The following is a 72089-nucleotide window of genomic DNA, read 5'->3' on the forward strand; positions in this document are numbered from 1 at the left end:
ATAATATAATGTGTAAAAATCACTTAAAAATGCACAAATCAAGCTGTGTAGACTGCGAGAAAACAACACCTACATGTTTGCTAAACAGAAACAGACAGTAAGAGCAGCTTATTGCTGCCCATTACTTAAGACTGTGATTTAAATCTTGCTCAGTGTCATGCAGCAGTGGCTTGGCTGACAGGAAGGCTACTTCTCATTGCTTCAGTAATATCCTGTAGTCTTTTCCCTTAAAGACAAGTGCAACACTCAAAAGCCCAGATCAATTTCATGGCTGGATTCATCTCAGACATTTACCACACGCATCAGCCTGGCACACTAATCACACCCGCAGACCAGGCATCTGTACGCTGCCAAAAAATAAATAATTAAATGAACAAAATCCCTTTCTTAATCAATATGTTTGTCTTGTTTTGAAGTGAAAGCATCTAAACATCTTTGAAACAAGACATATTTGCTGAGAAAATATGACTTATTGTCAGAAAATGTTTAAAGTTTATTTTTCTTAGCCCCAGAGGCAATTCTTGGATTTCAGTCTTTAGGGGGCTCAATCTCCCCAACTGAATGTGAGATGATGGGGCTCAGAGGAATATTTCTTGCCTGGAGTAAAAGACATCACAAGTTCAAATCTGAAAACTTTACAAATAAACAAATAAAATAGCATATATGAGTCTCTAGGTACACTATCATTTAAAAGTCTGAGATCAGTAAGACTTTAAGGAAATTACTATTTTTATTCAGCAAGAACACATGAAACTGATCCAAAGTGAAAGTAAAGGCATGCAAAATATTATAAATATATATATATATCAATTTCAAATAAATGCTGTTCTTTTAAACTTTCTATTTATCAAAGAATCCTGAAAAAAAAAAAAAATATATATATATATATATATATATATATATATATATATATATATATCATGGTTTTCACCAAAATATTAAGCAGCCTAACTGTTTTCAACATTGATAAAAGTAAGAAATATTTGTTCAGAATTAAAATGATTTCCAAAGGATCATGCGACACTGGAGTAAATGGCTGCTAAAAATCCAGCAATGAAATCACATGAATAAACTACATTTTAAAATATATTAGATGAGGAAACATTTCAAACATTTAAATTGTAATAATATCTCAAAAAACAATTTTCAATAAACACACTTGGTTAGCATTGGAGACTTCTTTCAAAAACCAAAAGGGGTGGGGGGGGGGGTGGGGGGTCTTATTCCAAACTATTGAACAGTAGTGTACATGGTGGCAGATACTGTATGTTTTTTCTTTTCTTTTTTTTATTAATTAATTGTATTTCACTGGAATTAGGAAATAAGGTTCAGCAAAGTTTATGCTATTTTGTTCTTGTTTCAAGTATTAGAGTTATGTAGATTTTTGCTTAATTAAATAAAATGCAAATGAGGTAAGAAAAAAATACATTTAAGACATAGTATTTTATGGAAACAATCCTTAATATCTCATGCAATTGTGACTCTAGGGGGTAAATTGATCTTGTTTTATGACTGTTTATATGTTTCTCCTTGCAAAAAAGACATAAACTGTAATTAAGAAATTTATATTGCATATGTGTGCATGTGCTTGTACAATTACAGCTGCAATAAAGTCCAATCCAGCTCCATATTAAGAGCTTTTTCCAGGAATAGCAGCATCATGATACCATTTGCATCTTTAATATCAGCTAAATCAAACAGCTCTGCAGTTTGTGAGGTTTCTTTGATCATCCTCTGAAATAAAGAGCCTTTGAAGACCCTTGGTTCATTCTTCACATAGTCAGAGAATAAAGAGCAGGCATTTTGCCCATACTAAGAAAATGAGACTCACCGAGACTCTCTCGCTCATCGCTCACTGTGAAGGTCTGACACATGCTCTCCGAGGCCTCATAAAGTCGACGTCTCCCGTGTGACATCTGTTACCTTTGGGCTCATATAGAGCTTCCAGTATATAGATATATGATCAAAAGAGAGAACAGAGCCCACATAAATTAGCTTGTCAGGTTTCACAGTGACTTCAGCACAATATTCGATTCACTGTTTCTCTGTCAAACCAACCGTAAGTGCACTGATCAGTGTGACATGTTATATTGTGAACCGAAATTCATTAAAATAGAGGTGAGAAGCTGGAAAAGCACACAAATACAGCCTATCTGAGAGAATAAGAGGTGTTAGAGCAAAAGGCCATGAATACTTGCAGCTTCACTTTCCAACTCTCTTAAACAGCCTCATTAGTGGCTGATTCATTGATTCAGACTGACCTCTCAGAGCAAAGAATGCATCATGGCGTTGGATGCTGGAAATTCTGTTACATTTTCAACTCATATATTAGACATGTCAGGTATGTAGACCTTCACAGTCTCTTGAGACTCTTTACACTGTGGGGAGTTTATCCTGCAAATATGATCATAATGGAACTGTCACTTGAGCAAATGTCATTTACTGGAAGTCTCTGGGTCAAGTTTGACATTACTGTTTTTGGGTGAGATTGATTTCAGACCTTTTCAGGGAGAGGGCCTACTTGAAGTCGTCATAGCAACACTTAATGAGGGTCTTGTGGTTATTGGTGTTCAAGATCAGTGGTTCTCAAATGTTTTTTTTTTTTGTTTGTTTTACATTGGACGAACAAGTAGCAAGCAAAAACACTGGTAAAATAGTTTGCTACTAAGCTACTGTACACAAAAATAAAACACTAAAGTGTTACATTTTAAAATACAATTACTATTAATATAAAATAAAATACTGTTGATTAAAAAATATATAAATTTTACTAGGAACTGCATAGGCTCAAAAATATGCAAAATTATAAATTGGTAAGCCAATTTTGAAAATGCATAACAACCCCGGTGTCCTGGCCAAATTCCCTCCACTGGCCCTTGTCTATCATGGCTTCCCAATAATCCCCATCCACTTGATTGGCTCTATGACACTCTCTCCGCAACGTAATAAAAAAAAAACAGCAATACGTACCAATATTTACGTAATAAAAACGTGCCAGGTTTCACATATTGAACCTGTGTTTTAGCGCCACTCAGTGAACATTTCTATTTGAAACTGCGGCGAAACGTGCAGCAAGGTACGTAAAACGGTGTCGCACAAAAAGTGTGCAGAGGTACGTATTTTTATGAGACCAGGTTGGCCAAACGAATGAACCATGTCTACCTTATCGACTTCTTTGGCAGCAGCAGCCTGCGAACTGGAAGGTTCAACAAATGGCGCCCAAGAAAATCTGTGTGAAACAGATCTAGGCTGACCTTAAAAACAAATGATTTAGACTCATTGATGCTAAATATGAAGCCCTTCACTATAAAGACTGGAAAACCATTGTACAAAATCTCTGTGAATCAGCAGCACCTACAGCAGTGTATTTGCTCAAGGATAAATCCCATTCAAACATTTGCTTAAGGATGAAGTAGATGATGATTTGTGTTTAACATTGTTTTTTTTTTTTTTTTTTTTAGCAATCCACTAACTGAAAATCACTTTGCTATATTTTCCACAATCGATTGTATCGTAAGCGCATTACCTAGATTAATTTTATTTTTTTTTTTTTTTATATATATAATAAGACAGAAGGTCTTTGCTGTGTTTCTTTGATTGTTTACTCTGTCAATAAATATGTTGTGTGTTATATCACACAGTGTGTCACGCATATATGGCTCCCTTTGATTAAAATAACAGTGCTTGTGACCTTGGTATAGTTTTTCCTTTGCTTGATGTTCTGTCTTCAAGGTTTATGGAGAAAATTAATTGAACTGCAGAGTTCTCTTGTTGCATCCCAAAGCAGTACATCACCAAGGCTAATGACTAAACACAATGGGTCTCATTTGGTGTTCAATTAAGTCAACTGCAATACTAATACTAACTGACTGCAGATTAGACAGTGTGGCAAATGATAAAATTAAGGTCAAAATATAAGATCACTGCAGTTTTAGATGCTAAAATATTATGACAAGATTAACATTTCAGGTTAAACATGACAGAGTAATGCTAAGTTCAACCCAAGGCCGCCAATATTGTGATTGCTCTATTTACTTTTATTTCAGTATAACCTATCACACAAATTTAAGCAGTTCTGTACCTAAATGAGATGTTAAGGCCAGAACATTTTCTCACCTCAAACAACTGCAGATTTGCTTCAGTGGATAAAGTCATCTGCTAAGTTATAGAGGAGCATGTCAGACCCAATTTCTTTTTTTTTCTTTTTTTTTTTTTTTGGTGGAACAAGTGAAAGTCTTAAGAAATGAGAGAGAGAGAGAGAGAGAGAGAGTAACAGCAAGGTGGAGAGACTGGGAAAAGTCCTTCATACAATCCATAAGGAGATGTCACTGCATGCGGAGAGAGGAAGAGGTGAAAATGACACAAATTAGGCTGGAGACAGCATGTATGTCCCCAGTCACGGAAACTATTTCATCCTTCATGTGTGTGTCGTAGCGTGTCAGTAGAAAGAGAAACAAGGAGAAAAAAACATCCATGATTCAACCAAAGTGATGAAGCCAAGGAGATGATTTCTGCTAATCATCACATGACAGCGGGGACAACATTGCCTATCTATCTATCTAAAATCATATAATAGCATTTTTTGAGGAACAGAATGAAATTGAAGTAATTTCCCCTCAGACTCTTCCCATCCCTAAGATAATCAGATCACGCTTATTCAGAATTTGCTGCATCAGCATACACTGAGCCAGGTTTGTTGTCATTGATTAGGACTGCAGAGGTTTTGATGGATTCATCTGAATTGAGGTAGCACAGAATAAAAGCAAACATTTTTATTTTTGAGACTCTCCAGCTCAAAAACACAAACAGTAGTAAATGATAATACTATACTGATCCAGTTTAACTGGATTGTGTGTAACACAAAAACCCAGCTGTGTTTTCTGTGCTTAATTGCAATATTATTTGACACAAATTGTAAAAGTTAAACAGCTTAGAGAGCGATACAAATCAAAGAGGTAATGCTTCTTAACAAGAGAGTAGCCAAAACAAATTTACATTTGATAAATGAGATTTTCAGTGTATGTGTACAACTTTGAGCTGCTTAATTAGTTTCACTTAACTTGCATCCCTGGAAAAGCATTTCAGTACATGTCCGCCACACAATAACAACTGCTTTTCTGAAATAAATATTTGTGGTCTCAACTATTGTTGTTTTCTTTCACTTTGACTCTCAGTCCATTTTCCTGAAGTTTGATCCCAGGAAAGTCATGGCTCCAGCTCAGTGTTAAATAGTGTTAAACTCTTGGCCTCTTCCCTAATTTTGTCAATAACCCAGCTCCACAGGAGCCGCTTTTGGCTGCCAGTGTGGGAGGATGGAGACATAGCTAACCGATGCGGATGATGGGGGTGTGTACAGAGCTAAGAGGCTTGACAACATCTTCTGAGACTTCACCAGCAAAGATCTGGATCAGAGAGCCAAATATGGCTGCGTCTGCTGCTGCTGCTACTCTAGTTTCTGGACAAAAGGCAGCACAGCCATGCTGAACAACACAACCACCTAGCAAAACCTATAGTGTATAAAACCTGTTAGACCAACATTTTTATGATGAAGCTGGCTGACAGAGAAAATCTTCCTGGTTATGCTTGTTAAGAAGATAACGTAGGTGGGGGCCAAGCTGTGAATCTTAAGGTATCTGTGCAGAACCAAATGGGGCATTTCCCAATCAGTGGCAGTTTTCCCCAGCTTTACTCAATTTGCTAAAATCCCAAGGGTCCACCCTCAAACCTAGCTCATAGTGAATTAAAGAAAATTGGGTAAAGCAGTTGAAAAACACCCATTTGTTTGAAAACGGCCACTGATCAGGAACCATTCACAGCATTCTGCAGATACAAAATTTCGACAACAAAATTACTGGTGAAAATGGTTGTTGATGAAGGTTTTTTTTTTTTTTTTTTGTCAACAATAGGAATAAGAGAGGAAAGTTCAAAAGAAGAAAATTTCCAGTTTCCAAAAATTGACTCTTATGACATGTTTTGTGTTCCAGTGTCACATATTGTTTAACTAAATAATGTTTTAATGAAATATTATGATTTAAACTAGTTTAATTAAAACATACGACTGAAAAAATAATTATGAGGATAAAATAATGCTACATATTAAATGCACTAACAATATTTTGAAGAAAAAATTAAGAATTACTGTAAAAAGTGATAAGTTGACTTAACTTAAAAACATTGAGGAAACCCGTTGCCTTAAAATTATTAAGTGCATAATAATAAAAAAAAATTTAAAAAAAAAGTTAAGTGAACTTGACAATTCAATTAACTTATTTTTTTTTTAATTATCATTTACTTAAAAATTTTAAGGCAACGGGTTTCCTCAATTTTTTAAGTTAAGTCAACTTATCACTTTTTATAGTGTGGTTGTTGAAAATGAAGAAAAATGTAGAAAGAATATGATTGGTTGAAATAATTAAATCATATATCAGGTATTGATCCACTTGATCTGCATGAACAGAAACTGAAGTAAATTGAAATGCTTTACTAGTGGTTTACCTAACTCACCCAAATGCATACTATTGTATAGTATTGCACATGACATTATTCAAATGTATACACAACATACACTTAATATTACAAATTACAAGTGTACGTATGCAAAAAAAAAAAAAAAATGCACAAATCCCAAAGTGAACTTGAACTAAGTTACCTGCTAGTATGTGAATTCAGTCTTTCTGTAACAACATTCTAAAGAAGGTCTAAAACATGGACAATGAATAACTAAAGCACAAAGAATTACCAACTTTATATATAGTATACTCACAATGTTATTTCAAGAGTTCAAGTTGTTATTTTATTTTGTACTACAGTGTTATTTTCACTGACTATAATTAGATATCATTTTCTTCCGAGTAAAACTAATTAATATGGTGTGAATATGATATTGCACAAATACAGACTAAATCTACATGATATTTTTTATCCAAACATAAAAATAACAAATTAAAAATGTGTAAACAAAATGATACCGTGTCTGTGCAAGGAAACTGTGGCCACCTTTTCCAGGAGAATTCAAGTGGGGAGAGAATACCAGAGTCAGTGACATTCTTTCCCAGGGAGTTTGAATGGTGCTTGCTGCCAACAATGCAGGAAAGCAGATGTTGGTGTTGGAGATGGGCTCTTGTCTGCTAAAACATTCTAACTTGGAGTACTTTGTCAAGAAAAAGTGGAGTCGTGGAAAATGATGGAATGCCACCATGCCGATCAAAGATTCCACTCTCCTGGACAAGCTCAGGCGCTGTCACAGCAAAATGATATGAGTAAATAGAAACACATTAAAGATAGGAATGACAACCCAGTGTGAATGGGAAGTGGCGAGCGAATGGTGCAGTGCACAGAAAGTGGAGTGATAAAGAGAGAGACTGCTGCTGAGTAAATGTTATAGCACGCTATCCTGCAGTATACTGAGATTACAAAGCGTACAGTATGTATCCAAAAAAGGATCACAATGAAAGTGCAGAACAAAATAATGTATGAAAAATGAGAAGAAAAAAAGAGGATGACAGGTGAGTCAAAGATGACGCACTCCAGGAAACTAGTAGAAAAACAGGGTGAGATGAGATGTGAATGTGGGAGAGATGAAAGGTTGCAGGAATCAGGCACTTCTCCTGCTGCTTCTCGTCTTTTTTGTTGCCTGTCAACGCAATACGAGGCAGGACAACAAAGCAAGACAATGAATCTTGTCAAAGTAAAGCACTTAAATGTTTGCGCTTGTCGCAGAAAAATTTGAGAGTTTCGATTTAGGCTGTTTTTTTTTTTTATTATTCCCACCTTCAACAACAGGATGAATAATGGAAGCCAAAGAGGGGATGAGACAGCTAAATACAAAACAACAGGGAATAGTTAACAATTAGACTGATCTGAATCATAAAATCAACCAATACCTGTGTGGTTTTCTGACTCACCATCTACAGTCAACACTAGATGTTCCAGATGCTCAGACAGATGTTTAGGGAAGCGTTCCATTTTTTATTTCTTAGTTTTTGACAGTGGATTGGGGATGTTTTTGCAGCAGCCATGTTGTCTAAGTGGCATCACATCATTAGATAGATGGACTCTTAAACTTCTTTATTAGCTTTATTATTCAATAAGCACAATAAGCACTAGCGGCAACAATCAGAATTGCAAAAATAATAGCCAAGTTTCCCTCCATGTGTGTTAATGTAAAATCTGAGACATTATGTTAAAAATATCTGGATGAAATATATGTTATTGATATTTTGCATAGCCCCATGCCAAACTCTGATGATATTGTTTGAGCTAAACTTGTTGAGTCAGATTGCTCAAACAAACAGCAGTGTTTTTGAAGTATCACATTGCCACTCTCTTTACATTTGGGATGTATAATCTTACAAAAGTCTTACTTGTAGTCTTTTCAATTTAAACTGGAATAGTAGAAGGTATTTAGAATGGGAAAAACACACACACGCACAAACACAGGCTTTTTATCCTCCAGACTAGGGAAAAAACTGAAAAAAGTAAAATCTTAAAAATAAAATGTCATTTGGTCCCAGGTATCTTATGCTACATGTTAAAACAAAGCAATCTCAGTCCATATTTGGTTTTTCTTCTCACTTCTTCAGATTTGTGCCACATTGAATAACTGTCAAAAATAATAAAGCAACACCCAGCTGTCAGCAGCGTGGACCTTGAATTTGAGGTTATCTGCAAATTTGTGGATGAGACAGATTGAGAGAGAAAGAGAGAGTAGGAATCCAAAAGTGTGTCTGAATATTGATGCAAGGTCTTGACAGTTGACTCTGCCTGGGGAGATAAAGAGAAAGAGACAACGACCAGCAGACAATAAAGAAACAGGTTGTCATTAAAGTATATCGTTTTTTTTCTTTCATTTTTTGTTTTTTTCATTCTAGTTCCCATCTTGTACCCATTAAGTATTTCCTCAACCATCTTGTTCTTTCCTTTATCACTTTGATTGATGCTATACGTTTGATCACATACTCATTGGTAATTATCTTCAAGTGTTAAGATGATGCTCTTGTTATTAAAGAAGGTCAACCACGATCCCAAGTGGCAGCTCTTACGAGTGTGAAAAGCATCCAAGAGCACTTGCAGATCAGCCTACGTAAGCAGATAATTGACATAGTCCTCTCTGATCATCCCTGTGATGAAAAGCCTCCCTTGTTCCATGTCCTGCTACAGCTGTCATTTACAGAGTGTGTCACCTATTCACCCAGGGAGACACAAAGCAATTAAAGGCCTGCCTCTGTTTTAAAAACCTTTATAGTTGACAGCTGCAATCTATCATTGTGTATTACAATGCAGCTCACCTACCACTAATGTTATGCTTTCATTATAATTATAATTCTTAAAATATTTGCACTGCAATATATCAAAATAATACAGATTGACTGAGATCAATAATTAATGATTATGTGGTGCAGGCAGCTTGTTTACATGTAAGACTGATCTCTAATCAACTGATAAATGTGGTTGGGGTTTGACTTCCTTAATATCCACTGAAGATCATTACAATATTATAATTTTTACTGTTTTGATCAAATAAATGTGGCCTTGATGAGCATAAGAAACTTTCACAAAGTTTTTTGCCGGCAAACAGCCAAAATAAAAGCTTGCTGATTTTAGGTTTGAAAATGTTGAAAATTCATATAATTTATAATAGAAAGAAAGAAAGAAAGAAAGAAGAAAAATTTAGAGCTGCAGTCTGTAACTTCTTTTTATTAAAAATGATCCAAAATCAATATTTGAGCAAGTACATAACCAGCCAGTGTTCAAAACTATCGCCTTACTCTAGCCCGATTCACAAGGGTTAGCTTATAATAATGTTTTCTAATTTGAGTGGTATGGGTAGGTTTTCGCGGGAAATTCGATCATGGCACTGCGTCATTACGTCACGTCTGTAAACATAAAGAAGTTGGCCCGGCTACTAGGCTGTCACATGTGAAAATGTGCTTCTGATTACAAATAGCCTGGGACTACACAAGATTTGTATTTTAAAGAAAACCAGTTCGAAGGGAGCATAATTAGCTTTTTGGGTTAAAAGAATTTCTTAATATGAAATTTGAATAGTATGACAAGATTGTACAGAAATTGAAATCTACACGCTAATACACACTATACTCATAGTAACGCAATGCTGATGTTGTTAACATTAATAATTTGAGAATAAAGTATAACAATAATAATGATTTGCATGGTTTGATGTGATATGAGCTAACTGATAGTTAGATTAAATCACCATTGGTAGCGCGATTTATTGTAATGCTTTTTTCCTCAGTTGGTCAGAACAAATGTGGCAGACTTGTTACTTACTTGTTCAGATGACAATATCCGGTAAAACTTCTTATTTGGGTCATATATTCCAAGACATAGGCTAGAATCTGTGATTGCTAAGTATAGTAAATATCCACGACGGTGCGGTGACTGACAGCCACATACTCCTCAAAACATTAGATTCATCTGCGCTGGAGCCATGCCGCTGCACAACCCAAGCAAGCGAGATAATTCCGCAAGCAGCTTGGAATTTTAGGTTTTCAAACAGATATGGCGACAAAGAGGCAAAACTTACAGACTGCAGCTTTAAGTTTACTATATAGTAATTGTATTTTTATTTAATGCCCTTTTTATTTTAAAATATAATAACAGAATCAAACTTATTTTTTGTTTGTTTATTATTTTTCTTAAATTATCATTTTTTATAGTTATATTTAATGGGTCACACTATGTGCAGTGTGAGCACAAAACCAAATCGCAAGGTACTCTCATGAGAACCAGACTGAAAAACTGCATATTACTAGCATTATAGCATACTGGCTGTATATTCATTCGTATAATTAGATCCTGTAATCCTACCCCAAATTGAACAACTACATTATTAAATATTATTAAGCAACAAATTATGAGTTTATTGAAGCCAAAGTTATAGTTAATAGTTAGAACTGGTCCCCAAACTTAAGTGTCTTTTATCACAATATTAAATATTACAGAGGTGAATTTGGTTTGAGCAGATGTTGGCTAACCTGACTCAATGGTTTACTCCTTTAGCTGTTTATTACATACCACACAAACTTACACATTCTATACATGTATATAGTTTTGAAAGAGTTCAGAAAGGTGCATAACGCAATTTACCATTAGAAATACATTTAATCTTCAGTGTTACCCAGTGACTGCTTCACTGGAGCTCTGGCTGTTCATCTGGAAACAAGACGCTGACTAAGCTGTGGGGTTGAAGCATAGAAGTGACAAAAAGAGAGGTGGCAGAGGGAAAGGATGAGAGAAAGAGCAAGAGGGGGAAAAAGTAAGCGAGAAGTGCTTCAGAAGTGCATTAGCCATCTATACTCCTCTCTGAGAGACTGAAGAAAAAGCTTATTTACTTTTCCTCAAAAACTTCAAATGTGTTTACCCTGCTTGCAACCTCACAGGTGGCGGTGACAGGTTCACACCAAATCATCTCCTCTCAATTACAACAAAAGGTTATGCACGTCTTTGAACCCCTAAACACATATTTTCGTCAACATAACTTGCACTCTAAAATGAGTCTATGAGCAGTGAAGCAGTTGGCCTTTAATCTAAAAGATATTAGTGGTGAAACTTATATAAACGTGAGCGCTCTCTCTCTCAGGTTCAGCTGTTTGATCACATCTCCTGCAGCTCTCACACACGGATCAATATCTACCAATGTTACATCTGAGAACATCGATTTGCTGCTTGCTATACTCTGCTACTTTCACTGTTCTGATCATCTCTACCACCATGAACAGAGTCCTTATCATTCCAAGTTTTAAACACACTCGGTCAGCCTCACACATCTGCAAAGGCCTTCTTGGGGCACTGGCATCATTCTAGCCCAAATATGAAGCTTCCTTGTTATGTTCTTAATAAGCATGTCAAACTTAACGTGTAAGCATGGATTACTGTTTAAAAGTTAGGGGTCGTTTTTAATGTTTTGAAAGAAGTCTCTTATTACCAAAGATTTATTTATATAATCAAAAATATGTAATAATTTGAAATATTATTACAATTTAAAATGACTGTTTTCTACTTTAAAAAATTTAGAAATGTAATTTATTCCTGTCACGGGAAAGCTGAATTTTCAGCAGCCATTAATCCCGTCTTCAGTGCACATGATCCTTCAGAAATTGTTCTAATATGCTGATTTTGTGCTTAAGAAACATTAATTAATACTATCAAAACAGTCAGGCCGCTTAACATTTCTGTGAAAAATGCAATACACTTTTTTTCAGTATTCTCTGATGATGAGAACATTCAAGGGAACAGCATCTTCTGTAAAATTATTCATGTCTTTAATGATGCATTTATTGTGCCCATGCTGAATAATAAATGTATTACTTTCTTATATATACACACACAGTCATGGCCAAAAATATCAGCACCCTTGGTAAATATGATCAAAGAAGGCTGTTAAAATTAATCTGCATTGTTAATCCTTTTGATCTGTCATTTAAAACATTCACAAAAATCTAACCTTTCATTAAGCATTTAAAATGGGGGAAAATATCATTATCAACAAATAGAAAAGGCCGTAGCGCCAAACACTCGTCCAAAAGTCCAGTAGATGAGTAATATATGGTGCGTAGATCCAAAAAATATGAAGATTAATAGACCAAAAAGATCCGCACTCATCCAAATAGCCCAAAAAGGCTTATCATTTATTATTCAGAGGTCATGAAAAGTGCAAAAAAGTGCAAAGGTGCAACAATGCAAAACGTTTTCGGGTATTACCCCTTCCTCAGTGGGAAATGGAAAATATCATTATGAAATAAATGTTTTTTTCAAATACACGTTGGACACAATTATTGGCACCCCTAGAAATTCTTATGATTAAAATATCTCTGAAGTATATTCCCATTCATATTCACAATTTTGACCACGCCAGGGTGATTATGAACATGAAATTATCCAGCCATGACTTCCTGTTTCACATAAATATAAATAGGAGGGAAAACAAAGCCCAAATTCCCTTAATTATCCATCACAATGAGAAAAACCAAAGAATATATTTCTGATGTGCAGCAAAAGATAATTGAGCTTCACAAATTAGTGAAGTGGCTTTACGAAAAGAGCTAGAGCTGTGAAAATTCCCATTTCCACCATCAGTGCAATAATTAAGAATTTCCAATCAACATAAAATGTTACGAAACTGCCTGGAAGAGGACGTGTGTCTATATCGTCTTAATGCACAGTGAGAAGGAGAGTTTGAGTGGCTAAAGACTCTACAAGGACCACAGCTGGAGAATTGCAGAAAATAGTTGTGTCTCGGAGTCAGAAAACCTTAAAAAATAAAATTGTCAAACAGCACCTACATCACCACATGTTGTTTGGGAGGGTTTCAAGAAAAATTCTTCTCGCTCATCCAAAAACAATCTCCAGCATATTCAGTTATCAGACACAACTGGAACTTCAAATGGGACTGGGATGTCGCTGGGCAACAAGGACTTTCAACTCCCTCCAAAGATTTTCGATGGGGTTGAGATCTGGAGACTGGCTAGGCCACTCCAGGACCTTGAAATGCTTCTTACGAAGCCACTCCTTCGTTGCCCGGGTGGTGTGTTTGGGATCATTGTCATGCTGAAAGACCCAGCCACATTTCATCTTCAATGCCCTTGCTGATGGAAGGAGGTTTTCACTCAAAATCTCACGATACATGGCCCCATTCATTCTTTCGTTTACACGGATCAGTCGTCCTGGTCCCTTTGCAGAAAATCAGCCCCAAAGCATGATGTTTCCACCCCCATGCTTCACAGTAGGTATGGTGTTCTTTGGATGCAACTCAGCATTCTTTCTCCTCAAAACACGACAAGTTGAGTTTTTACCAAAAAGTTCTATTTTGGTTTCATCTGACCATATGACATTCTCCCAATCCTCTTCTGGATCATCCAAATGCTCTCTAGCAAACTTCAGACGGGCCCGGACAAGTACTGGCTTAAGCAAGGGGACACGTCTGGCACTGCAGGATTTGAGTCCCTGGCGGCGCAGTGTGTTACTGATGGTAGCCTTTGTTACTTTGGTCCCAGCTCTCTGCAGGTCATTCACTAGGTCCCCCCGTGTGGTTCTGGGATTTTTGCTCACAGTTCTTGTGATCATTTTGACCCCACTGGGTGAGATCTCGCTTGGAGCCCCAGATCGAGGGAGATTATCAGTGGTCTTGTATATCTTCCATTTTCTAATAATTGCTCCCACAGTTGATTTCTTCACACCAAGCTGCTTACCTATTGCAGATTCAGTCTTCCCAGCCTGGTGCAGGTCTACAATTTTGTTTCTGGTGTCCTTTGACAGCTCTTTGGTCTTGGCCATGGTTCAGTTTGGAGTTGGACTGTTTGAGGTTGTGGATAGGTGTCTTTTATACTGATAACGAGTTCAAACAGATGCCATTAATACAGGTAACGAGTGGAGGACAGAGGAGCCTCTTAAAGAAGTTACAGGTCTGTGAGAGCCAGAAATCTTGCTTGTTTGTAGGTGACCAAATACTTATTTTACCGAGGAATTTACCAATTAATTCTTTAAAAATCCTAAAATGTGATTTTCTGGATTTTTTTTTTTTTTCTGATTTTGTCTCTCATAGTTGAGGTATACATATGATGAAAATTACAGGCCTCTCTCATCTTTTTAAGTGGGAGAACTTGCACAATTGGTGGCTGACTAAATAGCGCGTTATAGCAGGCGATTATTTTTATTTATTTATTTTTTTCAGTTTAAGCTGTGCGTCGGTTTTCATTTACTTCTGCGTCGTCGTCCGCGTCGACGTGCAGTACACATGCGGACCGCTAGTCCGCAGTGTCCACGGGCATATTGCTTGTGAACCCGCAGTACCACGGTAAAAGCCGAAGAAGAAGCGGCTCGTCAGAGAAGCATAGCCGTGACGGCGGCAAATAAATATCAAATCATTAAATCATTATTTAAATCTACAAAAAGGAGACAACAGCGGAACAGGAGAATATGGCATTCTTTCAGTCTCCACAAGGACATGCACCACGGCAGATCAACATGGTTTGTCGCGGACAACTAGTGATGTATAATGCTATGTAGTATAGTGATAAGACACTTGTTCTTTGCTTTGTTTTATTTTAAATAAGAAGGTGTAACATTAAACTATATTACAGCGCTCATAAACGCACACAAAACTCAAGTGCATATGGAGGGAGGGATTCTAGCAGACCAATCACAGCGATTGCGGTCCGCGTAGAATTGACGCGCTGTTAGATATTTCGAGATGTGCACATCAGGCACGGCATAGGTTACGGCGCAGGCCTGTGCGTCTCTGTGTAGTCTACGGCGTAGGTTCGACGTAGAAGTATAAATTGGGCTTAAGGGGTTAACATTATTTAACGTAACGCAGGGGTGGAGCCTAGGGTTGGCCACCCCACTCATAACTGATACTTCTGTCTCTTTTTTCTTGACAAGAAGTGCATTTATTCAGTTGCAGAACGTCTTTATGACCACATCAAACAGCATGCTCCACTTCACTTCAGCGCCAGGCACGAGTCAAACGAGTGCGGAAACTACTACCGGCCCACGCTGTAGCCTGTATCAATTAATATCAAATCGTGAAAGAAACTATGTGCATGCAATGTCGTGGTCAGTTAAGGCATGAAGTTAACAAAAAGGCGATTAAAGCTGCCTTAAAACTGTGCATGCATGTAATATATTATATATGAGTAAGATTTAAGAACATATGTCTCTGAAATGGTTTTCCCAATGATCTGAGATGGTCCTCACTGCAGAACACAAGATCCAGGGGGCGTGGTTGGATCTAGATCCAACTCCTCCCACCTTACATTTACCTAAACCTACCCGTCTCCACCCTCTTATCCCTAAACCCACCCATCTCCACCCCTAAACCTACCAATCTCCACCCCCTGGACGTGGATCCAACCCCGCCCCCTGGATCTTTGTTCTGCAGTGAGGGACTACTGAGCGATCTTGGAACAGCCCAGCACTGTCTCCCTCATCACACCCGATTCGACTCGTCATTTCATTAGTAGAGACTTCAAGACTTCAGAAAAGAAAAGGTAAAGAAAATACGATGTGTGTCAGATCTGCGTCACGTTCAGCAGCGGCAGCTTATGGAAATGGCAGCCAAAACAACCTAATAACCAGCTGCTGTGATGTCTGTTCATCAAGAATAAAAGAAAAAAAGAGGAAATCAATAACTTTTATAGCTTTAAGGATTCATCTGTATTTAGTTTAGAATTTAGTGTTTGATAACTTTATTCAATTTCTTTATATTTCTGCTGAAAAAAATGTTTTTTTAATCGATTGACAGCACTAAAATATATATATATATATATATATATATATATATATATATATATATATATATATATATATATATATATAAGCTAAACTTTTAATATTATTAATTACACAGAAAGCCATTATTTAGTCATAAATAACATCACTAAATTATATTCTATATTAAGTAAATATTATAATACAGTATATTGACAGCTCTATTTTTAGTGATAGTTATATGTTAGTTTTCCTAATAAAATGTAAAAAAAAAAAAAAAAAAAAGCCCACTGTGGCAAAAAGTTATACAAGGTACAAGGTTCACTTGCTTAAGCAATCAATATATCATTCCTTTGTCTAATCTACGCTATTAAAAAGAAGCAATCAATGCTAAATGAATTTACTTTCTTTAAACAAGCTGTTTAAAAGTTTTTTTTAGAATAATAGTACATCAAGAACTGCAACTGCCGATTTTCCCGAAATAAAAAGGCAAAAGACATAAGAGACCTCAAATGAACAATTTTAAGTACCATCATTGTTCCTTTTTCCTGAAGTGTAAGATACTTTACAATGACAATGGTGCATAGTGAGGGAAGAAATCAATTTTCTTTGATAACTGAATGTTTACATGCCACCTATGAATAGAATCCAAGGTGTGACAGTACCTCAATGGTTAATCATCTGGAAGACATGGATAACAAACACAGACCTTTCAACTCCAGCTACTGCATGAAAGAGCTTTAATGTTCCTGGGGTGCGGAAATTCCTTTAGACATACAATTCATGGCTTCTGTGAAACTGCTGCTGCTTCTGAAGATGCTCTGTTTAGGAAGAAACCAAAGAAGATGTATAGACAGAGCGATTTTATTGAATGCAATTACAATGTGGGAAATCAAGAACTATTACCAACAAAATTGGTACTTCTAAGTAATGATTCTGCAATTAACTAATTAATTAATTAATCACGAGAACCTTGAACTTTGAGAACCTCCAAACACCCTGACATACTGTATTATTCAGTCTGCCACAATATTTATTTTTGGGTGAACTCTTCTTTTAAGTGCACGATAGGAATCAGATAATGGTGTATCATGTGGGTTTCACAGTAATTTCAGGGAAGGTTCTGCCTCACTGCAATGAAGATTATAAGAAGCCATTCTCAAGAGGCCATAATGATATATAGATTCTAAAAGATAAGATTTCACCAGACCTCCAAAGACTTTAGCACTGTCTTAATACTCATTGAACTGCTGTCTGGTAATACAGCCACATATAGAGACAGAAAAGAAAAAAGTCATTGCAGGACATCAAAGATACACAATTTGCATCACATATCTGGAAAGCTCTTTGCAGACTATTGCAAATCAGTGTTATTTTCACTTCTAGCTAGAAATGCTATTCATTGGACAAAGAATAAATCAAGATATTGGATGCTATTTGAGATCAAACAGACCAGCTTATGGGTCCTGTTGGATTTTCAGTGCTGAGACAAAAAGTATGTATTATCTTCAGTGAGTGAGAGGAACATACTTTCTGGATCCTGCTTTTATTGCTGACTTCAGCTGAGACCACCATGATCAGCTGGACGCTTAAACACAAGGCACATCTATATATTTTAATAAATATACACTACCTTTTAAGTTTGAGGTCAGTAAAATATATTTAATTAATACTTTTATAAGAAGAAGAAATTAATTTTTGAACAATAAATCAACATATCAGAATAAGCGATCTGAAGGATCATGTGACACTGAAGACTGGGTAATGGCTGTTGAAAAGCACAAACAAATTATATTTTAAAACAATAAAATAGAAAGGTTACTTCAAATTGTAATAATATTTCAGTATTACTGATTTTTACTGTATTCTGTTCCATTAAATGCAATCTTGGTGATTTTATATACAATTATTACATCAAATTTGCTTGTAATCTGTGGATATGAGGTAGGGTAAACGTACCTATTAAGCTCACCAAAATCTACATTGAGACATTTTTAGTGCACAAGATATTGGTTTCAGTACAAAAAAGTTATGTTAAAATAAAATATTAATCTCTCACACAAAAAATATTTCATTTTGTTTTAAATTACAAAAGCATTTCAATTAAGATGTACATAATTAAATTCAAAAAGTCTGACTGTGCTTAATGGGTACATTTTGTACTCTTTAAGCACACCCCTATACCCATTAAGCTCACATCATGTTTTATTAAAAATTCTTGTTTATTTTAAGGAACATTTTTAAAGAATAATTGTAAAAAAAAATTTTTTTTTTGAAGGTACAAAGTCAATCACAAAAAAAAAAAAAAAAGGCAGAACACTAAAATCAAGTAACAAGGTACTAAATTTGATCAGTTATATATTCATAATGAGGTGTCATTTAAACACATTGCAACATCTATACTAGTCCATGTTCAGCTAAGTAACACATATTCAAAAATCAAATAATACAAACCAATAAAACATTTAATTCATGGAGATGAGCACAGAAATTAGCCTCATTATGAAACCTCTTGTTAAATGGATGTCAACTTATCTATAGTCTGTTAAGACTGGAATACACTACACAATTTTTGCCCCAATTTTCCACAGATTTACAGTCTGGAGAAGTTGATGCTAGTTGCCAAAGATCAGAGCCAGTCTGCAGATTTGAGTCGACTGATTCCATAGAAAATCTAACAACTTAACTTAAAGTGACAACCATCAGTTTATATGTAAAGTCTGTTTATGAAGTATTTACATAGACGTTCAATATGGAAGAGCTGAAAGAGAGCACACTGAGCTTAACTGGAGCAGCAAAAATTTATTTTATAAATGTCATGTAATATTTATTAAAATGACAGGATTTTGCTAAATAAATAGTCTTGGTCATGTATTAAGTTCATACATATTTTAATATGAACAACTATTATTAATATCTATGAAATTATAGTTTTTCTTATTGATGTCACACTGAAGCTGTGTGATTTTCATAGCAGTGTACCCTTTAAGCTCACCATATGAATAATATGAAATCTTTAAAATTACAGCACAGTAAAACTACAGACCAGCAATAAACTGTGAATTTATAATATTGTGGATGTAAAAGTACAAGCCAGTAATGCCTGTGAAGTAATGTGTTAGTGTAGCACACAATCTTATACAGCTAGTCAGCTAACTGTGTTCTGTAGCATCTGCGCTGTGTTGCTAAAACAAAAAAAATCTTTTGGATCTAATGTAATTATTTCCCACATCCAAGTTCCAGGTTATAATATGCAAAAGTCTGAACATTAATCTCTTAATTTTACAATTAGCAGTGAAATTTACCCAAAATAAAGGCTTAAACATCTAAATAACGCACATTTAAGGGGCTCCTCTTTTGGTGAAAGTTTTCACAGCTTTCAAAATGGCCACCAGACGGTGTGAGCACATGGAGACTCATATCTCAGTGTGCAGTGATCTGATTGACTTGAAATTATAGGAGCTATATAGTAACAAACACATCAATTGGTTAAGACATCAAGTAGGATAATTAATTATTTTTTTCTTTTTATAATCTGATCTCAAAAATGGAAGTGTGCTTAATGGGTACGTCAACTTAATAGGTATGTTTACCCTATATCATACATGCATTACTCCTTTGAAAAGACTGAATTAGTCAGTCAGGAGCAAAGCCAACTTACACAATTGAGTCTCACTCTTGTGATTTTACGTTTTACTGAAGTCACTGAAAACTTCCCTTCATTTACACAGCATCGCTGCGAAAAAAAAAAAAAAAAATAGAACCCTGCCCAAAACACAAAAGAAAATGTAATGGTTTTAATGGTTATAACGGGAATTGTATTGGTTTTAATGGAAACTATAATGGTGTCTACTGGTATGTGATGGATTATATTGGTGGGATGTTAAATCCTATTGGAAAAATGCCCAAAACACACTACAAAAAGGAATTTTGTAATGGTTTTACTGGAAAAAGCTAAAGGTTTATAATGGTATTTTAATGGAAACCATTGGAATTTCTGTGATTATTGGGCTTCTAAAGTTTTTTTAGTTTTTTTTTAGCAGGGATTTTCTCTTCAAGCCTTAGCTTTAACCACCGTTGAGCTCACACATAAAGTAAGGCATTTTATCATTGCCTGCCCCCCTCCTGCAAACCTTTTCTTGGCTGATTTGTCAGCTTTTCTTAGACTTGGCCCTTACAGGTGTTCTCCTGACCTTTTACATGCTGAGCAATTGGTCGCAATGCCTCCCAGGGAACTCTGTGGATTCTTTATATTCTGTGCCTTGGCAGACTACACATGACATTGAACAATAAAGGAACAGTTCACACAAAAATAAAAATTGTCAAGAACTCAACCTCATGTTGATCCAAACCTGTATGACTTAACTTATGTGGAACACCAAAGCAGGAGTTATGAACAATGTTCATGATTCGCATGATCTCATACAATGGAAGTGGATGGGGACCACTGTTTATCAAGCTCCATAAAAAGCACAAAAAAAGCAGCATAATATTTATTGTACAGTATATTCCAAGTCCTGAGAGTTTTAAGTTAGAAACAGGCTGAAATGTAAACAAATTGCAATGCAAAACACTTTATTGTATGGTTTAAAAGACAAATGGTTTTAAAAGTTTAATATTCAGTAATATTATCAGTTTGACTGTACTGACACTATTGGATGAGAACAAAATTAAATTTAGCTGGATAATGACAACTGTCTTGTGTAGAGCTGCTTTATAGCTGAACCTTTATAGCTGAAAACATTTTATAATTGATGAACAACTGATACTGAACTGAATTAAATCAACACTGAACTGACTTGAGCTAAATAACAATGAGTACATGAGATCGCATTGTTTAAATACATCGGTAAGAATACAGTGAGTAAAAAGGATAAAACATCTAACTCTTTACATATAAGGTAATTTAACAATAATCATTTGTGAAAATGAATGAAGAATTCACTGTTTGTACATGTCCTATTAATGTATTAACAACATAGAGACTACAATTTATAAACTATGAATTAACTACAAACTAAGACTTGCAAATGATTTATAAGTACTTTATTACTGTATACTTAAGTGTTTATAAATGTCTACCTTCTGTAGAGCTGCTTATAGCTGAATTGAACTGGTTTCATAATCTGATGAACTTTGCACTATTATTAAACAAAAACTGAATAAACACTGAACTGACTTGAATGATGAAGAACTGTTAACACCAATTCTCACTATTAACTGGTTGCTTATAACCATGCCTATTATTAACATATTGGCTTTTTATTAGTACTTATAAAGCACATATTCTGCATGACCATATTCTAAATACTTAATCCTACCCAAAACCTAAACTTACCAACTACCTTACTAACTATTAAAAGGCAGCAAATTAGGAGTTTATTGAGGAAAAAGTCACAGTTAATGGTTTGTTAATAACGAGAATTGGACCTTAAATAAAGTGTGACCAAAGAACTTTGTTCTTTGTTCCATAATGGTTCTGCATATAACTGAAGAACTTCACAATATTAATGCTGTCATTTTCTTGTTTATTACTGTGGGCTGCTTTAAAACAGTCTGCATTGTATAAAGCACTGCAGTATGTACATACATATGACTTGACTAATGAAAAAGAGTAGCTTGGCATTCTGCTATTAATATCTCTTTTGTGTGAAAATGATGTCAGAATTTTCATTTCTAGGTGAACTGGTTCTTTAACCTTGCTGAGTGATGATAAGTCATAGCCACTAATACCTTGTCCAAAGTGGCTATTCTAAAGTAACATAATTATCAGTAATATACACTATTAGATGACAAATTGTAACATGAGAGGTGACAGGACACAGTAAGAAAGATGAAAATGAAACAGAAGTCAGTTTGAACCTTCCTTACTGCAGTAATACAAAAATAGAATTCCTTATTGGAAAGTGTCTTCAAGGTGATCAAAGGAAGACATTATTATAGAGGATGAAAATAATAGTAAAAAAAGAAAAGGAAAAAAGATCTCTGTTTAGGAGGGCAGCAGTGAAATCCATTTCCCTCAGCGAGTAATCCTTTTTCTCCTCTGTCTCATAATCAGAGACATATTCTCTGAGAATGAAAAGAATATGGAGTCAGCAAAATGTATTGCTCACTTCATATGGTCAAAGCTCAATATATATTCATATCTATTCACTCTTTCTGTGGCCCCCTGGCATGAAAACACCTCTGCAAATGCGCGTGTGTGTGTGTGTGTGTTCTATATTCCTATTAGTGAAGTCACTGAGAGTTTAGGTCTCAATATTATTGAGTTATACAGACCGAATGGGTCATAAATATAGATGTGGACGCAGTTTGTGCCTTTTGAATACAGAGAACACACTGAGGTGAGAGGAACGTGACGCATCTTCTCAGTTTGAGACGTAATGAAGATGCAGGTCGCCTCCTCTGTCCCCGTGTGCCCGTAAGCAACCACGTGTCCTCGCTCACCCCTTCTGCTCCATGCTGTTTGCGGAGGGAGGTGAATGAAAACACATTGTGAATCAATTTTTAAACAAGAGAGAGAAAGATTGAGATGTGATCTTATTTCTCTAGACTGCACACTGGCACAGAGGAAAGTCCTGTGGGGAATGTGTGCCACCAATTTCCTGAGAGCGGCAAGGGGAGGTCTGGCACAGAGGTTCAGTCTGAACAGTGTTGGACAATTTAGTGTAATGCGATGGTGCATTGGATGATGGGCAATCTTGGATGTAATCGTAAAGAAAGAAAAAAAAACACAATATTCCTAAATGGTGGTGATGAACGAATGAGAGGGGAAAGAGCGAGCAGTTTAAGGTATTACAAAACATAGCAATCTCCTTAAAGACTACAATTTACCTTCGCTAGCGGTTATGCAATTACCGGGGAGGGTAATGTAATTGCTAGGCCTGACTAGGGTGGGCGATGGGAAGAAAGAATGACAACAGTAATGATTTCTCAGCACTAGAAAATCACAAGCTATCTATCAGAACATCCTGGCCTAGTAAACATGTCTCAAAGCTCTACAGAATAACTCAAGGCAGACCACATACTGAGCTCGTGGCCCCTAACCTTGTCACAGACTCCTTTTCCTACATGAATTGGCTCAATGGAGGAAAAAATTAATTGGTATTAGTCAGCTCGTGCTATGCACAGAGGGGACAGAGATGCACTATATGTATCGATTACCCTAGGGGACAAAACGGGCAGATTACTTTGGCCGCGCAGACTGACACTTCAGAGGCCCCAGACAGTTCCAGGCCCATAACGCCCTGATCTGGTCCACATTGCAGCCCTGATACTGAGGTTCAGGATTCAGCAAATCAATTAATTTTTAATTAATTATCTTTTTCTTTTTCTTTTTTAAATACCTGAAGAACCTATGGAAGCCCATTTCTGCCACTGAATAAAAAAAAAAGTAATTGTGAGTTATCTTAGGTAACTCAGTTTATATCTCACAATTATGATTTTATAACACGCAATTGTGAGTTATAAAGTCCAGTTCTAAAGGAAAAAGACTGATATATTCTTAGAATTGCTAGTTTATATCTCACAATTCTGACTTAATAAATTGTAATTGCATGCCACAAAGTCAAAATTGTGATGTATATAAAATCGTAATCCTGAAAAAAAAGTCACATAATTGTGAGATGTAAACTAGCAATTGTGAGAAGTAAAAAGTCATAATTACTTTTTAAAAAATGTTATTCAGTGGCAGAAATAGGCTTCCATAAGAATCAGATACGTAATGATGTTACTTGAGTGAAAAATATGACAAACTATGAAAAAACAATTCAATTTAATATAATTTGATTTAATTTAATTTATTTAATAGTTGTAAAACAAGAAAAAGGTACAATTATTTATTCAAGATTAATTTTGTTAAAGTTTTGTCTGAAAACATTTCCATTTTGCATATTATTATCTAACGAAAAATAAAAAACAAAAAATTCTAAACTAAAAGAAATTACACAATGAATTGAAATATCTGAAATATCTGTAATCAATATGACATTAAAAATTACTGGAATTATTGAAATAATTGTTTAATTTTGTGTTCTTGAATTCATGTTCTTGAAAAAAGTCTAATTTGTCTCTGCATTTACTTGATCAAAAACAGTAAAAATTATAATATTGCAATCAAAAATCTTTTATTTTAAGATGTGTGTTTTTTCCCCTGTGATCACAAAGCTGAATTGTCAGCAGTCATTACTCTAGTCTTCAGTGTCACATGATTCTGAAATAGCTTCTTTTTAAAAAAAATTGAAATCTTTACTGAATAGGAGACCATATTTTTCTGCAACATGAATTCATGTTTTATTTAATTATCTATAGCAGGGTTGCTGGGCAGAGCTGAAAACCACCATCCAATCTTCAATAGGTACTTCTGTTTGAAAGAAACCATGAATATGAATGACTGAACACTATAGAGCAAATCATCTAACATACTGAAATATACAAGGTTGATGACAGTCGTAGCCAGCCACAGTCAAAAGATTGTGTACATTTAGCTGATGTGATGGTGCAATCAAAGACAGCTCAGGAACAATCAACCTCCTGTTTATCACATGTCCTCTGAGCGTACACAGACAAAGTAATGCATGTACTCAAAGAACATTCTCCGCAGCCTGCAATGCATATTATGGATGGATTGGTGATATTAATAATGAACATCCTCAATAGAGAAGAGGCAAGCACTCTGCCTTTTCAATCAGGGAACAAATCAAGACCGCTGGAAGAGACCCACAGAGCTCAATCCAGAAACCCCACATTGCTTATACAGTATTCCAAAAAGTGAGAGTAGTTTCTACTGTAGTACAATCCATTCTCATCCCAGTCTATTAGACATGGCTGAGAACTGTATTCCCCTGAGGAGAGTGCAATAAAAAGGTCAGATTCAGTCCCAAAATAAGAAATGTGCAAAATAATGTGGGGGAAATGAAAGGGAATGGAATAATAATGAATTGCTGGGCGTTGTAAATTTCATCAGGGCAGAGTAGAAACCTGTCTCCTAGCAACATGCAGCTCCCCGCGTGTAGCTCTCCTCAGCATCCGTGAGGCCAAACTCACAAGGGCTTAATTAAAACAGAACAAATCAGTCTCAGGTTTACTGTAATTGTAAAGCTAAGAGATCTACCCTTTGACCTTTCATTCCGATCCTGGCAATTGTTATTGGTGCAACACAGAATGAAACAAGGCATTGTCAAATTTTTTTCCAGCACTCTACTGACCTCAAGAACCATCAAGTCCTGAAGAGAGAAGATTATCTGGGACAATTGCTGCTGGTATGATTATTTCAAACGACCCTGTATTTGAAACATTAATATTTAGTCTTACATATCCCATATCAAACATGTAACTTAAAATAGATTTTCTTCTAGTTTTAGAAGTAGTTTCTTCAAGTAATATTCTTACTGTAACTGCAATTTAAATGGAGAACATTGGAGATAATAATACAGCAGATGCAATAAATAATTTGCAGTCAGCCAGTCATAATACTGAAAAATAAACCAGCTCAAAACAAGAAGCTAAAGTTCGCAATACACAATCCGGTCATTTTGAGAAGCAAATAATTATTTTCATGTTATGGACGATAACCGATAAATGATCAATATTAAAATGACATTATTTCAACTAAATAGATTAAAAATATAATGAAAAATATCAAAATAGAAAGGAATGCTTTTCTTCAGCTACTGTAGGATGGATTAAATTGATCAAAAGTGACAATAAAGACATTTAAATGTTACAAAAAATGTCTTTCAAATGAATGCTGTTCTTTTGACCTTTCCTTTCATCACAGAATTATAAAAAAAAAAAAAAAATCCAAAACAACATTACGCAGCACAGCTGCTTTCAACATTGATAGAAGCAAATCAGCATATTAATTTCTACAGTGATTTCTGAAGGATCATGTGTCACTGAAAACTGAAGTAATGGTTGCTGAAAATTAATCTTTGTCATCACAGGAATAAATACATTTTAAAATGTATTCAAATAAAAAACTGTTATTTTAAATTGCAATAATATTTCACAATATTACTTTTTCCTGCAGTTTTGATTAAATAAATGTAGCCTTGGATACACATAAGAGACTTATTTTAGAAACATTATTAAATAAAATTCACACCAATCCCAAACTTTTTAAAGGTACACAATTGGTACACAATATTATATGAAACCATTATCCACCTTTTTCTTGACGTAAAAATGGGCGCGGCCATTTGTAAATTTTATAGCTTCCGGTCTCATCCGCATCCAGCTATTTTTAGTTGTACAAAACAGTTCGTTTTGCTGCTTTATATTGAAAATTAGTGTGTCTTATATTATTTTAATGTATTATCTTAATTATGAACACACTGGTTTGTAGTGCAAACAGTTTTACCGTTTACTGTACGTTGTTATTCTTCTCGTTATTTACCTATAGCGGCTAATGAACCGGAAGTCTCACCCATAGGCTTACTTCCACGTTGAAGAAAAAGGTGGATAGTAAGTGCGGTGTGTTAGATCTATGTCATAGAATAGCAGGTCAGTATAAAAAAATAGGAGACATAAGAAAAACCTTACACAAAAACCTACACAAATTGAATCTTTTTTTTCCCCCTTGAGTTTTCCCTTCCTCACCCCCACCAGCACTGTGAGCAACTGCCACTGTGATTACAAACGCAGTGTAATTTCTCAGGGTACAGACTTCATAACCGCATTACTTTCCAGGCAGACACCCTTGCACAATTATGAACCATCAATTCCTCCAGCTCCAGTTTGTCAGCTTTTTTAATGAAACATTGCTTTCACCGCCTCTTGGTTGATTAACTGAGAGTCCTATCCCTTTCCCCACCCCACTCTACCACAGCCCAAAACAGCAGCATCGTGCGTGGTCTCATCAATGCCGTCTCCCCCTCTCCACTGGCAAGCAGGTCAAAAGGCATAAGACCAAAAGCAGGGTATTAAGTAATGTTCTGTGACATTTGAGTTGTGTAAATTGAATATGCCTGTCTTTGCCCTTTTCTCATCCAGACTTCTAAATATAGGATGGAAATGGGACACCGTCAAATGCATGACAGCAACCACACAGCATGACCTATTCACTATTACTCATCACAATTAGAGAGAGTGCAATTGAGTGGAAAAAAATGACATGCATTTAAGCACAAGCACTGCACATACCAGTGTTTTGGCCCACACTGACCTTTTCAGTGTTGAATAAGTTATAAAAGAACATCTGCACACCAAAAGCAACCACACTGGACTCATAATTGAGTTATAAAAACTAATATAATAAGTGTGACTACGTAGAATCACCAATTCCATTACCAAGAAAATGACATTTACTTTAAGAGTGCGCATGATAAAGGAAAAGTCACAGTGAAAAAATGAAATCTAGTTGCCAAGTGTGTACGTTTCATGTTGGTTTTAATATGGTTTTAAAATACTTTTATCACTTTTAAAAAAAAGGTTTAAAATACAGTATATTTTAAAGTAAACAGTATTTTTTTAATATCATTAATTCATAATAGACATTTCAAATTTTTTTAGTGAATCATGAGTTTGACTTATTCAAATTAATTTGCCTTCAAATTAATAAGCATGGATCCAGTTTAGTTAAAATGCAATAAATTAATAAATAAAGTGTAAAGGGGCAACGAGACGAGAGGCGTGCGGATCCATACGCAAGATTTTATTTAAAGACATGGTCACGAAACAGGCATGAGTCAGACAATGATAAACAGGTATATCGTGGGCAAGACACAAGAGTAGTCCAGTAAACAGGCAAGGGTCAATCAACGGCAAACGTAATCCAGGGGGCGAGACAAATGGATAATCCAAACAGACAGACAATAGTCCAGACAAGGGGCATACAGAGTCCGAAACAGCAATACAAAGAGATAATCCAAGACAGACTATAATTCCAGGGCAGGCAGAAGACAGACAGGATGAGATAAACAGACTAGAATGCACTCTCAGAAATAAAGGTACAAAAGCTGTTACTGGGGCGGTACCTTTTCAAAGGGTACATGTTTGTACCTAAAGGGTCCATTTTGGTACCTTAAAGGTACATATTAGTACTTAAAGTGTACAGATTTGAACCTAATAGGTACAAAAGTGTACTTTTTGAAAAGGTACCGCCCCAGTGACAGCTTTTGTACCTTTATTTCTGAGAGTGTACAAGACTCAGGTAACCAGACTATGACCAAGACTAAACTTGAATCAGGAAACTCGGAATGGCTCTGTAATGTAGCTATCACTAGAAGAGCGATAAACGCTAAACAATAATCGGCAATTTGAAAAGGATCTGAGTGGGTGTTATATAGTGTGTGTAACTATAGGTGAGCGTGTGATTAGTGAAATGGCACATGGGAAATGTAGTCCAAGGTAACGTGAAACAGTCTGTGGCAGGCAAGAATAGGCAAAAATAATTACGTTTTTTTTTTTTTTTTTTTTTTTTTTAAGATTATTCATTTTCTTGAAACTTTTTTGTTAATTAAGATATCAGAACAGGATTATTTATTTTTTTTACTTGATAAATTACAAAATAAATAAATAAATAAAAATAATCAAATGAATAAATGAATCAAAATTAATTTTAGTTCATTCAATTTTAAAATATGCTCAGTATAGAAGAGGTGCATTCAGGTCATCGTATGCAAGCATTTTTAATGCATCACTGAATAAATTAATAAGATTAAAAAAAAATGGCATCACATTTTGCTGCAGTGCAGCAGTGGAAGCTTAGGAACGCTTGCCAAACTCAAGTAATCGGTATTTATTTTTTAATGTAACATGCCAGATAAAATTCTGTCACAATAAAGAAGAAAAGGGCAGGAACATGTTATTAGTACATGTCAATCATGTTAGTACATGAACAGCTCTGTTGCGTTCCTTAACTGCCATCTCCCTAATAACACTCTACATGAGCCCAGCGCCCTCTCCTTCATATATTCAATTCAACGGCCTTTGTCATTTTTAATAACACACTGAAGGCATCAGTGGCTAATGTGGCCTTCATTGTGAACACTTTCATTAGCTGTTCTCCTCTGGCATCTCCATCCCTCTTAAGCTCCGTAAGATCCGCTGAGGGACTTATCTCAAATCCGGCTCGCTGCGGGATCGCGCCAGGCATTAACGACTTCTCTCCCTGTCGTAAATCTGCCAGGTCATTTCAATTAACATTTGCTGAGGTGTCCCAGTGCCTCATTCCCCGCCTAGAGTGGGCAACTCTTATCCCACTCTCTAAAGGTTGCATTTTCCATGCTTGGCAGTAAGTGCCAGTTTTGGCCTCCATAAAGAGCTGTCTTTTTCTCGAATATGGCATTCATCAGTCTGCATAAAATGAGTTATGGATGAAACGATTAACACCGTGCCCTTGACCAAATTCCTCAGATTTGTTTTCAAAAGTTTTCACTGTTCATTTTCGATGTTGAACAATCAAGTCATGCGTAAAATGAATGCAAATGCACATTTGTTGTGGCAATCAATCGTGCTTTAGGCATTTATGGCACCAAAATGTTTAGACACGGCCCATTTAAATGGTTTTCTACTCTTAATAAAAGAGGCTCAAAAGTTGGAATATTGGGGGATATTTTTACACATATTTAAACTGAGAAACATTCCCAACATAGTCCTGGTCTTTGGTTCTTACTTTCACACTGTTAAAGAGACTGTCAGTGTTCCAATATTATTATTGTTATAATAATATATTATTATTGTTGTAAATATATATATATATATATATATATATATATATATATATATATATATATATATATATATATATATTATTATTGTTATAATAATATATTATTATTGTTGTAAATATATATATATATATATATATATATATATATATATATATTAAATTTGAAATAAAATCTTCTTCATAACATGTTAAAATGTTACATTTTGTTAAATAAAAAAATGATTATTACATTTAATTGTATTATTAAATCATTAAAAATATGCAAAACATGTGAAATAATAAAATATGACTGGGCCAGATTATGAAAACCTAAAACCACGATAAATATAAACGATATTAAAAAGATGTTATTGATATTCTTTTGATGTGTATGCATGTAGAATATTAAATGGCTGTGGGCATGGTGTTGATATAGTCTCTGATAGCAATGAAATCAGCAGCGACCACTGACCTGTATGCTGAGCAGATTCACTTTCTTTGGCAATACATATTGAAGAATTTATTTCCTGAATGCCGATAATCCTACTCCAACAGAGAGCCCTGCAATATTGGACTTATATTAGACAATATAACATTTTAAAAAAAAATAGCATATCAAAAGGTATGCAATTTACAGTACATTATAGCAATATTTTTGCTATTTATTTATTTATTTAATTTATTTTTTTTTTTTTACACAGTATTGAAAATGCAAGTGATCATAACACACAAGACAACTTAATTAAAATATAGCAGGCAAAACCAGTCTTAAGTCGCTGGGGTCTATTTGTAGCAATAGCCAAAAATACATTGTATGGGTCAAAATTATAAATTTTTCTTTTATGCCAAACATCATTAGGATATTAAGTAAAGATCATGTTCCATGAAGATATTTTGTAAATTTCTTACCGTAAATATATCAAAACTTCATTTTTGATTAGTAATATGCATTGCTAAGAACTTCATTTAGACAACTTTAAAGGCGATTTTCTCAATATTTTTTTTGCACCCTCAGATTCCAGATTTTCAAATAGTTGTATCTCGGCCAAATATTGTCGGATCCTAACAAAGCTTATTTATTCAGCTTTCAGATGATGCATAAATATCAAATTCGAAAAATTGTCCCTTAAGAATGGTTTTGTGGTCCAGGGTCACATATATTGGGCAATAATATTGCCATTATTGCATGTATGTTGGTGTGTGATTTTTCAATGTAAACAGTCACAACAATTGTGAACACTTAACCCAACCCCTACCCCTAAACCTACAGATGCGAATAGATCACCATCTCTTTCCGCCATAAAGCTCAGTCTCGTGACCGATTGCTAATGTCTCATGCTAATGTTCTGGAGTATCTTTTTGAATGAGAATCAATCCTGCAAGGTTAAAAAAAAAAAAGCATTGGTCAGAACTCTTGTTTCTACGACGGCGTTTTAGTGCCACGTTAAAAAAAAAATCTAAAATTACGAGATTATAAAGTTGTAATATTTCGAGAATAAAGTCGAAATTACGAGAATAAAGTCGAAATATTACGAGAATAAAGTCGAAATGTTTCGAGAATAAAGTCGAAATGTTTCGAGAATTTAAATCGTAGAAATTAAAGTTATAATATTTTGAGAGTATAGCCTATATTGCGCATGCAAATTTCCGCATTGAGAGCAGCGGGAGAAGTTGCCAGGCCACCGGAATTGATCTGAATATTGTTGTGTCCGAGCGGCCGCATCATCTTGCTGGGATGACAATTTTAAGGACTCGCGGAAACAGCTTAATATCAAGAATATGATATTTATTACCAGACTGAACAGGAACAACTGTTTATCTTAACATCAGCTCACACACTCAATCGACATTCCTTTGGGGGGCGCTGTAGCTCTCTTATTTAAACCTTTTTTAATACACTACAAATATATGTGGGATTATTAGCAGAAAGCATACCATGTGTCATACTCGCTGGGACAGTGTGCTTGGAAATAATATTTCATGTCTTCCATTGCATTCGTTATTTGTAGTGCGCCAGCCACCCAATAATAGCTTAAAGGGATAGTTCACCCAAAAATGAAAATTAGCCAAAGATTTACTCACCCTCAGGTCATCCTAGGCGTGTCTGACATTCCTCTTTCAGATGAACACATTCGGAGTTATATTCAACATTGTCCTGTCTGTTCCAATCTGTATAATTGCAGTGAATGGTGCCCCTGTTTCTGAATCTGAAAAAAAAGTACCCATCCATCGCAAAACTACTCCACACGGCTCCGGGGTGTTAATAAAGGACTTCTGAAGCGAAACGATGCGTTAGTTTAAGAAAAATTCTTAAAACTTTATAAACCGTTTAGTCCAGCTTCCAGTCCCTCGAGCAGGCGCGGTCCCGACAAGGCGGTTGAGAGTATGACGTAGGCGCCGCGAAATGCACAATGTAAGCTCCGGGGAGAAGCGCGCAAAAATCTCAGTCTCCTCTTGCCTTATATCGAAATCCTCCGACATTTTTCACTTGAATCTTCGTTTTAATAGTTAGTGACAGGTGTTTTGTTTTCCTTTCTCCTCTGTGCTTCCGTGTTAGTCATTCTCTCCCAGGTGCTTACTCTCGCGAGACTACGCGCTTCTCCCCGGAGTTTACGTTGTGCATTTCGCAGCGCCTACGTCATACTCTCAACCGCCTTGTCGGGACCGCGCCTGCTCGAGAGATGGGAAGCTGGACTAAACTGTTTATAAAGATTTAAGAATCGACATTTTTCTTAAACTAACGCATCGTTTCGCTTCAGAAGTCCTTTATTAACACCCCGGAGCCGTGTGGAGTAGTTTTGCGATGGATGGGTACTTTTTTTCGGATTCAGAAACAGGGGCACCATTCACTGCAATTATACAGATTGGAACAGACAGGACAATGTTGAATATAACTCCGAATGTGTTCATCTGAAAGAGGAATGTCAGACACGCCTAGGATGACCTGAGGGTGAGTAAATCTTTGGCTAATTTTCATTTTTGGGTGAACTATCCCTTTAAGCTTTGTGCTTTTAGTGCTTTTAATATAAAACAAAGTCTCAGCTTTTAAAATCAGTTTTATAGCGAAACACAAATCTGTCTTACAATAATGTGATTTTCAAGCTATTTAATGTGGCATGACAGATCGCTGTATTTATGTGAATCAATTCATTAAATTATTGTGAAAATTCCACCACCTACTCCGCAAAAACATCTGTGGCGTCCAAACTGTCATTCCTCACATAGCCTGTTTAATTAAACAGCAATAAAACGTTCTAAAGGTTGAAGTGGACTCAAATTTGTTAACACATGTTATATTGTTGTCTTTTCTGCTGTAAATATTAAGTGACCATTCACAAACTGTTTTATTAATGGTATACTGTAAATGAGGACATAATATTTAACATCTTTCATTAATTATTTGTAGCACACCAGCCAACCAGTAATCGCAACAATTTTGTGCTTTGTTGCTTTTACACACAGCTTAGCTTTCAAATTCTGTCAGTTTTATAACGAAATAGAAATTATAAATGTGTTTTTGCTCTTTATTTCAAGTTTACAGCAAGATATAAAGTGAAGGAACATCATAAGGCATGAAAAAAAAAAAGTTTAGCCTAATTTATAATGAAAATAATGTCTCGTCGTTCGTTATTGTAATCGGAAAGATGATTGACTCACATGCCGTTTGACAAACACATTATTGCAATATAGCCTACATATTGTTTGTATTTCGCTATAAAACTGACAGATTTTGAAAACTGAGATTTGGAATATCTCCTGGTGCTCACAATCCGGGCCATTTGCATCCGCAAAAGGCTAGAATAGCCTATTTCAAAATATTATAACTATAATCTTTATTCTCAAAACATTTCGACTTTAATCTCGAAACATTTCGACTTTATTGTCATAGTATTTCGACTTTATTCTCATAATTTCGATTTTATTCTCAAAATATTTCGACTTTATTCTCGTAGTATTTCCACTTTATTCAAGTAATATTTTGACTTTATTCTCGTAATTTCGATTTTATTCTCAAAATATTACGACTTTAATCTCGTAGTTTTAGATTTTTATTTTATTTTTTTTACGTGGCACTAAAACGCCGGCGTATGTTTCACACTTCCTTTCATTAAAAAATAAATAAATATAATAAAAATTATTAAATCACCGGAAAACCCCTTTAATCCCTTAACACTCTGTATATTCAGAGATGCTTCTTCTAAAATGCAAAGCGTGGACTGCATCATAAATACACATCCTTCGCTTTCTGCCCACATTCAAGACAGATAAAAGGGGAAATTAAATGTAAGTCAAGCAGTCAAGAGGGTCATTGGTATTGGTGCCTAAAATACCTAATATCCTGCAGTTACAGTGGAAACCATTTGCTTTGTAAGTAAATCATTACCTAAAATCGGTTGTGGAAGAAGTTCAAGTAACCTTGATTTACTAAATAATCCTTGTTTTCTTTATACATTTCATGTTTTAAAAGGTTTAAATTTAATTAACGGTGAACTAAATGTTGCATAGCTCAGTTTATGGAGGATAAACCTGAAACACAAGTAGGGTGTATTGATTGTTTAAGATTTATGACTGATTCAGTCAGATCAATAGAAAGAGTCTTGCTGTCGAGGTCAAATGAAAAGTGCAGTGCAGGTATCTAACTGAATGAACCCACATAAAACACACCTTTGAATGGAAGAAAGAAAGTGATGGCGGGTATAGAAATCCTGAGGAACATGACAGCCTACACAGCCACTGTAAGACATAAAGCTTAACACCTCTATTTTTGTGTTATTTACAAAAATGAAGTGTCTTGTCAAAACACTGACAACCACACTGACGAGTTCCTACGAATTAGTCTGTCAATCAGTCCATTAGGTCGTGCGGTTATAATTACATGGCCTGGTGAACTAGCGTCTTCTCTGGTTCTTGATATCTTGCAGAGGCAATACAATTAAACAGCAAAATCTAATAACGCCCGATTTTTCATACAGCATGTCATGTAGACAGGAAGCAATCAATGCTCACTGCCAACACAGACTGAGGTTTACAACGCCACAATTCTTATTTATAATGACACAGCATTTTCTGACTGGCAATTACGAGTCATGTAGGACAGAAGGGGAAGAATAAAAGCCGATTTACACAGTATGCGGCAACCACGATTTCCCAGTACATTTTCAATAGGAGAGAGGTGGCACAATGGAGGCAGCGTTAACGATAGCAAAAGTCCTGCCACTTGGTCGTGCACACACTGTGACCAATCTTTCCGCAATAAGCTATCTAAAAGCAATAGCTTTCATATGATCCAAGATCAAGGAAAAAATAATACTCATTGTTATTTATTTTCTGAGCTCTGTGACATTTGAAGAAATAAATTGCATTTGATTTTGTTAATTATAACACTAAACTGCACTTAACAGTAACTGCAGCATTTAAAAATGCATGAAAAGCCTATAACATACTTTGGTTAAAATTCCTCAGTGGTAGTGTAAAACAACACCCTTTTTATCTTGTCAAAAACAGCTCTGTTCACAGCGCTCCGTTTTGGTGCATTATCCTTTAAATGATAATGAGCTACTGCTCACCTCACCCCACCCCTCTCTTCCGTGGGGAGACCAGTTCTCTGAGACCGTTAACTTTAGCCACATTCATCGTGGAACTTGCTAACTAGCACATTATTAGGAAAGGCGATTTGCAAATATTCGTAATAATTTCTTTTTTTTTTTTTTTTAAATTATATTCACTTCTTATGGAGGTGAAGCTGGATCACGAATGATTTGCACAAACATATAAGCATTTAGGTAGATCGGAGGAAGCATTCCTTTCAAAAATAAAAGTAATCCACTGTGTCTTCAGAGGCTCAGATGTCGGGAGTAAATGGCGACTGCTATGTTCATTATAATATCCAACAACAAAACACCTCAATCGCTCAGGAGACATTCTTGTCTAAATACTAAGGATAACCCAGACACAAATAAACTGAACATACACACACTTAGATTCAGCCACTCTCCCTTATATTAAAATCCTTCAGAACAGCCAGAAACATCACAGGGTTTTATAATAAAATCACTTCTGTAAAGTTAATAAGTTTCAGAAGTTCCAAATGTATAATTTTTATTAATTATAATAACTGTTCATGATATGACTGCTTTAAAGGGGTCATCGGATGCCCATTTTACACAAGTTGATATGATTCTTTAGGGTCTTAATGAAAAGTCTATAACATACTTTGGTTAAAATTTCTCAATGGTAGTGTAAAAAACACCTTCTTTACCCTGTCAAAATCAGCTCTGCTTTAAATCCTAGTGAGCTCTGCTGACCCTCTCTTCCGTGGAGTGACGAGCAGACCATAGATGCATATAGATTCCCTATTTGACCGCTCCAGATACGTCAGCCATCTCGCATTCACGATTATAATCAATGAATATTCAAATATACAAGCGTATAATTTGCTGTTGTAGACGCACACAGTCAAGGCATCTAGGTATATATATATATATATATATATATATATATATATATATATATGGACCATACAAAATGCTGCGTCTTCAGCGGCTCAGATGTCGGGAGTGAATGATGACTGCTATATTCATTATTACATCCAACAACAAAACGCCTCAATCGCTTAATCTGAGACATCTTGTCTTACCCTGCACTGGAGTCAACACAATGGCGGACAGCTCTCGGCTCACTCAGGGTGTGGGGCCCACATGGGTTTCACATGGGCTACAGGGGTACAGAGTGGGCATGGACTTCCACTTGGGTGACCCAGCTAGGACCCACATGTGAACCCAGGTGGGCTCCCCGTGTGGTTCCCAGTTGGGTAATTAATGGGAAATGTGTGCATGGGCTCAAAATGGGCTACATATGGGACCCTATTTGTTTTATCAAATCTAGTGCAAACATAATTAATCCCATATAGGGTGATATATATATATATATATATATATATATACAGGGTGCGTTTTGTAGGGGGGGAATTTCCCCCCCTCTGGTCTATGCATCCCTGCCTCTGCTGAATTATTTTTATCCCCGGTGGGGATCAAATGATTCGTGAAACGCGCTTTGAAGTCCCATTCTGAATCAAATGATTCGCCATAAGCGTAGGCTTGTTTGAGATGCGCCTCGCCTCGCCTAGTAGGTGGCTGCAGTGAGGGGAGGAGTGAAATAAGCGCAGTCAAGACGGACAGTTCTGCCCTCTCAAAGTAGAACAGATACCTACGAGATCAAAGGCAGATATTGCGTTATTCTCACTCATATGCTGTGCTGCTGATAAACATGATATAATTTCAGTTCTGTTATATGAATATAAATTTGATGAACAAGACACTCAAAGTGCTTGCTATTAAATTCAGTACGAAAGGCGTATTTATCATTCATTTTTATTTTAATTCAAGCATGTATTTTAGATTTTTATAGAAAATATGACAACAATCACATATCTCACAAAGAGATTGCACTGTCATAGTGTTTTGGGAATATTCATGCACAATTTAAATACATAATAGCATGAAATCAGATAAAAAAAAATCTGTCTGTTTACTCACTCAATCGGAGTGAGTGAAACGGTGAGAGATGTTGAGACCGGTGTAAAGTGTTTCGTTAATAGTGAATATTGACCTATTGTGCGTACCGTTGTGGCCCCCGCGGTTAGCAGGGTATAATCGCTGCATTTGGGGTAAAAAAAAACAGAATTATGTATTGTGCCAAGAAGGTTGTCTGTTCGTTCACACAGGCACGAACTGATTGGCAGCTGCCTTTAGCGTAGCCTTTACCGATTACCTCCAAGGTATCCAAGGTAAGAATTACAAGTTTAAAAATGTAGAGCATTTAATTACATTGTTTACAAACCATAATGTTAACCGAAACATAGTTTGGCTTTTGTCGCGTTAGAATTTAGACATCATACTCAGATCGCGCCATATTTTTCCGCTTATTTCTGGTGCCAATGCCTAAAAGATAATGCTGTATTGGTGTTCCCTACGCCCTCTAAAAGTAAAAAAAACACTAAAAAAAGCTAATACTTAAACTGCAAAGCTTGGCACCTGGCTGTGTGTTCACAATACAGGAAGATTAAGTTACAAGGATGATGTCAAATGGCTAAAATAGCAGAGAAGCTAGTGTAAGCTAATCTAGTGTAACGTTAAATAAGGTAACAGTTACGTTAACCTGGGACAGATCTCGATTTGAACAGTAAACAAGACTGTTGTACTTTCAACAATACATAAAATACAATAATAGTACAACAATATTTAATATTTATCATGCAGACAGGAGTTTCTGCCTTATATAAATCTGTATCAGTTTGCATTCGGGTTTTATTACAAATCATACAAATTGTTATGACTAATACAAATGTTTTTGCCCAAATTAGAATTTACATTTTTTAAAGTAATAAGCATTTTTCTTACAGGAAGTAATCAGACAGTCTCGGATGTTGATGCAGTGGAGTAGAAATTGGCAGACCCCACCTTCCAGAAACAAGTGGTATGTTCTAACATAACCATTTAGTAGGTTCACAGGGCTGAACATTAACGTTCCTCTTCAGGAACTCAGCGTGACCGCGCTCTGATACAAATGTAATCTGTCCAAAGGATGGGCGAGACGTCACGGGCGGGGGACGTAATGGCCAGGAGGCATAAAAGCACGCGCGGTGGAACCGGCGTCAGCTTTTGTCATTCAGCAACCGCTACTCTGTGTGTGTCTGTCGATCTGTGTTGTGAGTCTTATGTAGTATTGTTTGTCACTAATAAGCTCCACAATGTCTAAAGTGCAGAGAAACTAGCACTTGGGCGAGAGCAGAACGCATTACAGGCTGTGTTTTTCACTAACAGTCCGTGTGTGGTCTGCTTGAGAGCAGAGCACGCAGAGTCTGCTCTCGAGGGAGCTGACTGCCCGCTTTGTGAGTGTTTGTCGCTGCGTATGCTTACTCTCAGAGGGCTCTCTTTGAGGAGGGAGCTATCACCTGCGTTCCATGCGTTACCGGCCCGCTTTCGCCGAGGCGGAGCAGCGGCTGTGCTCGCGGGAATCGCAGATGGATCAGGTGGAGGGAATGAAGACAGGCGATCCCCTATCTTCTTCCTTCCCATGAGATCCAGCGCCCGCTCTCTGGGTTCGGAAGCCCCGCGAGTTCTTCCCCCCAGAGAGAGGGCTCAACGCTCCGCCTGTCTTTCTCCGAGGAGGTAGACGTGAAGGGCGTCGATGAGCTTTGCAAAATCGCAGTGCTTGAACGAGCATTGTTTGCACAAGCTTATTATGAACGAGGTTGTCATTATAGCAGTGTCCCTACATAGGAACGGAGTTCGCGCTGTCAGCTCGAAAAAAAACAAAAAAAGGGGCTGATCATGCTTCTCCCCGCCGTATGATCTCGCGGTTCAGGTCCGCCGCTGCTGAGGCACGGCGGCGAATGAGATCGCGGTGATCGCACATAGATCTGGCGGACGGGTTGGAGACGGGTTCGCCCTCTCTCCACCTGCAATCCCCAGATCTAGCGCTCTCGCTCGGGGCTGGAGGCCCGCGGTGCAGTTCTTCCCCCTTTGAGTGAGATCTCACTGTGCAGAGGCGACGCATGCATTATGTCATTCTCATTTGTTTCATGAATCCTTTTCATATCAGACCATGTTTACTTGTCTGGTTGTTTTTCTCCATTTAATTTTGAGGAATTAAATGATCTATTTCATCTAACTAGGAGAAGTTAGATGTGTATGTGTAAAAGGAGCCTAAGAAAACTTGGGATTTTCTCGAGTGAGAGCACAATGTTTTACTTCTCTTCCTCTGAGGAGGTTGATGTGGTCAGCAGGGGCTGCTGGGCGGAGCATCCCCAACCATGTTCCAGCTCCTCATATAGGGAGTGTCACTTCTCGTACTCCCCAGTATGTTGGAGTCAGAGTGGCGCTCCCGGGCCGAGGCCTTCTAGCAGAAGGCGGATCTGCGGACCGTCACTCTCACTGGATAGTCTTTGGCTAAAACATCCTGCTGCCTATGGCCCAGGACTTCTGAGGGCCGGCCCCTCTGGGGAAGAGCGGCATACACAGTGCCCGTCTCTCCTCAGTGCCCTCAGGAGATCGGTCTGCCAACCCTGCCACGTACGGTGTTCCAGGGCGCAGCAATCTCCAGCGAGCACACATCTCAGTTTCTTCCGCTGAGATGCTTGCCACCCCTTCGGGGGTCGCTAGAGCAGCTAGTTTGGCTTTCTCCTGCCGGTGTGCCGTTCCAGGACACCGAGCTAGCCGCCCTGGTTATACCAGAGGCCAGTCTTGAGAGACTGGTTCCCTTAGTAGACTATTTGGCAGCGTGAAAACTACTGCCAAATGTGTCTCCTTGGGACCTGCATACTGTAGAGAGAGGCTACAGAATCCAGTTTGGTTCTCCTCCGCCTCGTTTCAACGGGGTGAATCCCACTCTGGTGTGCCCCGAGCAGGTTCTGGTAATGGAACGAGAAGTAGAGTACTCTCTTGAGAAAGGAGGCCATCGAGGTGGTCCCTCCTCTCGAAAGAGATTCCGGGTTCTACAGCCGGTACTTCATAGTTCCCAAGAAGGATGGAGGGTTGGCGTCCCATTTTAGATCTGCATCAGTTGAACCACTCAGTCAGCAGACTGAAGTTCAAGATGCTCAAACAGGTCGTGTCTCAGATCAGGTCCGAGGACGGGTTTGTCATGATCGATCTAAAAGACGCATACTTCCATATCTCCATCCTTCCCACTCACAGGGAGTTCCTGAGGTTTGCTTTCGAGGGCGAAGCTCACCAATATCGGGTTCTTCCCTTCGGCCTAGCACTCACCCCGCACTTTTACATAGTGTGTGGATGCCGCATTAGCTCCGTTGCAGCTACAAGGCATCCGCATATCCACTTTGGTTGATTCTCGCTCAATAAGAGCAGATGGCGGCTCAACATTGAGATGTTGTTCTTGCTCGCATGAAAGTGTTGGGGTTAAGACTGAACGCCAAGAAGAGTGTGCTTTCTCCATTACAGAGAACCACTTATCTTGGTGTGGTGTGGGATTCGACCACGATGCAGGCAAGTGTGTCCCCTGCTTGGATCGAGTCGATCCTCACGGCAGTCAGGAGAGTGAAAGAAGGCCAGTCACTCAACAGTGGTGGCTCAAGACCAAGGGGTTCTCCCCATTCACATGATCAAGGTCACGTGGTGGTGCCTACGTGCCTTAGACATGTGGAGACATCCTTGGTTCTTGTCTCAGGGCCCGATGCTGGGAGCTCTGTGTCGCTGCGTACGCTAGCGACGGACGTGTCCCTCACCCTGCCCGCAGTCTGTGGAGTACTCGCCATCTCATGTGGCACATCAACTGCCTGGAGATGCTGGCGGTGTTTCACAGAAACACTTTCTCCCAGACCTAAGAGATCGCCGGTGTTGGTGCGATAGCACCGAAAACACAGCGGTGGTCTCTTACATCAACCACCGAGGAGGTCTGCGTTCACGCCCCCTGTACAGGCTGGCTTACCAGATCGTTGGGTGGTCCTAGGACAAACTCCTCTCACTGAGAGCAGTTCACATGCCTGGGCATCTCAGTGTGGGACCAGACATCCCGTCGAGGCAGGGGCTGAGACCCGGGGAATGGATGGACATTTCGAGAGTGTTTGGCCAGGCTCAGGTGGACCTCTTCGCTACTCAGGTAAGTACACAGCGCATGTCCCCTCTGGTACTCTCTAAATTCATCCAGCTCCACTGGGGCTGGATGCCATGGTACAGACGTGGCCGAGGCTTCATCTGTACGTTTTCCCCTGATCGTTCTGCTCCCGGGAATTCTGGCGAGAGTGCGCTGGGACGAGGTCAGTCTACTCCTGGTAGCACCGTTCTGGCCGGGCCGAGTATGGTTCTCGGACCTGATTTCTCTCCTCGACGGCTCTCCATGGGAGATTCCGTCAGGAGGATCTCCTCTCTGGCGGGGTCTGTCACCCCCGCCCGGAGCTTTGGAAGTTGTAGGTGTGGACCCTGAGGGGGCACAGCCCATAGCTTCCGGTCTCCCAGCCGAGGTTGTTGAGACCTTCCTCCAACCAGAGCTCCCTCAACGAGGAAACTATACGCCTTGAAGTGGAACTTTTCACTTCTTGGTGCGGAGACCGCCAGCTCGACCCAGTCAACTGCCCGATTGGTACAGTTCTGGAGTTCGTGCGGGCCTGTTCCTCCACAGGGTTAACCCACTCCACCCTGAGGGTTTACGTGGTGGCTATACCGGCCTACCGCGCCCTTCTCGGTGGCCTTACAGTGGGTAGGCACCCCCTAGTTACATGTTTTCTCCACAATACAAGGGACTTCTACACCCTGAAGTGAAGTGTCACTTCATGGTGCAGAAGTTGCCAGTTCGACCCAGCCAACTGACCGTTTGGTACAGTTGTGGAGTCTGTGCGGGCCTGTTCCTCCGCAGGGTTAACCCACTCCACCCTGAGGGTTTACGTGGCAGCTATACCGGCCTACCGCGCCCTTCTCTGTGACCTTCAGTGGGTAGACACCCCATAGTACATGTTTCCTCCAGAGGCTGAGGCCTCCGGCCAGAGAGCGTTTGCTATGTGGTGGATCAGGATGCTATTCCATAGCCTCGAGTCCTCTGCTCTTCCCTCTTGGGGATCAAAACTCACTCTTCAGAAGTTGGCCTTCGGGACGCAGCCACCTGTGGCCTTTTTTCTCTCGCCCTAGCTGTGCTCCATCCACACTAGGCAGGGATTTGTCAGTCTGGCGGCGTGGGGATCTCGTTCCCCTAGCATTCTTGGACGCAGCTCGAGTTCCTGAAGAGGAACGTCTTAGGTTACATATGTAACCCCAGTTCCTCGAGGGAACGAAACGCTGCGTCTCGAAGCCATACTTCCGGCATCCCTATGAGCGGTTGCTTCATTCCTGAAGCTGACGCCGGTTCCACCGCACGTGCTTTTATGCTTCCTGGCCGTTACGTCACCCGCCCGTGACGTCTCGCCCATCCTTTGGACAGATTACATTTGTATCAGAGCGCGGTCATGCTGGAGGCATTCCCCTAGCGTTCTTGGACACAGCGTCTCGTTCCCTCGAGGAACTGGGGTTACATACGTAATCTAAGACGTTTTTGCACCTATGTTACAGTATTGTGTGCAGAAGTCTTAGGCCACCATTTTGTTTCTTTCTGTTTTTTAATACTGCCTATAAATGTCCTGTATTTTCTGGTTGTATTCTAATAAAAACTATGAGATAATCATTATAACATTTCCAAAACAACAAACGTAATGGTGGCCTAAGACATTTTCACAGTATTGAAGCTTTTTTTGCTGTAGAGAATGTTCTTGTAGCACAGGCAACACAATTGTAGTACAAGTATAAAACATCTGTTACAGCGGTAACTGCATAGGAATTATGGAAGTGTTCCATAGGAATTGTGAGTAATAGACTTGTATGGACACGATACACACAGTAGATTTGGGGGGAAATGTAATTGCAATTATACGGGTTAATTTTTTGTGTTGTCTCCCCAATATTGATTATCTTGTTTAACGTTAGGTTGCTGTGGTTGCAGAAATTGGAGTGAGTACTGTGGATGAAGCCACAAGAAGAATGAGGGCCTTCCTTTTGGACCACCCCTTATCAAGAGAGTTCAATTTTGTTGGCCGGCATGGAAAGCTACAGTTTCTGGGGCTCAAACTGCTTGAGGTTGTATATGGTATGTTTACTTGCTTTTGGATTATTTATAACATTCATGTGCAAACAGAGGTTATTCGGTAGAGTTGAGTTTGTTCTTCGTAAATCAGTGGAATCAAATCAGTTTGATTGTATGCAAATAATTGTCCAAATCTAGACAAGCAATACCCCAAATTACGAGAATATGAACCAGGTGTTCTGCTTATTTTAGTGATAAGTAACTGTTAATTTGTGGTGTAGCGATCACAAAACTCAGTTTATAATAAATAATGATATTCAAACTTTATTAAAGACAAGTACACTAATACAAGTGAAGTGATAATAAAATAACAACAAATGAAGACATGCAAAAACCGTCTGAAATTTTCTTCTAAAATCATTTTTATCAGGCTCTTATGTTTATGTTCAGTTATTTCACTGTAATGGCAATGAAAATGACCTATGCATTTCCTGATTAAAAATAATAATTTTTTAAAAGAAAATTTCAGATGGATAGATTTTGACATTTGTGATTTAAAATGAGAAAAATTAATTTTTGTGTGAACTATGCCTTTAAATGTTGCCCTGTGCCCTTGTTTACACAGAAGTCATTTATGATAGAATATTATATCCGATACCATTATTGTACGTCCTGAAAAACTGTAAAAATGGAAATGACTGCTTATTTATTGCAAGGGCTTAAATATGGAGTTTAATTTAACTTTAATGCTTTTTGTGTTTTACAGGAAGCTTGAAAAAAATGATCTTACAAACCAAATTACCAGAAACGAGGCAGAAAAGTCAGTGTCAAAGTGGCTAATCGGTGACGGGAGGAAACCGTTCTGCAAGGTCACATAGTAGAGACTAAGATGGGTAAGTCTTAAGGTAGTCTTGATTATTAAATGGAAATATCTTTAAAAAGACAAGAATCATCTGTTTTAACTGTGAAAAAGTGGCACAGTGGTTGATTTAATTGTTGTCTTTTCAAAGGATTGTTGGGAGAGCGAGGACAGAGGAGTGAGGAGCTGTACTGTTGGTGTGTTTGTTTGTGAAATGTATTTTAGAGTTTTCAGATATGCGTATACAAATGATTCAAGTTATTCCAAATAATGTTTGTCAGGAGCTTCACTTTAACTTTTTTTTTTTTTTAAGATGCTTATGTTTTATAAAGTTGATGTAAATTTAAAGTAAATGTACAGGTTATAATAGTCATGTTTAAATTATTCCAAATAAACTTTGCTTAAAAGCATGAACTACTGGTTTCTGTTTATTGAATATCTTTAGCATTTTAGGATTTAATTAAATGTTTGTGTTGTCAAACAGACAAATATATTAGCCCATGTGTATACCTGTTGTGGCCCATAAGAGACCTACATAAGACCTAGCTGGGTCCCATCACTAACCCATGTAGGCAGACTCATGTAAGCACCAAATGGGAGCTACCTGGTTAACCCATATGGGCCCTATATGGAGCCCATCAAGGGCCCATCATCAGCACATCTGGGCTAACCCATGTTGGGCCACCATGGAAACGGAGGACAAAATTAGCTGGGTCCCAGATATCGTCCCAGTTCCAACCCCTATGGGCCCCACATGGGTGTGTTGGCTTGGCTTGTCAATCAACTATTGTGGGAGCGGTCTGTACAGAACTACGTCATTCTGACAGGAATCTCAGAACAGCCTGATTTGAGAAAGGGGATTTTAAAATGGATTAAAAAAAAAAAAAATGGGTGGATTTTTATCATTATAGGATGGATGTGCACACACACTTCCAACACATATTTGTTCAAACAACTTGTAAAGTGAATTTTGCATCCGATGACCCTTTTAACATAATTAACAAGCATTTCTCAAACCAGTCATTTACAAAGCTGTTCTAGAGTGTTTTATCTTTCCTAAGGCCTATCTGAAAGCAAAACAAACAATATAGACCTATTAAATTGTCTCTGTCATTCGTCTCAAGCACATTCATCCACAGACATTTCTCTAGGCCAAATATTTTCATATTGATTTTGTTCATTGTAATATCAGAGTGTGTCCACAAGCATTTCAAGCTTTAGACACCACATCTCGTTGAAGATTCATTCCTTTATTCCTTGTCCAGCCTAAAGCAAATAAAAGAGAAATGGCAGGTGACTTACCCACCCAACATCGAGCCAATCCTGTCCAAAGTTATTGCTGCATGCCACTGTCAGGTCAGCCGCAGGGCTGTGTAATCCAGGGCAATGCTTTAATTAAACACAGGTTTATAGGCTGTTTACACTGGCAGCGTAGGGGGTGGATAAGCATATGCTTCTCTGACAGGCAGCCGGTGGGGAACTAGATTAGATAAGATGTTACATGAACAAGATTAAATTAGAGTGGAGGACAAAATCCCACGGACTGCATGCAGGTACCTTCACGGCTCATAGCACATGCCACAGGCCATGGAGGTGTCATAGAAGATGCATGTTCTAGTTATTCTGTTTTGCCCTTGTCTTGTGAGCTATGCACATTTACCATAGTGCAAAAGCATCTTGTAAAACTAGGGGCTGAGATCACCTTTAAATCTGCAGGCTGAACTAGTCTGAACTAACAGATGTTCACTTTTTAATGGAAAAGCATAAAAAGTCATAATTAAATGCAGTTTCAAATCTGTGACTCACATTTTCAGTGGTACACAAAAGAGTTCTAAAGAATGTACAGGCCCGTTCTTCTTCACTGCAGTTACAATGAATAAAGGAGATATTTAAAAAAAGAAAAAGATAGTAAGTAATAATATAGTAAGATAGCAAGTAATGAGTTCTTGTGAGCAGGTATGTCCGATTCATGAAAAAATGATTCATTGAGTCAGACCTTGTTGATTTGGTTCACACAGCCATTCTGAATAATTCATACAAAAAACGTGGAAAACTTCTATGATACTATTTTGTGTTCCACCAAAGAAAAAGGTCTTCATACCCTTGTTTTGGCACAACACAAGTAAATGATGAATTTTCCTTTGGATGCAATATTCCTTTAAATGTGAGCAAAGACAAAAAGGCAGAAATCATCGTATAGTGCTTGGCAGCAAAGTGGGATCCAGATCAAAGAGCAGAAGGTCTGGGAGGAAGTCTCCAAAGAGCGTCTAATTCTTGACACCCAGGAACCCAACCACAGAGAGCTGACTGTAGTTCACTTCCAGTTGTTGTTGGCTACACTGGAAGGGTGAGGGGGCAGTGACTTCCTGCAGGAATGGGAGGGAGGAAGCTCTTATAGAATTGCATGTGCTGAAGGCATTTAGAGTTGTGGCAGTGAACCGGGCAGGTCATTCATCATGGACTGTAAACCTCCTTCTGCAATCCACTGTTTTCTGTGAGCTTTGACAACACTAGAGAAGCAGTGATACAGCTGCATTTGCTTGCACACATTGCACAAACTCTACATGTTGTAGGGTATTTCAAGGGTTTCTTGAGAGCTTTAGCATCATAGGAATAATTATAAGCAGGAGCTAACAGCATGGTGTTCAAGTTGGGTAAAGAGTGGTTGTTTGTTTTCTGGAGTATGTTCGCCCATGCACGACTTCAGCTTAGACAAACACAAGGGCTTCTGAAACAGTGTTTGCGTCTTAAGTTAATTTGCTATGCATGTTCATACACCATGATAGCATTGTAATCTATTTAACTTGGAGAATTTGGCTTTGTGCTTTGATATGCCTGAAATTCAGCAATTCAAATGCACAGAATGGCTTTTTAATGGGTTTCTAATTTAGCAGAGCAAACAACAATCAAGACGACACCCATCTGGCCTCTAGAACATCTCTAAAATAATGGAAAGAATTTTTCAAATGGTTTTGTTAACACCTTTCCAAACGTATCCTTATGTTTATACAGTAAAGGAGGGTAACACTTTATATTAAGGTGTCATAATACAGAGTAATTACCTGATTAAGTACTTAGTAGTAGCCGTTCTACTAACATGAAACAAAATGTATTTACCATGTAACTAAGTTATGGAACAGCCTGTAATTACAGTTTGTAATTATGTAGATGTAATAGGCAGCCACTGTTACACATATGTAACAGACCGAGTCTGTTACACAGCTACTTGTACACTTAAGTACAATCTTGATACACTTTATTTTAAGTAGCTTATGCCTGTGTAATATTATCTAATTGCAATGTGATTAGAAAGGTATTACATGTATTTAAGCTGTGTACTGGTGGGTTAAATCAAACTAAGGTGCAGCTGGATAAGGTGTACAGTATAGATACACATGAAGTACCCTTAAGTACAATCTTGATACACTTTGTTTTAAGTAGTCTGTTACATATGTGTAACAGTAGCTGCCTATTACATCTACATAATTACAAACTGTAAGTACAGGCTGTTCCATAACTTAGTTACATGGTAAGTACATTTTGTTTCATGTAAGTACAACAGTTACTACTAAGTACTTAACTAGATAATTACTCTGTATTATGGACACCTTAAAATAAAGTGTTACCAAATATAAAAATGCATTTCACTGCCAAATTATGAGATAACTGTTATCATTACTACACTTAATTTCTTGCAAAATGTCTTTACAGAGGAGCCATTAATGCTATCAAATAACTGGTCCTAACTATCTATTAAACAATATGCTAAAACAAAAAATGTGGTTCCATTTTTCAATTAATTTTCATAAAATACTGCCAAAACACATAAGTGTATCTTTCACTTGTCCAGGAATCTTACTACACTCTTCACATTTGCTTTCGATTTTGTAAGAATGTATGTGTGAGAAACAAACATTCACCATCATTTTTCAAAGGAATAGTTCCCAATCCTATTACAAAACTATAACTTGCATTCAGTTTTAACATTCTATGCTGTTTTTCCCATCTACAACACATTCAGAACAAGCCAGAAAAAAAAGAAAGCCCTGTGGGTAAAAAAGGAATAACTGTCCACAAACATGTCATACTTCATTACAAAACTGTCTCGTGCACACTGGATTTAATTTACTGGCCAATTTGGTTTTGATGAGCGCCCAACTGAAGAAACAAACTGCTATGACGAGTGCATTCAATTTCCCACTAGACCTAACCATCACCTAGGGGAGTTTCATAGTGAAAACTTAAGAAATAGCACTTTTACAAAAGAATGGTAGTGATGTCTCTGCAGGGGCACCCAAAATAACCCTGGAGGGAGTAAGCAATTTTTCTGAACCTTGGACTAAACAAGCACAAGGCCGTCTCACTGATATTAATGAAAAACATCAGCCCTTGGCTGAGTCGCCTCTTTTCCACTGGTCATAGTCCCTGCATTAAACTTCCTCTCTTCACTTTGCCTGGAGAGTTATTCCATCCCTGACTGAGTCAGCAGGTCTACCTCTCCACTCACTGCCATCTATATCTCCTCTTTGCTCTCACAATGATTCACGTGTTCTCACGAACACACACAGATGGGCAGATACGGATACGCTCACTCATGACAGGCTAATATATTGTCTCATTCACCATCACACGTTCATTTGAACAGACGCATCAAATCACACACTTGTCTTGACTTCTTTTCTTAGTCTCTTTCTTAGTGTGGGGAGATCCAGGACATTGCACAGCTTGATTAAAGCTTTCGGGAAGAAGACGACAATGTAATTACATGGATTGATTACACAGGGGGAATTGGAACACAATGGGCGTACATCACAGACAGTGTGTGTGTGTGAGTTTGTATGTGCGTAAGAGAGAAATACTTGCAATTACGCTATTAAATGTTGCAAGCACCCCATGTGAGGAAGGGAACGCAACTGAGCAAGGAGAGGTAAGGCAACTAATACAATAGTTCAAGAAGGAGCTCAGATAATACACACTGTTCCTACTCAAACTCAGTACAACAGGAAGCAAAGATAGAAAAGAGAGTAAAGAGTAAACTGCAAAAATGAGTGAACTGCAAACAAGGAGCAAAAAATGTGTCAGGGCTTTCCTTTCAGATTTGTGAAAATGCTCCATTTTAAGTTCAATTTTAAACTGCTTTTAGTACTGAAAGAAAAAAGAAATGCAGAACATTGTCAATACTATAATCGATAGTATCCTGACCCTCAGGGATTCAATGGTATTAGCAAAGCAAACAACACAACATTATCATAAATTACCAAAAACATCAACCATTAAGTGTGGACAAAACAGCATAAACAAAAACCAGACATGAAAATCACTCATAACTGAAGTGCACTGGGTTTCCAAGGACAAAACAAACAGAAACTGAGATAAACAAATGTATGTTTAACTTCTTTGTATAAGGGATGTTTTAAGTTTATTTTATATTAAAATAATACATTGCCAAATTATTCATAATTCACACAAAACTGCAACTGTTTTTGTATGTTGATGTATTTTGACTAATCAAGTATTAATTAAGACTAGTATGTGTATGAACTCAGAAAAAAACTATATTGCAAAAGAAAAATGTTAGAAAGTTAGAATAATCTATTTTAACATGCTTGTGTCTTTTTTGCCTTTTTCAGATTATTTATAACGATTTAGGCCAGTTCTCCTTTGATTACTGACCAAGGTCATTTTTATTCTTTGACAGCAGAGTGCTGGCCAGATATGTGGTTGCAGACTGAAACAATAAGTACTTTCTAATTACTTGTTCGATTGGCTAAAACAACTATGCAAATCTTGCTCTGTTCATAAATCACTTATGATGACGTTATGCTGTATGCAGAGAAAAACTTTGCAACTACAAGTCAACTAAAAAGAAAAAAATCGGGCACACATACGCACACCCACTCATCCCGTCTGGGTTCATTGGCTAGCAGAGGTAGGGGGGTCAATCAGAAACCATATATAAACTGATAGTGCTAAATAGACTATCTGACCCTTGTGGGTGTCCAGGTGACTTCATTACTTTAAGCCTCTTTGTTGTAGTCTCTTTTTAGCATTGAAACTGGAAGGCCAAGGACCCAAATTATTTAGCACGTTCAGAGTCAGTGCTCCAGAACTCAACTACAGCCTCAATGAGAGGTGTTCATCATGAGGAATATGTGTAGGACGTCACCTTCTCAAAGTTGACCGCCAAGTCATTGAAGTCCACAGTAGCATATTGGCGATGAGGTTTTTTGCTTCTTGCTGTTAGGTTCAGGCATGTGTTCACGTATTAAGGGCATGACTCATTCAATCCATTCCTCCCTCATGGATTTCTTTGTGACATGGAGATCCAGAGGCTGCCACCAAAACGGAAACTCACAGGGGTGAAACTGGTCAAAGCCTAAGGCACCTCTGAGATTGAAGAGAACGTATTAGAGCTCCAAGTCACATCCATCATCCAACACCACCCCATGCATCATCTTCTTGCAGTGTTGTAACACCATAGTGTCTGATCTCTTTTGGGATATCCACTGAACCGCACAACATGAACACCACTTTGGTGACATTTTTAGAATTGGCCCTACAGAACAGTACAACTTCAGGATATCAAATGGCATAATCCATCAGAACCTAAGAAGTATTTATGACCCCAATGTACAATATCAGTGCTGATGCATATCACACCAATGACAGAAATGTTTAACCTCTTCATAACTAGCCTATGAATTCACTCTCTGATTTTCTGTATGCTCTGATTCTCATCCTCCAAGCTGGGTAAGTGCTGCAACTGCCCCACAAGAAGGACAAAATAGACAAGAAGCTCCAGCTTCTGAGTGCACTCTGGTAAGTTCTTTAGTGCAATATTTCCCAGCCAGTGGTACTGGTATAACCTCTATAGTAGACATTTTGGGTGTCTCCCTTATCTGATCCCCATATCTGATCAGGGCTTGGGGCATCTACTAGATATCTGATTTGTTTAATCAGGTTTGATTTGATTAGTGTGGCATACTAAATGGGCAATGTTGGGGGAATTTCAAGACCAAGGTTGGGAACCAATGCCTTCGGGGTCCACTGTCCTGCAGAGTTTAGCTCCAGTCCTAATTAAACACACCTAAACAAGTTAATAAAGCTCTTCAGGATTAAAAAGTAGCAGGCAGTAGAGCTTGATTAGGCTTGGAGCTCAGCTCTGCAGGACAGTGGACCTTGAAAGCCAGAGTTGAGAACCCCTGCTCTAATGTGAACTTATGTGCTCAAACTTCTGCAAAGTACTGCATTTCATCAGTCGTCCATGGTTCTTCATTTTTCTCCCTTCAGATGAGCTGCCGGTGTTACTCACTGCATTGTCCAAGAGTGTTGGGTCCAATTAGTTGCCAGGCACGATGGTGAGTTTCAGAAGGGTGGGTCAACAACACAATAATGAAATAATGAAGTGACAAAAAGGGGAAAAAAAATTAAGATAAACATAGTCTTAACTGAGTTACAAAGTCTTAAATGATCATAAAGCGTTTGGAGAAAATCAGATGTGTGTCAGATCTGCGTCATGTGCATCAGGTTTTAAAGGGGTGGTTTACTGCGATTTCACTTTTTTCATTTTAAATAGTGTGTAATGCTGCTGTTGGTGCAAGTTGCTGTGCTGAAAGTTCAACGTAAGCGGAGATATCGTCTTTTAAAAATCAGGAAGTTTAATGCCTACAAAAATGACTCATACGGGACTACAACGAGATACTTCCCGGGTTGCATACGTAAAAAACCCATAAATTTGCATCAACCCCTCCCTCCGGAACAAGCCAAAGAGGGGGCAAGGCCATGTTCTGCGGCTTTGTCGAAGAGGAAGAGTTATAGTGGAGAGTTGTAGCCATGCAGTCAAAACGGTGTTAGTTTCACCCAGCTGTCAGGTCTTCTGTGTTCGGGCTTCCTACGGACGCTGTAGTTCGTCAACAATGATTATAATTTATGTTTGATTATGTTCCTGACAATTACAATCCTAATTTAGCTCTCTGTGCTGCACATTTTACGGAAGACAGCTTCCAGAATCTACACGAGTTCAATGCCGGATTCACAAAGAAACTATTACTAAAACATGGAGCAGTTCCAACTTTAAAAACAGAGGCAGCAGTTGTTGGGCCACGACCTGTAAGTAAGATTTAATAATTTTAAATGTATTTGCATGTATAATTTCAGACGTAATGTTTTAGTTTTATCAAGGACGTAAACAAATGCCAAAGCTGGCTTTAGTAGCCAGTGAGTTAAATGCTATTTCGTGTGTCTATGACAAACGCGTACAAACATTTTGGACCCGAATTTGTAATTATGTACTAATTTTGTAAATGTATTTTCCATGTATACTTTATGACGTAATTTTTTTTGATCAAGAACGTAAACACAAGCCAACGCTGTTTGGTTATAGTAGCCAGTTAGTTCGATGCTATTTTGTGTGTATAAGACAAACGTGTACAAACTTCAAAAAATTATATGTAATCACAACAGCAAACTTCCATTCAGAAACGTTTTGTAAGAGCTGTGCTTGCAGAAGTTCTGCTTGACTCTCTTCATTACCGCTTTCTGGGTCTGATTCTGACTCAAACTGATACGGCAATATTGGCACCATTATTTACATTTGACCGGAGCACATGCAACTGTCGCCCGTAAAGGTAATGGGCGTGAAGTTTCCGGACAATGTGCAGTACGCAGTTTAGCCAATCACAACACACCGGCCCAAATAACCAATCTGAGCCCATTGCCTGTTTCTGAGGGAGTGGTTTCATAGAATCAGGAAGTCAAGTGACAGAGGAGAAAGCGGCTTACAATAAAGGTGAAATATATGAAAAATAAGGCGTTTTTTAACAAACGAAACACGAAAACATGTTATATTGCACCCCATAAACACAATCAAGCAAAGAAAAAAAGCAGTAAACCACCCCTTTAAAGAAACAGTGCTGCTTTTAAAGTGAAACTTGCTGAAGTCTGTCATTGATGTAATGTTAAATCAAAGAACAAAAGAAAAAGAGAAATCACTGGACTGCTCTAGTCACTGATTAACTTTTGTAGCTTGAATAAAAATTAACCAATATAGCTTATGTGAAGATTGTTTTAAAATCATTTAAATTAAAAGTTGTTATACATTTCAGAGCCCATTAAATGTTAAAAATAATGGCTTTCAATTATACTGTAATGCTGAATGGCTATAATTAATAGGGAAAATTGAGTGAAAATGCATTTAATAGAGACACCAGTAGCAGTATTGGTATCATCTCTTCGTTAATAATAGGTTACTCTGTAAAAAGATGCCGTTAAACACGTATTTAAATATATTATATTTATGTTGTTTCTACATTAATTTGGAGTTTCAAAGTGAAATTATGACAATATAGTCATGGCCAAAAATATCGGCACCCTTGCAATTCTGACAGAAAACGCAACCCTTCTCTTAGAAAATTGTTGCAGTTGCAAATGTTTTGGTACTCACGTTTATTTATTTATTTTTTGTTTGCATTGGAACAACACCAAAAAAAAAAAAACAGAAGAAAGGTCAAACCTGATACAATTCCACACAGAACCCAAAAAATGCACTGGACAAAATTATTGGCACCCTTAACTTAATATTTGGTAGTACCCCCTTTGGAAAAAATAACTGAAATCAATTGCTTCCTGTAACCATGAATGAGTATACTAAAGTGAAGATTGTGATAACTCCCTAGTAATTACTGAAGTCATTGTAAACTTTTGAGTTTTTTTTAAGGTTTTGGTTAGTAATTCATTTTGCTAGATTCTGTAACACTTAAATCATTACTAGTGGGTTACCATGATCTTCACTTTAGAATACTGATCCAAATAATGAGTAATTTCTTCAGAAGGATGTAGTAACACATGAGTCATTACTATCCAAAACCTTAGATATATTCAAAAGCTTGCAATGGCATCAGTCAATATTAGGGAGTTACAATAATTTTCACTTTAGAATACTGATCCAAGTAATTAGTAGTTCCCTTAGAAGAATTTGATAATTCTTGAGTCATTATTAGTGAGTTACCATGATCTTCATTTTAGAATTAATTATACATTATGCATAATTCTGATTAATTATGAACCTGTATACAGTAGTTCTTAGTAGTTCTCCAGGATATATATATATATATATATATATATATATATATTAGTAGTTATTGATTAGCTAATAGTGAACTACCAGTTTCAACTGAGCGCTATTACTTACTAAATCAATAATCAGAGTTTCTTGTTAGGTAATAGTAGTTACTACAATGTTAATAGTGCATTAGTCACTTGTTCATGTGTACTTATTCATTAACAAAGGATCAGTATTCTAAAGTGTTACCGCATACCTTTTCATTCAGATGGCGATGGATAGTGCGAGCTGACACTGTTGTACCCTGTGTCTGCAGATCAGCTTGAATTTGTTTGGAAGTTAATCGGAGTTCTTTTTCCACCTATCGAACAATCCTTTGTTGTAATTTTTCATTAATTTTGCTCTTCCATCCACGTCCAGGGAGGTTAGCTACAGTGCCATGGGCTGTAAACCTCTTGATGATATTGCGCACAGTGGACACAGGAACATTAAGATCTCTGGAGATGGACTTGTAGCCTTGAGATTGTCCATGTTTTTCCACAATTTTTAACATTTTTTAACACTTCTTTCTTTTCTCCATGCTCAGTGTGACACACAACACAAAGGTTGAGTCAACTTTTCTCCATTTTAACTGGTTGAAAGTGTGATTACTATATTGCCCACACCTGCTACTTGCCACAGGTATGTCTAAATACAAATTACAGGAGCATCACATGCTTGAAAAGCAATTATTTCTTACAATTTTGACAAGGTGCCAATAATTTTGTCCAGTCCATTTTTGAGTTCTGTGTGAAATTTTATTGAAGTTTGACTTTTCTTCTCTGTTTTTTGTGTGTGTGTGTGTGTGTGTGTGTTGTTGCAGTGCAAACAAAAACAATAAGCATGTGAATACCAAAACATTTGCAATTGGAAAAAAAATTTGAGAGAAGTGTTGCATTTTCTGACAGAATTGAAAGGGTGCTGATATTTTTGGCCATGACTGTAAATATACTGTATAAATATGTGATTAATCATGATTAATTACAGAAAAATATGTGATTAATTAATTATTTTTATAATTGATTGACAGACAGCACTCTGTTAACCTTTTGTAGATCTTGGTGTTGGTATTTTTAGTTCATTTTACTATTGAATATGCATTTCAATTTAATTCCTAATTTTATAGCAGAAAGAGATCGGGACGGCCCCCACCCCCTTGGCTTCCTTCAAATTTTCAGTTCGATAATCCGGCCTTCAAATTAAGCTAGTTGACTAGCCCTGTTCTAGATAGAATTCAGTATACAACCCGAATTCCGGAAATGTTGGTGTCATGGTGCACACAGCGGGGAGGAATGAGGAACACAGAGACGTGGAATAACTCAAAATACAGTCTTTAATAAAATACAAAAGGGCAAGACAAGGCAGGGCTGAGACACACAGGAACACAAGGAACGTAACAAGTAGACCAGACAAAAAGGAACTAAACAGGCAGGAACTAAATACATAGGATAATAAACACACAGCTGAACAGAATCATAATCAAACTAAACAAGGACAGGAAAAAGACCATATAAGGACACAAGAGGGCGGGAAACACACAACACAGGACTGACATAACTCCCCCCTCCCAGAAGGCGCGTACCACCGGGGAGGGGACAGTTCGGGGCACCATGGTGGATTAGGGAGCTCAGGAGGCCATAGCAGGTGGTCTTCGTGGCCGTGGCCTCGGTCCCTTTGGCCCGGCCACTACAGCCGGAACCCTACTACACCCCCCCTTGGGGGAACTTACTGGCTCCGGGGCCCTTTGTGGGCTAGACTCAAGAACAGGAAGCCCTCCATGGGCTGAACACAGGAACAGGAGCCCTTTCAGGGCTATCCACAAGAACTCGTAAGCTGAGGCCCATACTGGGCATGACGGGAACACCCCAGCCCTCCTTGAGCTGGACGTAGAGTCAGGGGCCCTCACGGGGTTTACTCAGGAACCGCTTCCATATCAGCAACAGGAGAAGCAGGCAGCTTGGGAATGGCTTCTGTGGCCATAACTAGAGGAGCCACCTGCCCCAGACGAGTCTCCATGGACAAGACAAGACAAGATTAATTTAAAACTGTTCCTGTGGACACAAGACTTTAAAATGACTTGACTCTGGTCAGGGGCTGGATCCTGCACTGGACTCTTGGTCAGGACACTGGAGCAAACCTTGAAGCTGAAGTGAGCCGCAACCGGTGGGCTTGATGTCAGAGCAGCCGGCGGGCTTGAGGGAGCCACAGCCGGTGGATTTAAGCGAGTGGCAACCCGTAAACTTGACTTTGGAGCGGCCGGCGGGCTTGGGTTAGCCACAGCTGGCGGGCAGGACAGATGATCGGCCAACAGACTTGACTGATGATCGACTGGCAGGCTTGAGTGAGCCACGGCCGACGGGCTTAACTTCGTAGTGAACTTTACTGACAAGCGCCCAGTGGACTCGCAGAGCTCGCAGTGATCCCGCCGAACTTGAATTTCTGCAGGCTAGAGCAGGATGACGAGCGGTGACTTCCATGCCGCAGGGGAAGACAAACAGGAACAAACAAAAAACTTTCAAAAAACAGAAAACAAAACCGTGAAAAAAGGTGCCGTTCACTTTCGGTTTAGGTCTGGTCTTCTGTCATGGTGCACACAGTGGGGAGGAATGAGGAACACAGAGACGTGGAATAACTCAAAATACAGTCTTTAATAAAATCCAAAAGGGCAAGACAAGGCAGGGCTGAGACACACAAGAACACAAGGAACGTAACTAGTAGACCAGACGAAAATGAACTAAACAGGCAGGAACTACATACACAGGATAATAAACACAGCTGAACAGAATCATAATTAAACTAAACAAGGACAGGAAAAAGACCATATAAGGACACAAGAGGGCGGGAAACATGACGCAGGACTGACAGTCGGGATGTTTTTTAAATTTGAATAAAATGACCTTTGTTGGATGCCCGTGGTCTTCGGGCCCTCAGGCGACACTGCATCACTCATTGGCATGATTGTGTCAGTGAGTGCATTTACATGAACCCTATTAATGCGATTATGAGATTTTGAGAAAATTGCGATTCAACTTTACCTTGTAAGGATCCACCCGCTAGCCCAAACAGCGGAATCCAGTGGCCTGGTCGAAGGCTTAATGCATGCTCGGTCTTTTACTTGCGCCTCTGAATTTATCTGGATTTAGTTTCAATTTAAGTCTATCCCCATGTTCAGTCTGACTCCAATTCCAAGTGACCATTAAATTTAGACAATATTTATAATTAAAAACACAGACATCAATTGTATATTAATTTAGATATTTGATTATTCTGGAAATCCCATACTTTCAATTATTTTTTCATTAGGGACCAGGTATCACACAGGAATTACACTTTGGCCAATAGTGAATCCACAGACACAAACTCGTCAGTTCTAAACTTACTCAGAGGGTGCAGAGTGGTTATAATACCTTTAAGTGAGCTGTGCCTGCATACTCATAACAAAAAGTGTATTTTTTCCTATAACCAGGAGAGCTACACCGTGTTAAGTCGGTGACAGTCAGAAATCCAAAGTCTCCCTCATGGTGTTCCCCATGGTTCATCCATTGGTGCTTTGGTATGATTTGTCCTGAACGCAGATTTGTGGAAATACCACTACACATTAATCTACTTGAAAAATGATTTCTGAAGAGATCAGAATAAGTCAAATATAACATTTTATTATCAGTCAGGTAAATATGTATTAATTATGCCAATTACATAGCCAATTCAAAGATGTCAAATCATATCAATACAAAACATCAAATTCTCAAAGATTAATCTGAGAGTAAAAGATGCGTACCAGAGTACTTTCCCTTAAATACTACCAGAACAAAAGGCCCATAAACATTTATTCTCTGCCCCAAAACAGATTACATCTGTGTATGGGGGATGAGAAGCCTCCTGTAGGAGCTGTTCTCACGCACCCAAATGGTCACACCTGGTGTAGAGCAATGTTTATCAGATTTTGAAAGGAGACCACCCACAACAGAAGTACAGAATTCACTTAAGTTTCAATATTTCTCATAATATAGGTGACTACTGTAAAATTTAGACCAATTTACCAATCGCACAGAGACCTTTAAAATGATATCAAACATGAAGGGGAAAAACAACAGGTTCACCAGATTCATGATATGTGGGATATACATCTTCTTAATGAACTTTAAGTAAAACCTTTTGGGGGGGGGGACGACGACGACTGTACAGAGAGGGAGGGGGGAGTGTTGTAAATGAACAAGGGGAGTGGTGCTGTTTGTTGTCTTTGGAGATCTCTTCTCCAGATTAGTTTTATGACTTTATTGCATGGCATCTGTCTTTGCGAGAGTTCCTGAGTTTTAGCCTCAGAATTAATTTTATAAGGAAATAAATTCACTCCTTGCAACCTCATGTAAACGCAATACTTCCATCTAAATAACGCAATTAAACTCATAATCGCAGCAGCATGATTGCCGCTCTGACAAAAGTGCGCATGTGCTCATGATGTACATGAATGATATGACACGCACGTGTAATAATACGGAGATTAGAAACGATAGAGGGGAAGAAAGCATCGCATTTCTGGGGAAAACACAACTCGCTGCCACCAGTCTCTGTTCCTTACCCTCATCCAGAAACGGCAGCGTAGTCAAACGAATTGCCATCACATTTCTATGGCGCCGAAAAGGCATGGAATACAACAACCATACAAAAGTGTTTTGCATTAGACGAAAATAAATTAAAACATGGCCATTAACACACCTGCTCTTTCTGAGTCCATCATTTGTGCTGTGCAGTGGGGTATGTGAATAATGGTAGTAAAAAACAAAAAAAACTATTATTAACGAATAATAAGAATAATGGAAATTGCATGTAAATGGGAGTGAAGAGGTTTGCTAAACATCATAATGAGAATAAGTCTTTGCTCTGATTATTGGAAATAATTTTCTGTTCGTGCGCATGTAAACGTAATCATTGACATTACTAAATGGGCCCAGAAATACTTCCAGAAACCACTGTCGGTAAACACATTCCGCCGTGCCATCTGCAGATGCCAACTAAAGCTCTATCATGCAAAAAAGAAGTGCCGTTGTGTCCTGTGGGCCAAGGCTCATTTAAAACAGGCTTTTTCAAAGTGGAAAAGTGTTCTATGGTCAGACGAGTCCAAATTTGACATTCTTGTTGGAAATTGTCCTCCGGGCTAAAGAAGAGGGAGATCTTCCAGCATGTTATCAGTGTTCAGTTCAAAAGCCAGCAACTCTGATGGTATGGGGGTGCATAAGTGCATACGGTATGGGCAGCTTGCATGTTTTGGAAGGCACTATGAATGCTGAAAGGTATATAAAGGTTTTAGAGCAACATATGCTCCCCTCCAGGCAATGTCTAGTTCAGGGAAGGCCTTGTGTATTTCAGCAGGACAATGCAAAACCACATACTGCAGCTATTACAACAGCATGGCTGCGTAGTAGAAGAGTCCGGGTGCTGAATTGGCCTGCCTGCAGTCCAGAACTTTCACTTATAGAGAACATTTGGCGCATCATTAAATGAAAAATACATCAAAGACGACCACGAACTCTTCAGCAGCTGGAAATCTATATCAGGCAAGAATGGGACTAAATTCCAACAGCAAAACTCCAGAAACTCATAACCTCGATGCCCAGACGTCTTCAAACTGTTTTGAAAAGAAGAGGAATAACACCATGGTAAACAGGCCCCCAACTATTTTGAGACCGTAGCAGGCATCAAATTTGAAATTAGCTAATTTTGTGCATAAAATTTCTCAGTTTAAACATTTGTTATGTTATCTACGTTCTATTGTGAATAAAATATTGGCTCATGTGATTTGAAATTCTTTTAGTTTTCATTTTATTCAAATTTAAAAAACATCCCAACATTTCCGGAATTTGGGTTGTATATGTAACTGTACAAGACTATTTGGAAGCAAATATCCATATATTTATGGCTGTAAAGCAGAGATGAGTATATGCTTCAAAGCAGGCCAGAAATGACTAAACAGACAGAAACAGCCTGTTAATGTTGAAAGACACTAAAATTTACAACATATTGGATCTTGGTGAGGCAGCAAAAAACAGCTGCTCTAATCTCTGCATTTGCGAAACTAGCTTGACTGGATCCATAAATCCACATTGTACATGAAAATGGGTCAGTGCAACGACTTTGAGTCATCACATCGGTTTCTCTATCAATCTCTATGTAAAATCTGAGACGGACATGCTCTGCCACACCATCTCCACATTTGTGCAGTCCATCTGTGCAAATAGTCTTTATCATTGTTAATAATCCCATATCCGGCTACCACCTAGGGACTGTCCGGCTTATCGGCAGTCAGACGGACCTACCATGTCCTCAAGTACAGCTGTGTGCTCCTGTTGTCCCTGCTTGCTGACATTATCAGCCACAATGAGTGACGAGAGCAGTTCTCCTTCCACTATCGCACACACATCTTTCACCTTTGCAACAGCATCACACACCCAAATTCAAACAAAGCACCTAACACGCACAATTTTACCTGTCTTTCAAGACGCATACATGCATTTCCAGGCTTCCCTTTCTTGATTGTTCTCTCTGAGTTATCCAGCCTGTTAACCTTTTACCCTCATAAACCCTGGAAGTCTGGAAACTTACCTTTTCAAAGCATGTCACCGGGCACACCTGCTTCAGGCTATATGAGAGACTCCCTCTCTCTATTAAACAGACTTTCGCACACATTCAGGCTGTCTGAAGAATTCCTGTGAGACAATGGAAAGGTCAGGGTTGTAAGTTAATAAAATATACATTTCCCTCACAGTGTTGTGCATCCTGGCTTCCTACTCCCCACAGTAATTGCATTTCTGGTAGCAGTCAGCAATACTCTCCTCATCTCGCAGCTCCTGGAGGAATGTTGAGAGGAAACGAAGGCTAACAAAATGGCCCTCCGCATCCCGCCTGTTATCTCGCTGGCAAAAAGCCTGTTTTTTGCTGTTGTGAGTGCTTTGAAGCAGGTGGCGTATTGTGGTGTGTTGTACTGTGCGGGACATGGTGTGGACAGATCTGCCACACACATTCTGTGATAGTCTACAGCTCCTGCTGAGAATGTGTTATCATGCCAGCCCATCACTGCTGTTTCCTCTCACCTAAAGGGCCGTGTGAGTTGGGTCTCAGTATGGAATAGAGGCAAAAAAAATTATAATAATTTAGGGTAATCTCTGACACATCTCTGGCATTTCATTTACTTTTAGAATGTCTAGATATTGGACAGTATATCATATGTGTTTTCATGTCTTTCTTAATGTATTAATGCTTTTTTCAGTTTCATCTAGACCATAACATGATTGTAAAAACACTAATTATGTCGCATCAAAGTAGAAATATAAATGTATAGAGAGAAGGGGGGGGGGGATTAATTATGGTGCAGTCGAACATTTTAATGATTAAATATGTCCCGCATTAAAATGTGCCCACGCAAAGGTGTATGTCCAACATTACAAGAACCAGATAGGTATGATTTCAGTTGGTCTAAAGTGTGAACATGGATTTTTTCAAAAAAGACTAATAACTGTTTTAGGCCGACTTAAACTTTTAAAGTGCATGCAAATGCAGTTGGTGATTTAGTTACTATTAAACATAATACAAGTGAAAAATGTCAAATCCATACATAAAAGTATGCAAATGTAAATCAAAGACAAAATATGAGAAGACAATATGAAGCAATGGTGCTGCTTAAAACAGTAACATACTGCTGACAACATTTATGGATTATGCATGGCTGACAGAGGCTGTCCTGGAGATTTAAAGTGCAAATCACAGTGCATATTTTCTACACTTAATTGGTTTTATCTAATGTTTTGTTAAATTAGCTGCTTGAGGGACAGTGAGGCAGGATTTTGAGCTGTTCAAATAAATTCTGGACCTAAATAAGAACATGCCTCAAACTCAAAAGTGGATGTATTAAGTTTAGCTTTAGTCACTGTATCTGCTCTGCCCACTTGTATTCGGCACCCCACGGGGCACAACATGTTGACATACTCAATACTTTCCTTTGTGAGGTAATATATGTTTCGGATACAGGCGATTAAATTTGTGAGACATAAAACAGGGTGATGCCTGATGTATGTCCTGCTTACAGCCCATTTCAATTGCACAAGCAGCCATAACTGTTCTTCTTTTCTTTAACAACCCAGCAGATAACTTTAATAATGAAACTTACGTTATGACATTGTCATAGCCAGCATGTATAGCATTTTATTTTTTCATTTCAAAGCAGAGCGTACATTCTGGAAAATCAGACTATTGAGGTAATTAACATTAATAGGCATGTAAAAGAATGGCGGGGTGCAGTAACGCTAAATGTCTAACAACCTTTAATAGCTTCCCAATTGCCTCTAATGTTTGATGAATAGACAATTAATTTTTCTGCTAGTATGGGCTTAATAAAAGTCAAGAGCTTTTTGTGTTCCCTTGCTTCTGTAAGGTGTATAACTAATAATGAATCACTTGTTCTAACCTTTATGAGCACAAATAACCATTGTCAACCATTATCTTTCATTAAAAGTCTTAGCATTTTGAATCCTGTGTGTGCTGACACTCACATGATCTAAGAAAAGTAAGTGTCAACACTTTTTTCTCAAACAGATATAACACATTGATACATGGTTTAAATGGACAGTTTGCCTGGACCTGAAAGAAAAATAATAATTCTCACCTACACATTTTCTGCTTTATCTCATGAATTAAATAAGAAGTTCCTTGGTTTCTCTTCTAAATTCAATATCTGAATAAAAGTGTTGCCAATTTAAATCATAATACAACATAATACAACTGCACACAGGCATAAGTGTACCACACTTGACATACGAAAAAGGAGAAGAAACAGCACACAGATTGAGTGGGTTATGGCGACAAGGGCAGAAATCAAGAAAATGACTTAAATATTAGTCTGTTCCTTACACAAAGCTATCATATGGTTTTAGAAGTGCTAGCATTAACACAGTGCAGTACTGCAATACTCTTCTGTCTGTTCTTCTCTTGAATAGCCTGACTAGATTGCAAATTTTCCATAAGTGCTGACTAAGAACAGCAGCATAGCATACATTACATCGGTTTTATACATGAAATCGCTTATTTGGCTTCCCATAAATTTTAGACTTGATTTGAAATGTTTATGGTGTGCCCTCAATGTGCTTACACATAAATGCATATCCAATATGCTTATGAGACACATTCCCAGTAGGCATAGTCTTTACTGGCCCGTTACCTTTCAAGGATATAAATGTAGATTTAACAGGGATGACGTTTGCATATACCTATCGAACAGACCTCCAGCTATCTCAGTCTGTCGATATCTGTAAAAGGCTCTTCAGCATAATAGCATTCAATGTCTTCATTACTCATCTTAGAAACACTCATCTTAAAAATGTAACATTTATTTATGTATTGTGTATGTGTACATATTGTATCTCTATTGGAATACTTTATTAGTACTTAATTCTCCATCCATCCATCCATTCATCCATTTGCAATGCTTGACATGTAAAGCACTTTGTATTGTGTCATTTGCACTGAAAGAGCTGTTTGAATTGAGGTTTAAACTTTGGGGAAATGAGGCCAGTAGTTTGATTGTTCGGGCGGACGCAGACTGTTAATAAGGTAAAAGAACACGTGTAAGAGACCATAAGCCTGAAAAGAGCCAACAATTAAAGGGTTTGTTTGGAGCACTTGGCTTGTCATCTTATATTAAAGTTGCTTGCCAAGTTCTTTGGTTGGTTTAATTTTTATTTGGCTGAGAGAGGCAGAAACCAAGATCATTTGTGTCAGTTCAAGTTGACAGAAGTTCAGTTGAACTTCCAAAGGCACAATAGATTTACAGACTTTTAACAGGGCAGATGAATTCAGAATCTGAATGGCGTTTATAGGCCAAGCAATTTTCACATGCTCCAATTTGACTGGCTTCCAAGATCTGAAGTAGATTTGCATTTCCCGAAGGAAACGCCAGTGCAGTCACTTTGCTCTTGAATGCTTAGTTTTCAGGCTTTGGTTTCTCAAAACTGAAATACCACATAAAAGTTAGATAACAAGATTGAACTGATAACACTTGTTACGCACACAAAAGACACATAACTTCACAGTGTAAAGATGGCTTTAGATGATTAAATGGATGCAAGAACCAAGAATTCAGTGTGCAAGCCCTAAAAAGGACACTTCGCAACAGTGTGCTTACTTTTCAGCAGCTTCTGTACAGAGAGAAATTTCCCATTCTTTTTATCAATATGAATTTCAGAAAGTCTTCAATAAAGAGTTCAAAGCCATGAACCATGCCAACCAATTCAGAGATGAATGACTTGTACATCTCTTATGAGGAAGTCACCTCAATCATGGGAAATGACAGAAAAAGACAATACACAAAAACTATTTATAGTGACTGGTTATACAGTAAGTGCACATAAAGAATACATTTTACATTAATTGCAAAGTATTCACTAATATACAAATATTTAAGAAGCTATATGAGATTTGCAGAAAGACTGATTTAATCAATTCATTAAATTAATGCTTCACAGTAGACAGTGACTGCTGACCTATTTCATCATGGTTCATTTACAACAATTATTTGATTGGTGGATATTTCTCTTACAGATGTATTCATGGTAGTTTATTATGGAACGTGGCTATTAATTATTTTTTTTAAACATGTGTGTGTTCTTCCACATGTGGTTCAAATAATTTTTTTATCCAATTTCACACTTGTCTAGAACAAATATGTCACTTTGTTGCATAATTTCAATGTATATGATTTTTTTTTTTATTTGCCCTCAAAAAATGGAAGTGAAATGTGACAACATGTAGGTAACATCTGAGGGGCACGTTATAGCATTATCATATGAAAACCTTTTTTCAAATAAAATAATGGCGTTTTTTTTTTTTTTATGAAAAATAATCTGATTTTGTAGTTTGACAATGAACAAATTGCAACCATGCATGGGCAGCCCACATAAATGAGGCAAAATGCTTTACATTTCTTAAAATAATAATTTCTGAACATTAAACATTGACTGTGAGTCTTTATTCACCCATTTCTCGTGGTTTCTCATTAAAATTCATTAAAGTAAATAGTGTAAATTGCAATGCTAATGTCATAGAATGTAGTTTAATTATAGCGGGGCACACTGTAAAGCAGTATTACAACGTTCCCCATCTGCGCAACTGGAATTTAAAACTGGTAAGTGTCTTCTGCTAGTTAGGCTATTGATCTAAATTGATAAATAACAAACTGGATATTAAAATAATAGCAGATTTTAAATTAATACTACAAATTGAGATGAAACTTTTACTTAAGCCATACATTTACTTTTACTATGGTAAAATAAATGTACAGTGATATCTTCAAAAGATTTTTAAATTTTGGTATAGTTTTTATACACAACTAGTAAATACCGTAATTTTTGTTATGCTAGCATGTGTGGAAATATTTAAACCACGTGTGTTACAACTAACCCTGCGTTAGTTTGTGCCCCACGCTCCCCATATACAATATTTATATATAAAGTAATAAATAATCAAAAAAGTGAAGTTAAAGTGGTTTGCCGCTCCTGCTTGTCAAAGAAGATTATTTGTCCTAAATTTCAGTTTTACTTCTTGACAACATAAGACTTTATCTGCTTTATCTGTTCTGAGCAGAAAAAGGTCAAGAAGGTTTGCTTCAAATAATCAGAAAAAAAAATCAGAAGGGAGGATTTCAGTTCGGCTGACGAGTCATTTGACAACATGTCACTTGGTACGTGATGGGACAATCCGAGGACACATTTCGAGGCACAGTACAAACACAAATCCCCACATCCTCGTGCTAGCCATTTACCCACAATACCGTCTGGGCTGAAAGAGAAAGATCACCATGCTGGCTTGTTAGCTGAAGGTAAGAGAAAGGATCATGCTGGAGTTCTACCACAAGACTGTTTCTTTTAACTGCTTTTTCTTTCTTCTGTTTGAATTCTAGCAGATGTTCCTTTATCTCTATAGTACATGCGGGGGTTTCGCAGTGCATGGTGGTAGTTGGTCTTTTCACTGGGTTAATAAATTCCTCTAACCATCTTTTTTTCTTCTTTCCACTCACTATTCTACTTCATTAACCTGTTCATACTTTTTACTCTACTGTTCTTCAAATTGTACTCTGAAATCCCCATTTCTCCTCTGCCTTTTTTCCCCAAAGCGGTGCTTATCAGTCGTCAGGCAGTAACAGAGTCTTGTTCATTAAAACCCAGGCATCAGCGGCGGGTCTAAGAGGCATACTCTGCCAATAAGCCATTAAATGCCACCCCCGAGGAGCCAGTACAGAACAAGTGCCTCTCTGAAAGAATAGCATTAGAAAGTAAATAAATTTAAAAGGGGCAAGAAATGACAAAGAGAGAACAGAGTGAGTGAAGAGAAGTGGGCTTATGAGCTTACTTCTGCTTCTTTGGACAGCCAAGGCCAGAGTCATAAGACATTGATGTTTTATTTTTCAGTAAAAATCTTTACAAGGGATGCACGTCATGACTAATTTCATTAATGTTTGATTCTCCTGTATAAATCTGTTATTGTCAAGTGTGTTTCATACCAGTAATTGTGCCTCGCAACCCCTAATATAATAAGCCTAGGCAAGCCTGACATAGACAAAAAATGAAATATTTTGTGGAATTCAAAGTTTCATAGTACTCGTCTTCCAAGTGGACATTCCCACTGCGAGTGACAGAGAAAATGAAAGTCTAAGGTAAAATGAAATGATTTTGTTTTCCACCCAAGATATACATATTAAAATGTAATATTAACATGACAGTAATTTGAATATAGCCTTTGTAAAGAAAGAAAAACAAATGTGCAAAATAATAAAACAATAATGCAAACGACTAGTATTTCCAATGTCCACTAGCAGCAAGTTTAGTCAACTACACTGTAAAAAAAAAAAAAGGTGAGCGAACTTAAAAAAACATTTTTTACCAGCTTCAGCAGATTTTTGAGTTTGCTCAACTTGTTTTTGTGGGAGATTCTCAAATTTTTGTTGTATAAACTTAAAACAACAAGTTGAGAAAACTGCTGAAGTTTGTTGCCTTAAAATTTTAAGTTGGCTCAAACTTTTTTTTTTTTTACAGTGTAGTCTTGCACATCCTGACTTTAAATATCTTTAAAACAAGATATATTTACTGTAGAAAATTACATAAGATAGGGACTTATTATCAGTGAATATATTTAAATAATTAATTTTTCTTAGCTGATTACAATTATTTATTTACTTTTCAATTTAAGCACAAATTTAAGAAAAATTTTGTGAAAAAGCAAAGTTTAATCTTTAAAATCGTTAATCTTATTTTATTAGGACAAATTTGAAGACATATAGTATCCTTTATCTTTGAATTTATTTTAAAAAGGGCACAATTGTGAGAAGAAAAGTCACAAATGAAAAGCTGCAATTGTACAAAAAATTTGCACAATCTGAGAAATAGCTGCAATTGTGGAAAAACAAATAATGCACTGCATAGAGTCGCATGCAAGAAACAGTCGTAATTATGGGATATAAAGTTATTACATATTATTCAGTATATTAGACGTAAGGTCACAATTGCAAGAAAGTCACAATATGAGAAAAATTGCTTTAGGTTGCACATTGAGAAACAGTATAAAGTTGCAAATACAAAAAATAGTTGCAATTGTGATATATAAAGTTGCATATGAAATCTAAAGTTACAATTATTATTTTTTTAAATACAGTTACATTTTACATCACTTTTACTAGAAAACAACACTTGATTAAGAAAACTGTTTTTTTTAATAGCGTTTACACAACACTGCCTCGCATGGAAGGTTCATTGCATTGCATCACAAGGAAAGTCTCCACCTTGAGAGGTAGTGCATGTGCTCGTGTGAACCCTGAGTCCAGATATGGAGCTGTGCAAAGTGAACGATGACTGCACTACGAGGTTGTAATTTAACTGTCACAATAAATATGGCTATACGTGGCACTACCTATCAGAACGTGTGGCCTCAGCACTTAATACAGACACAAGGGAAGACAGGATGTCGTGTGTTAGTCGATCTGGAAAGCGTGAGTGGAAAGAAGATGATAGCTTAGTCTGGAATTAATGTCATGGCACTAAAATTGACACAGCTGTTCAGCACCATGTTGGGCAATGATTTGGAACTCTGGTTAAAGAAATGCAAAAAGGTTGGTGGGAGGATATCATGATGTCTGGAGTGAATAAAAGACTATTCTGGCAGTAGTGGAATTTAGAGATCTGAAATTTTTACTGTATGTTTTCAAGCACCCTGAGGTTTTTTTGGAATTCATGAATATTCATGTGATTTTCACCACCTAGAATCAGTAATACAGTTTCATTAAGGTACAAAAGAAACAATAGAAAATGGCTTTAAAATGTGTTATGAAGAACTGCATGAACACTAACATTGAGGAATAATTGTACAATAAGCACTTGCATTAACTGCCCTACTCACAAACTGTTAATGATGGTATGCTTAACAAGTAGGACACGTTTCTAGATCAGTGTTCTTTGTTGTATCTGGAACAACATTACTATCAAATTGTCATTGTCCTGATATGGATATACAGTCAGGTCCATATTTGGACACAGCCACAATATGTATTATTTTAGCTGCTGACCATAACATATTTAAATTACAGTTATATAATGAATATGGGCTTAAAGTGCACATTCTGAGCTTTAACTTGAGTATATTCTCATCAAAATTGGAGGAAAGGTTACGGAATTACAGCTCTTCGATATGTACCTCCACCCTTTTTCAAGACACCATAAGTAATTGGACAATTGGCTCAAAAGCTGTTTCATGGACAGGCGTGGGCTATTCTTTTGTTATTTTTGCATCAGTTAAGCAGGTAAAAGGTCTGAGGTTGATTCTAAGTGTGCCATTTGCATTCGGAAGCTGTTGCTGTGAACCCACAACATATGAGCTCTCCAAGCAGGTGAAACACACCATTTTTAGGTTTCAAAAACAAAACAAATCCATCAGAGAGATAGTAGGAACATTAGGGGTGGCCAAATCAACAGTCTGGTACATTCTGAGAAAAAAAGAACGCACTAGTGAACACATATGGCAATGACCTGTACCAGAATGACAGAAGGAAAAAAGTATGGAGAATGCTTGAAACACCTCATGATCCAAAGCATACAACATCATCTGTGAAACATGGTGGAGAGTGATGGTATGAGCATGCATGGCTTCCAGTGGCACTGGGTTACTGTTGTTTAGTGATGATGATGTGACAGAGGACAGAAGCAGCCGGAAGAATTCTGAAGTGTATAGTTATATACTGTCTGCCCAGATTCGGCCAAATGCAGAAAAGTTGATTGGGCGGCAATTCATAGTGCAAATGGACGATGACCCAAAACATACAGCAAAAGCAACTTCTACGTACCCTGATTTCAACCCGACTGAGCATGCATTTCACTCACTGAATACAAAACTAAAGGCAGAAAGACCCACAAACAAACAACAACTGAAGTCGCTACAGTAAACGCCTGGCAAAGCCTCACAAAGTAGGAAACCCAGTCTCTGGTGATGTCCATAAGTTCCAGACTTAAGGCAGCCATTGCTTGCAAAGGATTCTCAACAAAATATTAAAAATGAGCATTTTATTTATGATTATATTTATTTGTCCAATTACATTTGAGCCCCTGAAAATGGGGGGACTGTGTATAAAAATGGTTGTAATTCCTAAGTTTTTTATGTTATATTTTTGTTCAGCCTCTTGAATTAAAGCTTAAAGTCTGCACTTCAATTTCATCTTGATTGTTTTATTTTTAAAGCTGTTCTGGTGGCATACAGAGCCAAAATTATGAAAATTGTGTCAGTGTCCAGATATATATGGACCTGACTGTAGACCTTAACTTGTTGTTACAAATGAAAAATTATATACAGCTGAAGAATTGTTTTAACCTTGAGATATGAAAATAACAGAACATTACCAATAAATATAATCTAAAAGTACAAAGTCTTAACATAGTGCTCTGTTCTTTCTCTGCAATGTGCATACTGTTATTCTAGAAGGGTGATATAAAACTGAATGCAAAGAGCACATGGAGTGTACTAAGACTAGAACGGGGTTCTCAAATATGTCTGGGTCAAGCTAAATCAATAATTATGTGAGGGTATCATAAAAGGTATCATAAAAACCAATAAATATATAAAACTCATTATATATAATATTATTCATAAATATATACACTACAGTTTAAACGTTTGTGGTCAGTAAGATTTTACATTATCTCAAGTTCACCAAGGCTGCATTTATTTGGTTAAAAAAAAAAAAAAAAAAAGTTTACCATATTAATATATTTTAAAATGTCATTTATACCTGTGATTGGCAAAGCTGAATTTTCAGCAGTCATTACTCTATTCTTCAGTGTCACATTATCCTTCAGAAATCATTCTAATATGCTGATTCACTACTCAATAAATATTTAATTTTATTATCAATGTTGGAAATTAGAAATTTCAAAAGAACTGCATATATTTTGTTTAAAAACATCCATTAAAGAAAAACGTTAATCCAACATTTCCCAAATCACATGTCTAAGGTTGTTTTTTTTTGTTTGTTTTGTTTTGTTTTGTTTTTTTCTTCTTTCTGAAATCAGGTAAAGGTCATTGTATTGGAGTCATTGAACAAACTCCCCATGCAATGTAGAGAAAAACTAGTTCAGAAATGTCCCTGTTTCTTTTAGTTTACTCAGATTTTTTAATGGTATTGATACCAGCTCCACGACTTTGTGGCCCTCTACAGACCCAATCATAAATCAACCACAACCAACACACCATCATAAAGTGTATCCTCATATACACATACAACAAGATGCTAAATGGCTCTGGGCATTTTGTGCACAGAAAACAAAAAATTGGCTACATGCTGTAAGAACAAAAGCACAGCCCTCCCCATGTCCTTGAAATCCAAACATGCACAGATTCCAAACAATATGTGAGAGTGGAATTCTGGGATTTCAAAGCTGTCACACGGTAAATTGAATTTATATGGTAATACATCTCACTTAGCGTCTCATTGGCCTAAAAATGCATTCCGTAATCACCCTGATTTTCCTCTCTTGCTTCATAAAATCCATCAAACATCAAAGCAAACCATTAGCATCTCTTAGCTGCATTTGTCCTTGACGGGCTGTGTGAAGGCTGTATGTTTTCGGCCACGGTGCTGTGAAATCAGCCATTCCATTACCATTGTCATTTCATTTGTGCAGGCATGCAGTGGAGCAGAGTGCAGCCCCTACAGAGATGTTGAATTGTGCGGCTAATGACTGCAGTTCTTAGGGACAGCATGAGTACGGCAAACCGCTCTGCCTGGTGCCGCCACCTTCGTGCCCCTCGCTGCTCGACTGCAGGCACAGGCATGTATTCTAGATTCATTACATGTAAAGAAAAACATTACAAAAGTATTTTTGTTTTAATTTTGATTATTAGAGCTTACAGCTCATGAAAGTCAAACACAAATTTAAAATACTAGGATTTACCTGTAAATGTGTTGCCAAACGAAATGCACGACAAACTAGGAAACAGAACCTTTCATACCTCCTCCAGGTATGAGACATAATCCTTATTATTCTTTTATCATTATTCTTTTGTTTTTGTTCAGCCATTATCAGCCTTTAAACTGGCAATAAAATATTTACCAAACCACATCGCTTCAATCCCAGTATATTTACCCAACTATTATCAAAAGT

At 37.6% G+C, this 72089-nt stretch overlaps 2 long non-coding RNA genes across 4 annotated transcripts; one reads left to right on the forward strand and one right to left on the reverse strand.

Annotated features, from left to right (window-relative positions):
• Positions 1-6656: 6656 nt before the first annotated feature.
• On the reverse strand, positions 6657-32477 carry LOC131525433 (uncharacterized). Of its 2 annotated transcripts, none has more exons than XR_009267213.1 (3): positions 31964-32477; positions 30354-30442; positions 6657-9182 (listed from the first exon to the last, which is right to left on the reverse strand). It is a non-coding gene; the product is annotated as an uncharacterized LOC131525433 (long non-coding RNA). The 2 variants fall into 2 exon arrangements; XR_009267214.1 differs by lacking the exon at positions 6657-9182 and adding an exon at positions 16647-17051.
• Positions 32478-32569: 92 nt separating this feature from the next.
• LOC131525434 (uncharacterized) lies at positions 32570-44590 on the forward strand. 2 transcript variants are annotated; one of them, XR_009267215.1, is made up of 5 exons: positions 32570-32831; positions 38283-38356; positions 43351-43510; positions 44214-44340; positions 44458-44590. It is a non-coding gene; the product is annotated as an uncharacterized LOC131525434 (long non-coding RNA). The 2 variants fall into 2 exon arrangements; XR_009267216.1 differs by having other exon boundaries at positions 43367-43510.
• Positions 44591-72089: the final 27499 nt, after the last annotated feature.

The sequence above is a fragment of the Onychostoma macrolepis genome, chromosome 19, assembly GCF_012432095.1.
Source record: "Onychostoma macrolepis isolate SWU-2019 chromosome 19, ASM1243209v1, whole genome shotgun sequence".
NCBI lineage: Eukaryota > Metazoa > Chordata > Actinopteri > Cypriniformes > Cyprinidae > Onychostoma > Onychostoma macrolepis.